Genomic DNA, 72089 nt, shown 5'->3' with positions numbered 1-72089 from the left:
TTTTCCTGCTTTCTCCTCTAAGGTTTTGATGGTTTCCTGTCTCACATTTAGGTCCTTTATCCATTTTGAGTTTATTTTTGTGAATGGTGTGAGAAAGTGGTCTAGTTTCAACCTTCTGCATGTTGCTGTCCAGTTCTCCCAGCACCATTTGTTAAAGAGGCTGTCTTTTTTCCATTGGATGTTCTTTCCTGCTTTGTCAAAGATGAGTTGGCCATACGTTTGTGGGTCTAGTTCTGGGGTTTCTATTCTATTCCATTGGTCTATGTGTCTGTTTTGGTGCCAATACCATGCTGTCTTGATGATGACAGCTTTGTAGTAGAGGCTAAAGTCTGGGATTGTGATGCCTCCTGCTTTGGTCTTCTTCTTCAAGATTCCTTTGGCTATTCGGGGCCTTTTGTGGTTCCATATGAATTTTAGGATTGCTTGTTCTAGTTTCGAGAAGAATGCTGGTGCAATTTTGATTGGGATTGCATTGAATGTGTAGATAGCTTTGGGTAGTATTGACATTTTGACAATATTTATTTTTCCAATCCATGAGCAGGGAATGTCTTTCCATTTCTTTAAATCTTCTTCAATTTCCTTCAGAAGCTTTCTATAGTTTTCAGCATACAGATCCTTTACATCTTTGGTTAGATTTATTCCTAGGTATTTTATGCTTCTTGGTGCAATTGTGAATGGGATCAGTTTCTTTATTTGTCTTTCTGTTGCTTCATTGTTAGTGTATAAGAATGCAACTGATTTCTGTACATTGATTTTGTAGCCTGCAACTTTGCTGAATTCCTGTATCAGTTCTAGCAGACTTTTGGTGGAGTCTATCGGATTTTCCATGTATAATATCATGTCATCTGCAAAAAGCGAAAGCTTGACTTCATCTTTGCCAATTTTGATGCCTTTGATTTCCTTTTGTTGTCTGATTGCTGATGCTAGAACTTCCAGCACTATGTTAAACAGCAGCGGTGAGAGTGGGCATCCTTGTCGTGTTCCTGATCTCAGGGAAAAAGCTTTCAGTTTTTCCCCGTTGAGGATGATGCTAGCTGTGGGCTTTTCATAAATGGCTTTTATGATCTTTAAGTATGTTCCTTCTATCCCGACTTTCTCAAGGGTTTTTATTAAGAAAGGGTGCTGGATTTTGTCGAAGGCCTTTTCTGCATCGATTGACAGGATCATATGGTTCTTCTCTCTTTTTTTGTTAATGTGATGTATCACGTTGATTGATTTGCGAATGTTGAACCATCCCTGCATCCCAGGAATGAATCCCACTTGATCATGGTGAATAATTCTTTTTATATGCCGTTGAATTCGATTTGCTAGTATCTTATTGAGAATTTTTGCATCCATATTCATCAGGGATATTGGCCTGTAGTTCTCTTTTTTTACTGGGTGTCTGTCTGGTTTAGGAATCAAAGTAATACTGGCTTCATAGAATGAGTCTGGAAGTTTTCCTTCCCTTTCTATTTCTTGGAATAGCTTGAGAAGGATAGGTATTATCTCTGCTTTAAACGTCTGGTAGAACTCCCCTGGGAAGCCATCTGGTCCTGGACTCTTATTTGTTGGGAGATTTTTGATAACCGATTCAATTTCTTCGCTGGTTATGGGTCTGTTCAAGCTTTCTATTTCCTCCTGATTGAGTTTTGGAAGCGTGTGGGTGTTCAGGAATTCGTCCATTTCTTCCAGGTTGTCCAATTTGTTGGCATATAAGTTTTCATAGTATTCCCTGATAATTGTTTGTATCTCTGAGGGATTGGTTGTAATAGTTCCATTTTCATTCATGATTTTATCTATTTGGGTCATCTCCCTTTTCTTTTTGAGAAGCCTCGCTAGAGGTTTGTCAATTTTGTTTATTTTTTCAAAAAACCAACTCTTGGTTTCGTTGATCTGCTCTACAGTTTTTTTAGATTCTATATTGTTTATTTCTGCTCTGATCTTTATTATTTCTCTTCTTCTGCTGGGTTTAGGCTGCCTTTGCTGTTCTGCTTCTAGTTCCTTTAGGTGTGCTGTTAGATTTTGTATTTGGGATTTTTCTTGTTTCTTGAGATAGGCCTGGATTGCAATGTATTTTCCTCTCAGGACTGCCTTTGCTGCGTCCCAAAGCGTTTGGATTGTTGTATTTTCATTTTCGTTTGTTTCCATATATTTTTTAATTTCTTCTCTGATTGCCTGGTTGACCCACTCATTCGTTAGTAGGGTGTTCTTTAACCTCCATGCTTTTGGAGGTTTTCCAGACTTTTTCCTGTGGTTGATTTCAAGCTTCATGGCATTGTGGTCTGAAAGTAAGCATGGTATAATTTCAATTCTTGTAAACTTATGAAGGGCTGTTTTGTGACCCAGTATATGATCTATCTTGGAGAATGTTCCATGTGCACTCGAGAAGAAAGTATATTCTGTTGCTTTGGGATGCAGAGTTCTAAATATATCTGTCAAGTCCATCTCATCCAATGTCTCATTCAGGGCCCTTGTTTCTTTATTGACCGTGTGTCTAGTTGATCTATCCATTTCTGTAAGTGGTGTATTAAAGTCCCCTGCAATTACCACATTCTTATCAATAAGGTTGCTTATGTTTATGAGTAATTGTTTTATATATTTGGGGGCTCCGGTATTCGGTGCATAGACATTGATAATTGTTAGCTCTTCCTGATGGATAGACCCTGTAACTATTATATAATGTCCTTCTTCATCTCTTGTTACAGCCTTTAATTTAAAGTCTAGTTTGTCTGATATAAGTATGGCTACTCCAGCTTTCTTTTGGCTTCCAGTCGCATGATAAATAGTTCTCCATCCCCTCACTCTCAATCTAAAGGTGTCCTCAGGTCTAAAATGAGTCTCTTGTAGACAGCAAATAGATGGGTCTTGTTTTTTTATCCATTCTGATACCCTATGTCTTTTGGTTGGCGCATTTAATCCATTTACATTCAGTGTTATTATAGAAAGATACGGGTTTAGAGTCATTGTGATGTCTGTATGTTTTATGCTTATAGTGATGTCTCTGGGACTTTGTCTCACAGGGTCCCCCTTAGGATCTCTTGTAGGGCTGGTTTAGTGGTGACAAATTCCTTCAGTTTTTGTTTGTTTGGGAAGACCTTTATCTCTCCTTCTATTCTAAATGACAGACTTGCTGGATAAAGGATTCTTGGCTGCATATTTTTTCTGTCTAGCACCCTGAAAATCTCTTGCCAATTCTTTCTGGCCTGCCAAGTTTCAAAAGAGAGATCAGTCACGAGTCTTATAGGTCTCCCTTTATATGTGAGGGCACGTTTACCCCTTGCTGCTTTCAGAATTTTCTCTTTATCCTTGTATTTTGCCAGTTTCACTATGATATGTCGTGCAGAAGATCGATTCAAGTTACGTCTGAAGGGAGTTCTCTGTGCCTCTTGGATTTCAATGCCTTTTTCCTTCCCCAGTTCAGGGAAGTTCTCAGCTATGATTTCTTCAAGTACCCCTTCAGCACCTTTCCCTCTCTCTTCCTCCTCTGGGATACCAATTATGCGTATATTATTTCTTTTTAGTGTATCACTTAATTCTCTAATTTTCCCCTCATACTCCTGGATTTTTTTATCTCTCTTTTTCTCAGCTTCCTCTTTTTCCATAACTTTATCTTCTAGTTCACCTATTCTCTCCTCTGCCTCTTCAAGCCGAGCTGTGGTGGTTTCCATTTTGTTATGCATTTCGTTTAAAGCGTTTTTCAGCTCCTCGTGACTGTTCCTTAGTCCCTTGATCTCTGTAGCAAGAGATTCTCTGCTGTCCTGTATACTGTTTTCAAGCCCAGCGATTAATTTTATGACTATTATTCTAAATTCACTTTCTGTTATATTATTTAAATCCTTTTTGATCAGCTCATTAGCTGTTGTTATTTCCTGGAGATTCTTCTGAGGGGAGTTCTTCCGCTTGGTCATTTTGGATAGTCCCTGGCGTGGTGAGGACCTGCAGGGCACTTCCCCTGTGCTGTGGTGTATACCTGGAATTGGTGGGCGGGGCCGCAGTCAGACCTGATGTCTGCCCCCAGCCCACCGCTGGGGCCACAGTCAGACTGGTGTGTGCCTTCTCTTCCCCTCTCCTAGGGGCGGGATTCACTGTGGGGTGGTGTGGCTCGTCTGGGCTACTTGCACCCTGCCAGGCTTGTGATGCTGGGGATCTGGCGTATTAGCTGGGGTGGGTAGGCAAGGTGCTCGGGGGCAGGAGGGGCAGGCTTAGATCGCTTCTCCTTAGGTGATCCACTTCAGGAGGGGCCCTGTGGCAGCGGGAGGGAGTCAGATCCGCTGCCGGAGGTTTGGCTCCGCAGAAGCGCAGAGTTGGGTGTTTGCGCGGAGCGAGCAAGTTCCCTGGCAGGAACCAGTTCCCTTTGGGATTTCGGCTGGGGGATGGGCGGGGGAAATGGCGCTGGCGAGCGCCTTTGTTCCCCACCAAACTGAGCTCTGTTGTCAGGGGGCTCAGCAGCTCTCCCTCCCTTTGTCCTCCAGCCTTCCCGCTTTCCGAGCAGAGCTGTTAATTTCTGACCTCCCAGACGCTAAGTCGCGCTTGCTGTCGGAACACAGTCCGCCCGGCCCCTCCGCTTTTGCAAGCCCGACTCGGGGGCTCTGCTTGGCCGGCGAGCCGCCCCTCCGCCCCGGCTCCCTCCCGCCAGTCCGTGGAGCGCGCACCGCCTCGCCGCCCTTCCTACCCTCTTCCGTGGGCCTCTCGTCTGCGTTTGGCTCCGGCGACTCTGTTCTGCTAATCCTCTGGCGGTTTTCTGGGTTATTTAGGCAGGTGTAGATGGAATCTAAGTGATCAGCAGGACGTGCGGTGAGCCCAGCGTCCTCCTAAGCCGCCATCTTGCCGCAACCCCCATAGTTCTCTTTATGTACATGAAAGAATTTTATTTAACAAGAACATTTTCTTTAATTAAATGTGACTGCAATGGAAATGTCAGAAACTGATAGTCTAAGGCATAATACCGCTTTCAATTCATGATAGACACATCCAGCAAAAAATTATTATTTGGGAAGTATTCTAAAATGTTCCTTAAATATTAGAAAAGTATTTTTATATAATATAATATAATATAATATAATATAATATAATATAATTATTTTTCTTTTTAGACAGCATAGGATTTCTTTATGTTCTAAACCAAGAATACCAACCTCTTTATAGCCAAAATTTCTCAACTTAGTGCTTTTTAATTGGACATACAGTAGTTGGTTGGATACGTGGCAATGGAATATGTCTAGAACACTCTTCCTCTGATATTAGCATGGCTGATCCCCTCACCCATTTTAAATTTGATGCAATTGTCAATAAGACTGCCTTGACCATTCTTCAAAATTGCAATTCACCATACACATGAACATATTCCTGGTCCCTCTTATTCTTCTCTGCTTTTTCTCTTTTTTCATTACCTAGCAATTTATAGTGCTCTATGTATTTTACTTGTTCATTAGAGTTTATTGTGTTTATTTAGGGTTTATTGCCTTCCCTTCCTACAATGAAGTGCCATGACTACAAAAAGTCTTATTTCGTTCACAGATATACCTTCAGGCACCTATAATACTGCCTGGAACAGAATACTCAATAAATATTGAATTATTAAAGAAATACTAACTTCTCAACACCCATCAACAGATTATGTTTTATAAATACGTATATATTCAAATTACTTGGAAGATTATCATAAAGCCTGATATAAATCTGTCAAATAAACATTTGTTAAATGAAACACAGGATGCCAGGTAGTGAGCCACAAATCAACAATAGGCCACAAAATAAATTGAAATAGGGAAGTTTATTACTCACCAGTCTTACAGGAAGCACATGTACACTCTCAGGGGCCACACAGCGAGAATAAGGCAGAATGCAGAGAGAGAAAGGCAGGACCTGGGGCTTCTATTAGTCTATGAGCAGAAAGCCTTGGAGTGGTGTTGGTAAGCCCCATGGAGATCTTATCTTAGGGGCACTAAGACATACAGATTCGAGGAGGCAAGGGCAAGGGAAACTGTTGAACACAAGGGCTGTTAGAAAATCAAACCAGGAACTCATATATGCCTGTGAACTCATATATGCCTTACCTTTGAGAGAGAGAGAATGAGTGGGAAGGGCAGAGAGAGAAAGAGAATCCCAAGCAGGCTCCATGCTGCTGGTGCAGAGTGTGATGCTGGGCTCAACCTCATGAACTGTGAGATCATGACCTGCGTTGAAATCAAGAGTCCGAACCTTAATAGACTAAGACACCCAGGCACCCCTGTTTTTCTTTTTAATGATTATTTCTAAGACTCCTTGGAAAAATTGCTCATTCTATGTTTGGCAAGGAAAATGTACAAGATGAGCTTAGGATATCTTTTACCAGAAAGGAAAGAATCAATAAAATACAAATTGGCTTATATCTAAATGATAAACAATTCAATTTTCTGGGTCTCTCATGATTCTGGGATGGAATAATTTGAGGATTCAACAAGAATACTGAATTTGACTTCCAGTTTGGTCTCTGACACACAAAGAACTTGGAAGTCATCACTTCCATTCTTACAACAAGAAAAAATTGTACAAAGTGAAAATCAATGACTTTCTTGGAACTATCAGAGAACTGAGGTTTCAGAGCAAGCTTCAACCCTGAAATCTATAGAAACAGATTAATCCAGACAGTCACAGCCAAGTTCTTCTTACCTATACAAAAGCCTCAGGAGTGTGAACTGGTAGGAAGACTTAAATGGTAGTTTTGACAAATTGCTGGAAACTGAGTGTGGACTAGTATGAGCATGAGAAGTTCTTGCATGCCACAGTCTTAGGAAGGACATTAAATGGACATGACCTTTGGGAGATCCCCCGGGTTCTTAGGGTGAAGACCTAAGTAAAGTCCCTTCTTGGTTCTGGATGGAGAGGGGAAGAGTAAACATTATGAAATATGCCCCAAGCCTTCTCCATAATAAAGACCTACTTTCTATGGGAAAAAACTTTCCCAGAACTTCATCCCACCTGGGAAGGGCATTCCTCCCACTTCACTCCCTTCTAGCCTTCCTGTCTATGTAAACAGGAAAAAAAAAACAATAAACAGGGGTCAAGTATCCAAGAAAATTGATTGGGAATAAGAGTGAGCTAAGGAAGAGAAGAAAGGAACAGAAGGGAAAACAAGAAGGAAACAAGGGAAAACAGAAGGAAAAATAAGCTACCGGAGAAACACTTATAAAGATCACAGCACAAAGACACGTGTTCAGGGAAAGACATGTGTCTAAATAAGATTACAGAATTCTTCCTCTTCCTATCATCCTACCAGCACACAAACAGCACTCCGGTGAAATAGTAGTGGATTACATCTGGAAGAGCTGAGCAACACAAACTCCCTCTCAGGAGGAATAAATAGGGAAGTTCAAGGTTATGAGGAACTGCATATACTATGATACTAGAGGAAATTGAAACCTCGGATACCTTAGCCACGGAAAATATTAAACATAACCCAGTTCCTAACCAGGTTAACATTAATCCTCACACTAAAGACCTATCAGTTCCTATCACCTGATACAACATGTCCAGCTTTCAACAAAAATTATAAGGCACAATAAAGGGCAAATAAATATACAATATGAATAGACAAAGTAAGCATCAGAACCAACATGCCACAGATGTTGGAATTATCAGACAGGGAATTTAATATAACTATGATGCACACGTTATGGATTAATGGTAAAAATAGACAACATGCAAGAATACACAAGTAATCTAAACATAGAGACAATAAATCTAAAAATGAATCATAAGGAAATACTATAAATTAAAATTCTTTGAGATCCTGGGTGCTCAGATGGTTAAGCATCTGACTCCTGATTTCAGCTCAGGTCATGATCTCACAGGTCATGAGTTCAAGCCCTGCTTTGGGCTCTCTGGTGACAGTGTAGAGCCTGCTTGGGATTCTCTCTCTCTCCTTCTCTCTCTGCCCCTACCCTGCTCATGCTCTCTCAAAATAAATAAACTTATTATTTTTTTAATTCTTGAAACAAAAATTAAGAATTTTTTTTAATTTTTTAAATATTTATTTCTGAAAGAGAGACAGATAGAGCACGAGCAGGAGAGGGGAAGAGAGAGAAGGAGACACAGAATCAGAAGCAGACTCTAGGCTCCAAGCTGTTAGCACAGAGTCCAAAGTGGGGCTCCAACCCATGAACCATGAGATCATTACCTGAGCTGAAGTTGGACACTTAACTGACTGAGCCACTCAGTGCCCCAAGAATGCTTTTGATAGGCTCATCAGTACCCTGGACATGGCCAAGGAAAAATTTAGTGAGCTTGAAGATATGTCACTAGAAACCCCCCAAACAGAGATGCAAAAAAAAAAAAAAAAAAAAGGAGGAAAATTCATTAAAAAAACTGCAGATCATCCAAGAATTATGGGGAATTTTATAAGGTAACAAATACTCATAATTGGAATCTCAGAGGAGGATAAAGAAAAGAATATTAAAATACATTTCAAGTGTTAACAGTCAAGAACTTTCCAAAAATTAATGACATACACCAAATCCCAGATCCAGGAAGTCAGAAAACAGCAAGCAGAAGAAGTATTAACAAAACTACACCTAAGTATATCATATTTAGTCTGCAAACAAAAAGAGAAAATTATCTGAAAAATTATCTGCAAAAGTGAAGGAGAAATAAAGGGTTTTTTTCAGGCAAAAACTAAAGAATTCATTGCCAGCAGAACTGCCCTGCAGAAAATGTTGAAATAGTACTGAATCTTTTTAATGAAATGCATCAAACATATTATTCATGAATTCAAAATACTACTTTCCCCTAAATACACATAAATACACAACAGGTGGGTCTCCAATGAAAGTTACCAGAACATGAACTCATTATTTTGAAAACTCAATAATAAAGTGAACAAATCAATCATTTATACTTTTTTCTGTGCAAATTGTATTTAAAGATAAAGAAAACAGTTGTGTAAAAATTCTCTTTTGAAAAAGCATTCTAGGGGCGCCTGGGTGGCGCAGTCGGTTAAGCGTCCGATTTCAGCCAGGTCACGATCTCGCGGTCCAGGAGTTCGAGCCCCGCGTCAGGCTCTGGGCTGATGGCTCAGAGCCTGGAGTCTGTTTCCGATTCTGTGTCTCCCTCTCTCTCTGCCCCTCCCCCGTTCATGCCGTGTCTCTCTCTGTCCCAAAAATAAATAAACGTTGAAAAAAAAAATAAAAAAAAAAAAAAAAGAAAAAGCATTCTACCTAATAAATACAAAAAGTATGATAGAATTATAAAATTACCATCTTATACCACCTAATGAAATAATAGAGCTCGACAATGGTCTACTACAAACACTGAATAAAATTTGATGAGAAATTTTATGGAAGAAGGATCACACTGGTATTATCTCAACCCACTAATCAGCAGAAGCATCACTAAACGTGAGACAGCCACAGATCGTGTGGCTTCTGATTTGATGTTCTATGAAACATTCTTGACCTCCTCACAAAATGAATCTAAATCGAATTAAACTTCCAGATCTAACTACCAGTATGCAGAATATGTGGGTGATAGTAGGGTAAGATAAATGACATCGTTGGAAGCAACAATCCAAATTTAGGACAAGATATAAGGACCAACAACTTGATTTCTCCAATGAATCAGTGACATAAAAAAAAAAAATTAAAAAGCTCAAAATATCTGGACTTCATTTGGATACTGAAATTAGCAAATGAACTCTAATAACAGGTCATCATTGAGATAATTAGGCTCATATAAGTGAGGATGGTTATTTAAGAATTTTAAAGATTAGTTTTAACTTTGAATAATAATGAAATGTCTGTGTGTGCATGCGTGTGTGTGTGTGTGTGTGTGTGTGTGAGTGTGTGTGTGTGTGTGTGTTTTAAAGCTCTTAGTTAGATTCACATGCTGATGACCTTACAGGAGAAATGACATGATATGTGTGATTTTTTTGTAAAATACTTGAGCTTGGGGCACCTGGGTGGCTCAGTCAGTTAAGTGTCCAACTTCAGCTCAGGTTGAGATTTCCTGGTTCATGAGTTCAAGCCCCACATCAGGCTCTGCCCTGGTAGTACAAAGCCTGCCTGGGATTCTCTCTCTCTCCTTCCCCTGCCCCTCCCCCACTCCCTCACATATTCTCTCTCTCTTTCTCTCTTAAAATAAATAATAAAATAAAAAGAATACTTGAGGTTAAGAAAATAAAAAACTGGGAGGAGTGGTCAATGAAACATGACTATCAAAATGCTGATAATAGTTGAAGCTGGAAGATGGGTATATAGAAAGATTTAACTTACTTCTCTATTAATAGATACATTGAAAATTTTCCAAAATAAAATTTTTTAAAAGATTCTTCTCAGTAGAATAAACTATAGGTAAGAGCTTACAGGTATCTAACTAACATATGTGGGCAAAAGGCTCTTTTATAGCACTGAAAAGACTTACAACAAAGTGAGCAGATTCCACACTTCTATAATCCAATAAAAGGAAATCAAACTTACTTTATAGCAGCATTATCAACAAAATTCAAATTACAGAAAGAGCCCAAATTTCCATGTTCTGATAAATGGATAAAGAAAATGTGGTGTGTGTACATATACACACACACACACACACACACACACACAATGAAATATTATTCAGCCATCAAAAAGAATGGAATCTTGCCATTTACAACAACATAGATGGAGCTATAATGTATTATGCCAAGTGAAATAAGTCAGAGAAACATAAAACAATTTTTTTCATTTGAGTATGGTTGCCACACAATGTTACATTAGTTTCAGGTGTGCAACATAGTGATTCAACGTCTCTATAGGTTATGCTATGCTCACAAGTGTAACTACCATCTGTCACCACACAACATTATCACAATATCATTGACTATATTCTTCATGCTGTGCCTTTTATCTCCATGATTTATTCATTCCATAACTGGAGGCCTTTATCTCCCACACTCCTTCACCCATTTTGTGCAGCCCCCAACTCCCTTCCCTTTGGCAACCATCAGTTTGTTCTCTGTATTTAGAGTAAAAATACTTATGAAAAGGGGTCTGAACAGCCAAAACTTCTCACCCATCAAGACGGTTTTGTTCAAAATTATATGTGAAACCAAAAGAAAAATTATTCACACTCCATTAGTGCCTTTCTTGAAGAAAAAATCTAACTTAATGAGAAATTACTAACTGAAGGATAGGAAACCTCCGACCTTCACTCAAAGTGTTAAGGACTACCTAGAGAATAACTGAGGACAAATATCTTAGGGGCCTCTAACACCAAAGGAAAGGCAAGAGAAGGTCTGTAACAGTTGATTCAGAGGTAACTAGAATCATAAACTGTAAAAGAAATTTATTTTTTATTTAAAATTGTATTAAGATAACATTTTACTTTCTATAATATTTGTCATGAGAAACTCATTTTAGTGAATCAGAGTAAAAATTTTTTTTTGAAAGCCACTATGGAAAGTGAAGAATCCCAAGACACATCCAGTTACTGGGATTCCAGTCCATCCAAAGTGCTCCGAGAATGCAGCTGGAAATTCCTGTGATGATTTCTAGAGCGTGTGAAGAAGGTATAATCCAGAGGAAAGAGAAATGAGGAAAGTTTTGTAACTCCTCCTCTAAAACAAGTCCTAGAACTGCATAATGTTCAAGGTCAGGTGAAAGTGAAAGAAATTGCCTTTTTATGTGAATAAGGCAGAGACTTCAATACATTTAAAATCTAAGATTATAAGGTAAAGGGCTAGATGTAGTTGTAGACATAGATATATAGATAGATCAATAGATTGATAGATATAGCTAATTCCTTGGGCAAAAGAAAAAAATTGTTTTCTAAAATAAATAACATAATTACTGAATAATTTAATATCTTAATTGCTTTTTCCTATGATGTTGATTGTTAGGTGAAACAGGGTCCAATACAGACATTCCTTTTAGATTATTGTGAAAAGTCTCAACATGTTTATTTGTTTAAGAGTGGGTGGAATAATCAATCTATTTCTCAGTGCCTACTTGTGTAGCTTAAAATCCTCATTCGGCAAAAGTATAAACAACTGTTCCAATAAAATTTAAGTAACATTTTAATTGGGCCCATAAAGGAGAGGCAAAAAAATAGAAAGGAATTATTAATATTTCCTGTGGTGTATCTCATACGTTCACCCTGGCCCTCCCTTATTATGAGCAGATAATCATAAAGTTTTCATCTTGATGAAATCTTCTTATAATTCTTAGGGTCAGGAGGAAAATGGAATCACAGAACAGAAAATTTCATCTCCAGGATGAGAAACAGAACAGAAAGATTTTTTTTCTTATGCCCATAATACTTTTATTCCAGGCTATAAACATTAGATGTTATTTATTTAATAATTCATATTTTGCTTCATTCCACAAACCATTTGAGACTATGCATTAGATAGCTCCTCTTTGAAAAACTGCCACGAAAAAAATAAAAACTCCATTTTGAAAAGCAAAGAACTAAAACACAGATGGAACTTTCACAAGGTCAAAAACAAAATCAGAGATGAGTGAAGTAATAGAGATTTTCAGTATGTTTGTTCCTTGTTTCTAATTCTGAATTTTTCATTGGAATGGCCAAAAGTGATTCATTGTTTCTTTCATCCTCTTTGAAAATATTTTGTGAGCTAGAATTTGAGCCCTAAGTGATTTCTTATAAAGATTCAGTGTTTCATATTTTGAAGTGCCTGAAGCAATTAAATATATATTAATTAAATAAGTTATAAATCATGTTCTTCAAATCTCATTTTTTAGATTGAAAAAACTGAATGATAGTTTGAAGATCTTATTAATTGAAAACTAAATTTCCAGCTGAAAATAAAAGGATAATTTACAGTATAAGTACTCAAAAAGTACTTTAAACACTGTATTTTTCTAATATAGATAAGTATATATACAAATGTGCTTTCATTTATTCCCCCTTAATTTATTCTTTTTTTTAAATTTTCTTCTATCAGACATGTATCTTAGTCAACATATATTTTAAATGTATTGAACAGTATTGGACAGAAATACGCAGTAACAAAACAAAACAAACAAACAAACAAAAAACAGCAGTATAGGCAAACTCAACACAGTCAGATTCAAATCATCTCCTGACTAGAGTCCCTTTTGCTGTCCCCACCAGCCACACAAATCCCAATTCCTTGTTACCAAGCCCCTCAAATTCTCACAGGGCAGCCAGACCTTCAGTTCATGTCTCCTGCTCTCCTTTTCATTTTCCTCATTTTTAGCTTGTTTCTCCCTTGTTTCTTAGTAGCTCAGCACCCCATTTTGAATGGTTTCGTTACATTTTAACCAACACTTCATGTTTGTTACACCTTATATACCATGTTAATGAACTTTATAATTTGAAGTATGTATTTCTTGTTTCCCAGGCGAACACTATTTATGTAGCCCCTTAATGATACCCTCTGAAGAAAAGTTTAGATGTAATTCTTCCTCACATGAATGTCATAACTACTCCATCAGTCTATAGACCACAGATCTGTAGTTTGGATATGATAGCCTATACAGGTATCTATTTGCAAATTTGAAGGCTGACCCAAAAGGTGGGTTCATTTTAAATAATCATCTGAAGGAGCGCCTGGGTGGCGCAGTCGGTTAAGCGTCCAACTTCAGCCAGGTCACGATCTCGTGGTCTGTGAGTTCGAGCCCCGCGTCGGGCTCTGGGCTGATGGCTCAGAGCCTGGAGCCTGTTTCCGATTCTGTGTCTCCCTCTCTCTCTGCCCCTCCCCCGTTCATGCTCTGTCTCTCTCTGTCCCAAAAATAAATAAACGTTGAAAAAAAAATTTTTTTTTAAATAAATAAATAAATAAATAAATAAATAAATAAATAAATAAATAATCATCTGAAGAAGTTGCCTTTCAGGCTGGAAAATTAGATAGGGGGGACAAGCTGTAGGTAACTGTTGAAAGGTTGGGCATTTTCTACAGATTGGTCTCTCTTTTCTATCCTTTCCTAGTATATAGCTGGGATGGTGTTCCTCTCTGCTACTGGTTAAAGATGACAGTGGATAAGAGCAGAAAGGTAAGAGACACGGAAATCACCTGACGCTTTGTTGGCGTTCCATGGGGAAAATATGAAGCCAGTTAGTCTGAGAGTGAAAATCTCTTTTTTGTAAATTAATTGCTTATGTTTCTAATTATCTCAGTATTTAATGTCTTCATATTATCCTGTGATATTTAGTTAAAGTTGTTTAGAAGTGCCAGCCTCTTTTGCTTTCCTGAAAGAAAGAAAGAAAGAAAGAAAGAAAGAAAGAAAGATCATGCTTTTTAAAGTAAAACAATTCTAGAAAACTCCAAAAACAGGCTGATGCCCCCTGGTCAGCTATCTGGACCTATCCAGCATCCCTGCAAGTAGTTGCCTATGAGACTCTAGATTTCACATCACAAAAGGAAGCGGCATCTTCTTACATCTCCCTATAACATTTCCCATAATTTGTCTGGAGTTTTTCCTCATTTCTTAAGGGTTTCACCCCCTGCCCCCTTAATCATCCACTTTACTGGAAAGAATTTGGGAATGTGGTTTAAACACAATTACTTTATTTTTTAACAATAGAACTTCAAAATTTCTCTGTATTCCCCAGATCATTTCCCTTTGCCCCAGACATTGAGGCAGAGTTTTCCACTCCTACTTCTTCCAGCTCTCTTCTGCCACAACTGCTGTATTCGTGATGTCATGCTGCTATCAAGGTTTAAATCGACAGTTCCTATCTCATTGCAATAGGCATTCTACTCATGCAGGTCCTGAGCAATGTGTAGGTTAGGAGGCAAGGCCTCATCCTCTTTAGCCCATTGGTAATTATAAGGTTCTACTTCTCATAGACTAGGTATGAGAAAGCTACATGTGATAGTCACATGAGATTAAATAGGCACAAAGGGGGCTCCCATCACATGTCACTAGAACTTGGAAATAAGCTAAAATTATTAAATTGGTAGCAGCTAGCATGTAACACATGGGAACCACTGTCTACAAATACCATTTTTAAAACAACAACAGCAACAACAACAAAAACAAAAACGAAACAAACAAAAACAGAATGTCTCTAAGACCCAATACAGGAAGACAGGATCTGGAAATCTAGTCAAGACTTTCTGACTCCTAGTCAAACTCTAACATGTCCTGTATCCAAGAAATAAATTATTAGGATTAAAAGGATGGTCTGTCCAAAGTCCAAAGAAAAGAAGCCATAAAAAGATGATTGTCAGTGTGTTTCCAATCTGCTCACATGAAAGGTACTCTCCTAACCATCTTCATGTGGTTAGTAAGAATGCCCCAGGTGGAGCTGGATGTGTCATCAACCTCCAATCTTCTCCCGTGCTCTAGTCCAGGCTCACTTACCCATTTCCGGAGTATAACCCAATTTCTGGTGTAGACTTTCCAATAGGTGGATCTGGATTATACCCTGAAAAGCTAGTGTAAGTACTAGCATTTCTTGTCAGCTAGTTATCATGAGATATGGGGGTTACACCTCTGTATCTTGTGAGTTTTGTTTTAATGAGTCATCTATGGTTTCTGACTCACTCTGAGTATAAGTGACTCTAGACCTCCATGCCACAAGTTGAGGCATGGTAACTGCCAGGGCATAGCTACATAAAAATGCCTGCCTGGGAGGCTCACCATCTCCATCTCTGGTATCTTATTTCGCTTTGACCTTCACAGTCAAACTCATAGTCACATTTATATACACGAATATTCATATTGCAACAATGATTCTTCATAGTTAAGTATTGAGAATATAATAAGTGACATAAATTACTACCTACTACGAAAAAAAGGTCACAATTATAACTTGAAGAATTGAATATATAACAGAAGTAGGAGGGAGAGGCAGAGAAGGAAATCTTCAATGGAATGACATTTCTGAGGAAATAAGTGGAGGCATAACCCGAACATGTGTCAACAATTTCAAATATTAAAAATATATATATAAGAAGTCAAATGTATTAGTGCTACTTGACAATTCTATGCCGAAATGAGGTTTCTTGCTACATGGAAATATTATCACTTCTATTATGCGCACTCCTTCATAGAGCTCAGAGATGTGATTCAAAGGATAGGCAGTATTCATCAGCAATGTTTTGACAGTAGGAGATAACAGATATTAGGTGAATATTTCCCTGAAATGAAATATAAGAATGTGTCTAGACATTATTTTCCCAGAGTAGCTCCTAATTTCATGTGCAATCAAGTTGCCCTTGGCAACTCAGGGGAAGTTAGCTTATCTCCCTGAGTTCAGCATAAAGAATCTAGTCAAATCTTCCAGTGAAATGTGTATTGTCTTGCTGAAGAGCAGATATTCACATCCTGTTCTAATGCATCAGATCCAGTTGCCAAAGCTAATACACAATAGTGACAGAAAAGGTAGCTGAATAGTCTTTTTTAAGTTCTGAGTATTTGAAAGATGCGAATTATTATAAGACTAATTTTGCCTTTTGACATAACCATTTTACATTCCTTTCAAAGTAGGTGTGACAACGGATGGTGACAGGAGAGCGGGGCACCCCAGGAGTGGATGAGTATTATAATCAGCAAAGTGAATTTCATTCACAGTGATTTCACTGTCACTATGATTTTCCCTGCCTGTAAAGCTGAAGACTCCTGTTGCCAATGGTCCCACTAAGCTGTGAGGAAACCACTGTGCTCAGTATCCTCTTGTAAGAAGAAAATTTGTGTAACACAAAGCAAATGAAGAATTCCTAGAGAAAGGTAAATTGTAAACTATTGAAACTCAAAGATAATCAACATTAATGAGACATGACTTCATTACAAGGGATGTGGAAGAAATAAATGAGAAGCTTCATAAGGTCAACTGCAAAATAGCCAGAACATGAAGAAGAAGATAATGGTTTGGGAGAGTACATCTTATAATGCTTGGTCCTTATTATAATTATCTTCTAATACTATTTACATCCATTTAAACTCAGACAAAAATTTTCCATGAGATTTGAAACTGGAATCAGAAAGGTGAACTTTTACTCTCAAAAACACCTAGTTAAGGCCTTTAAGGTCTCTTTGAAATTCTGGGTTAATTTTAGCATCATCATTTGTAAATAAATGTTTGCTCTAAGAAGTATATATTTTTACATTTTATACAAATTTTCTGTAAATAAGGTATCCTTGAGTTCCAGTTGTATAAATGAATAAATTCTTCATCAAAGAGTGTTGTTTCAAAGTAAAAGTGTACATGGCACAAAAACAGACACATAGACCAATGGAATAGAATAGAAACCCGGGAACTATACCCACAAACGTATGGCCAACTCATCTTTGACAAAGCAGGAAAGAACATCCAATGGAAAAAAGACAGCCTCTTTAACAAATGGTGCTGGGAGAACTGGACAGCAGCATGCAGAAGGTTGAAACTAGACCACTTTCTCACACCATTCACAAAAATAAACTCAAAATGGATAAAGGACCTAAATGTGAGACAGGAAACCATCAAAACCTTAGAGGAGAAAGCAGGAAAAGACCTCTCTGACCTCAGCCGTAGCAATCTCTTACTCGACACATCCCCAAAGGCAAGGGAATTAAAAGCAAAAGTGAATTACTGGGACCTTATGAAGATAAAAACTTCTGCACAGCAAAGGAAACAACCAACAAAACTAAAAGGCAACCAACGGAATGGGAAAAGATATTTGCAAATGACATATCGGACAAAGGGCTAGTATCCAAAATCTATAAAGAGCTCACCAAACTCCACACCCGAAAAACAAATAACCCAGTGAAGAAATGGGCAGAAAACATGAATAGACACTTCTCTAAAGAAGACATCCGGATGGCCAACAGGCACATGAAAAGATGTTCAGCGTCGCTCCTTATCAGGGAAATACAAATCAAAACCACACTCAGGTATCACCTCACGCCAGTCAGAATGGCCAAAATGAACAAATCAGGAGACTATAGATGCTGGAGAGGATGTGGAGAAACGGGAACCCTCTTGCACTGTTGGTGGGAATGCAAATTGGTGCAGCCGCTCTGGAAAGCAGTGTGGAGGTTCCTCAGAAAATTAAAAATAGACCTACCCTATGACCCAGCAATAGCACTGCTAGGAATTTATCCAAGGGATACAGGAGTACTGATGCATAGGGCCACTTGTACCCCAATGTTCATAGCAGCACTCTCAACAATAGCCAAATTATGGAAAGAGCCTAAATGTCCATCAACTGATGAATGGATAAAGAAATTGTGGTTTATATACACAATGGAATATTACGTGGCAATGAGAAAAAATGAAATATGGCCTTTTGTAGCAACGTGGATGGAACTGGAGAGTGTGATGCTAAGTGAAATAAGCCATACAGAGAAAGACAGATACCATATGGTTTCACTCTTATGTGGATCCTGAGAAACTTAACAGGAACCCATGGGGGAGGGGAAGGAAAAAAAAAAAAAGAGGTTAGAATAGGAGAGAGCCAAAGCATAAGAAACTGTTAAAAACTGAGAACAAACTGAGGGTTGATGGGGGGTGGGAGGGAGGAGAGGGTGGGTGATGGGTATTGAGGAGTGCACCTTTTGGGATGAGCACTGGGTGTTGTATGGAAACCAATTTGTCAATAAATTTCATTAAAAAAAAAAAAAAAAACAAAGTAAGAGTGTACATCACAATCCCCTGAATAAACTTTCAAAACTACAGCTTTTGGGTCTCATCCCAGACTTACTGAATAACAATGACCTACAGCAAACAGCCCAGAATTTGTAGTTTTCAAATGTTCCCAAGGCGAATCTAGTGTAGTTAGCCCTAGTCTTCAGACTTGTGTTTAAGACCCAGTATTTAAGCCATACTACAAAGAAAGAAGAGAAACTATTATTTACTGAGCATTTACTACTATGCGTTAACTAGTTGCTTCCAAAGGTTATCATAATGAGTTTTCTTAATGTCAGGACACCCTAGTGAGTTCAATAGTGTCTCTTCAATATTCGTGTCTCCCCAGAAACTCACAATGTAACCATTTTTGGAGATAGAGTCTTTGCAGTTGTAATTAAATTAAGATGAGGTCATACTGAATTAGGGTGGCCATTAAATCTGATCACCGAATTTGTAGAAGAGGAGAAGACACGCAGAGGAACAGAGAACACCATGTGAAAATGGAAGCAGAGATTGGAGTGGTGCAGTTACCAGCCAAAGAATGCCAAGGATGGCCCCAACCCACCAGAAACTGGAAGAGGCAAAGGAGGATTTCTCCAGAGAGTCTTCAGAGGGATCATGGCCCTGCAAAGACTTTGACTGCAGACTTGCAGCCTCAAGAACAATGAGAGAATAAGTTTCTGTTGTTTTAAATCACTCGGTTTGTAATAATTTGTTCTAGTGGCCCTAGGAAACTAATACAGACACAGAAGCTCAAAGAGGTTCAGCAGTCCGTCTGTGTCATTCAGTTGGAAAAGAACCAAACAAAGTTCTAAATTCTAGCCTATTGAGTCCAGAACTCATGGACATCTGGGACAACACTGACAGATTTACATAGACCAAGACTATATAGCAACATGTGGTCAAAGGGAGATGCCAGATGTCTTACATTAGAATCACCTGTGGGTCTCAGGGTGTCTGGGTGGCTCAGTTGATTAAGCATCTGACTTCAGCTCAGGTCATGATTTCATGTCTTGTGGGTTCGAGCCCTGCATCAGGCTCTGTGCTGACAACTCAGAAACTAGAGCCTGCTTCACATTCTGTGCCTCTCTCTCTCTGCCCCTCCTCCACTCATGCTCTATCTCTCTCTCTCCCTCTCTCTCTCTCTCTCTCTCTCTCTCTCTTTCTCTCTCAAAAATAAATAAACATTTATTTTTTTTTAAATGAATCACCTGGTGGTGATTAAAAATGCATTTTTAAAATGCTCTTTCCTTGGGGCTCCTGGGTGTCTCAGTCGGTTAAGCGGCCGACTTCGGCTCAGGTCATGATCTCGCGGTCCGTGAGTTCGAGCCCCGCATCAAGTTCTGTGCTGACAGCTCGGAGCCTGGAGCCTGTTTCAGATTCTGTGTCTCCCTCTCTCTCTGACCCTCCCCTGTTCATGCTCTGTCTCTCTGTCTCAAAAATAAACGTTAAAAAAAATTTTTTAAATAAATAAAAAAATAAAATGCACTTTCCTTGACTCCATCTGGAATTCTTAAATTGAAAATCTTTGCACGTTGGATTTAAGAAACCACTTTTAATGAAGACTTCAGTAAATTGTTCATCTTAAAGTTTGATACTAGTGACCTAGAGAGTTAGGGATCTCTAACAAGACATCACTTTGCATTTTTACTCAAATACATTTTGAATGCATGAGACAAATAAAGAAAGTGACTATGATATCATTGTAGAAACTAACTTGATGAAGTCAGTATGTGCTTTGTTTTAAGCCTTTTTGTCCATGAAGCTAAGATTCTAAAGTGTTGTACATGGTTAACATTTATACCATTCTCCCTTATATGCAGCACTTTCATATTCTCTGTATCAGTTGAGTCTAACCAAAAACTTAAGTAATACTGAACAGGTATCACTATTATTCCTATTTTATAGGGGAGGTGGTAGAGATTAAAAACTAACAGAAGTTCACAAGTCACTCTCCTATGGTTCACAACTAGAACATGGTATTTTTTTCTGCCCTGACATTGCCAAAAAGTTAGTGGGGATTTATGATGAAAAAGAATATGGTTGGAAAAAATGCGACTTCTCTCTGCTTTCCATTAAAAGAATGGAATCAAGCAATAAAAGGATACATTATTTTTAAAAGCCATGGAAAGATCAATGTAAAATAGGTGTGAAAGAAGCCACAGAAAAGAACTCTATGTTGAAGAGAACCTTGGAGAGCCCTGGACAGCACATTAACTCAGCTAAGAGAAGTGAATATTGTTCATCAGTGTATAGTCCGGGTGACTCATCAGTTTCTAAACCTTCACATTATTTTTGGACCTTGATTATCTTGGAGATTCTAAGTATCTATTAACAACCTTACCTGGATTGTGAAGGATAATTGAACTAGAGAACACTTATTCCCCAACTAGATAATGGGGGGTAAAAGTGGCTTAAATGACTTATTTCATTATTTTTTTCTGAAGGACCTGCCTATATTTAAAATTTTTCTCTTACAAAAGTACCATTTCCATTTACTGACCTTGCAGATACAGTTTAAAATATTTCCAGTGTGGTCAAAACGCTTCTTTAGTGGTGTGTGTATATATATGTGCATGTGTTTGGTTTCCCCAATGCTTTCAGAAAGTGGAAACTAGAAGAAAACATTCAATGAAAAAAAAATGTTGCTAGAAAGCACCTTAACTAGAATGAATAATAGGAAAAGGAAGCAGGTGAGAAAGAAAAAAAAAGCATATGATGAAATGTCCTAAAGCATAAGTAGCTTGGCAAGGATCTGTTTTAATTTGAACTGAAAATATAATTAGGTTATTTATTCTTTATGATCCAATAACAGCACATTTTAAATCAAAGGCAAATTAGAGATGAGGAATGACAAATGTGAGATTTTGTTCATCATAAATTGAAAAATTGGAAACTTTGGTGATTACAAAATACTTAGGAATCGATACTGAAGGTAAGTTAAGTACAAAATTACAGATTACGGAACTCAATGTAACTTGTTAGTATATTTCATTCAAAATTAAGATGCTCAGTCACAAAGAACTTAATCATACATCAGGTTATCATATGTCAGATCTTATATCAGTTTCCATGGTTAATTCTTACCCTCATTGTACATAACCCTTAGCAGCATTTGGTTGGGTTGAGCATTCAGCTGGGTTTCTGGTATACCTTAGTCATACTGGCCACATCTTCCTTTATAGGCTCTATCTTCTTGTTCTCTTTTACTGGTTCTCCATCTTGAACAATTGTAATACCAAGTAGTACAGGCCTTGATCACATACACTTTTTGTCTTCTCTAGTTACACTCTCTCCCTGGGGAAACTCATATGTTTCCGCTATTTCCAATACCATTAATACCCTCATAGCCCTGAAATGGATGTCTCCAGACCAGATGTCTCCTCTGAGCTCTCTACTGGTATATCCAGCTGTCACTACAGCTACTACTGACATTACTGACAGCTATTACTGACTACTACTACAGCTACTACACAACATTGCTACTTGGCTTTATTCAAGATTAGTCTGTATTTTCCTCTCTGAATCCACTGCCAGAAGATTTCTCTGAGAAATGGTACCCCATTGTCTACAATTATGCAGAACAAAACCTGCAGCTTCCTCGAGTCTTCCCTTTCCATCTCATCTCTTACCTTGCCACATGTAAGTTTGGTCAGCTTTTCCTCCATATGTAACCCTAATCTCCTCACTGTTCCAATTCCTAAACCCCCAATCATCTTCTCCATCCTCCTGAGACACTAAATTAACTTGCAACTGGTCCAACACCCCTCATTAACTACCACTCACCACTTCCCAAACTACAACCTTCACATAGAAATCAGAGTGAACCAAATCACATTACACCTAAACTTCAAAAAAAAAAATTTGCTTTAAAACAATTATTTATTAGGTCTAAAAGTTATTAATAACTTAACTCTCTCTTCAGCATCATCTGCCTCTGCTCTACCATTGTTTATAGTCACTGAATTTGTATTTACAAGTTGTATTTCCTTAAACACTTCAAGATTATTTCTATTTCCTAGTGTTTATATTTGTGATTACATTTTCTTAAAACCTTTCCTTTCTGTAAACTCTAGAATTCTTCTCCCTTTTTATCATGTCCCAAGTCAAATATCACTTCCATAGAAAGACCAGATAAAGCAAGTCCTCTTCAATTACTCTCTTCCATAATAGACTATTTTATCATCTACCTAGTATTGATCAATACCTGATATTACCTAATTTTTTGCTCACTTGTTACCTTTTGTCTTCCTCTGCTAAATATGAGTTCTTTGAGAATAAGAGCCTTGCCTTCTTGTAGCTACTTTCCAGTATCTAGTGCAATGCTTGGCAATAACAGGTTCTCAATATCTGTTGATGGAATGATTCCAGAAAAGTGTTGCCATATTTCACAATGTGGAGCTAACACAGATACACAAACACAGGTACTGTGTTTTTATTGGCATTGCAGTAAGTGTGTAAATTTGTTTAGGGGGAAAAAATGACACTTTTAGCCTTTACTTCATTCTTCCTGTGCAGGAATCAGAATTGCTCTCATATTTATTCAAGTGTTTTTAGGTTTCTTTTCCATCTTTGTTGGGCTTCTGTGTGTGGAAGTCTGGCACATTCTATTGTCTAGTGACTTTACTGTTGTAAATGGAGATTGGTTTTTACTGCACTATTAATCTATCTATCTGGCTAATAGGAATATCATTGCTTCTCAAACAATCACATCAAACTCTATTATTTCTCATAAAAGAGAAGAAGAATAGAGCTTACCTTGTAAAGAGTATTGATTAGTTCTTTTGTTTTCATTTGTTTTGAGAATCAAATGAGATGATGTGGGTAAAGCTGTTTTATAAACTGTGAAGTGTTACACAAATGATAGTTTTCCATCTGTGAGCGGTGATATTTTTGCCTTTTCTTTTAATATTTTTTGACAGTATACATTTCCTATATTATGCTAATAATAGCACTAAAAAAGAAAAAAAAATCCTACTCGGGACCTATATTCAGTTAGGTCTCTGGAAATCTCTTCCCCTCTATCAGCACTTCTAAAATGGCAGCTCCTCTGTGAAGGCTTACCCAGCTGGGTTTACCTTTTTTTGGACATGTACATACGACACTTCACATTGTTTCTCGCACATTTAGAAGTATGTGGAGGTATGTGAGATATTATTTGTTTCTATGGCAACTTATGACTAGGTAGTCAAGACTTACACAGTACCCACTCGATGGGTGCACATGTCTGCACATTTTACATGACTTATATTAATTGCTTTAATATTCTCAAAACCCCATGAGGGAGATGTCCTCTATTTGCCATTTTCCAAATGAGGAGATTGAAGCAGAGTGAATGATAACTTGCTCAATGTCACACATCTAGTAAGTAGCAGAGACAAGATATGAGTTTTCTTTTTTACTTTCCACCTCCTTGATATAACTCAATAAAGTAATGAATTTCATAAAATGCAAATCCCAGGACACAAAACTAGAAGCCAGACTCTGCACTGTTAGCGCAGAGCCTGCTTGGGATTATTTCTCTCTCTCTCTCTCTCTCTCTCTCTCTCTCTCTCTCTCTCTCTCTCTCCCTCTCCCCCTCTTCCTCTCCCTCTCCCTCTCCCTCTCCCCTCTATCTGCTCCCCCCATTCATTCTCTCTCTCTCTCTCTCTCTCTCCCTCTCCCTCTCCCCTCTATCTGCTCCCCCCATTCATTCTCTCTCTCTCTCTCTCTCTCTCTCTCTCTCTCTCTCTGTCTCTATCAAAATAAATAAATGACCTTAAAAAAAACTGGAAGCCAGAATGGTGGCAGTGATGATTGCCCAACCTACACAAGTCATTTATTCATTAATTCTTTCAAGAAATATTAATGAACATATCAAGAACGCACCAAGTGTTAGGTATTAGGCTTCACACCCATGATTCAAAGATGAATTAGATAAGTCATCTACTTACTTCCTTTGGTTGGGAGAAAAAAGGATAAAGAGAGATGCTTGGGGTCAAGTAGAATAGGATCATATCTATAATGTGTACTTTTGCTACTTTTGAGGACTTTGTCTTAAAGAAAAATTGACACATTTTTACACAACAAATGGAGAACAACCACAATAATAAGAGAATTCAGAACCAACACATACCAAAAACAGTCAAAATAACAGGAATCAGTTAGCCAGGACAAGAGAAACAATTGAAGTATTCTCACATAGAAAGGGACCACAAATATCTGAATAGCTTTCAAAGACAGAACTAGTTCTATTGGGAGAAAGAGGCACAGAGTAAAAGATTTAGGCTCAGAACAAAGAGTAACTTTTTAATAGAGGTATTCTAAATGGAAATAAGCTACTTCATGCATAGTAAATCCTTGCCATTGAAGAGTTAAAACAAAGAACAGGAAATTTACTACTCAGAGAAGTTGCAGAAAGTCTTCATATATTAGATTAGAAAGCTGGACTCCACCAGATGAGTTGTTAGTCATATGAATCAGATTTAATTCAGATCTGAATCAGATTTGATTCTGAATCAAAATCTATTGTGCTCTAAGGAAGATGGAGAACAACAGGATGTGCTGTCAGAAACTGTAGGATCTGGGATTTACTGTTTCGTGGGTGCTGGCAGAAAAAAAAAAAATGAGACTCCTGGATCAGAGACAAAAGACTTTAATACTCATGGCAAAAGCAGTAGCCAGAGCTTCATGTTTGTTTGCATTAATCCCATATGTCCTCCAGATCCCATGGGGGGAATGCCAAGGAGCTGTGATGAATGCCTGCATTACAGAAGAGGAACACTGAGCTTCGGAGAATCATCACTTTTATAGTAAATGAAAGCAAGCCTCCTCTTTTCCAGAGGGAGATATGACCACACCCCTCAAGGTTGCTGCCTGCAAACACAGCCCTGAGAGATGGCCCAGGGAGTCAAGGCCTTACATTCTTGGAGTACCCAGAAAAAGATGTGCAGACACACTTGGGGTCCATGGTAAATTACGTCTCACAACATGGATTGCAGAGCCATTGAATGTCTGGATTGCTTGGGCATGCCAGAGTCTCTGATTACCAAAGAAAGCAGATAAGAAGGAGAAAGATGTGTCAGTGACATATGTCCTATTTAAGACAATCCTTGAATAGTGAGAGATAGATGAGATAAAAACAATTTGCTTCTAAACCTATTGAATCCAGATGGAAGTTACATATGTCATCAACCTTCTTGTTTGTATGCCAAAAGAACTAACCTATTTGGTAGAGGCTTATTTATAAGGTTTTTAATGGCGAGAAGCACCCATTTTTCAAGTACAGAATTGCCCAAATCAGCTTTTTCCTATGCAGGAATTTTCATTAGATTAAAAAAAAAAAAAAAAAAAAAAAACCCTCACCTACTCTTACTGCTTTCAGGAAGATAAAAATTTGTGTCCCAAACACACAAGTAGATAAATCAACAGTGCCACCTAGTGGAATCATTTATTTATATGCTATAAAAATTATATTTTCTACAACCCTATCCACTTTTTCCTTGTGTTTTTTGGCAAAGATGAGCTCTTTGAAAGCCTAGTTTAACCAACATATTTTAAATAATTACACTATCTGTTCTACCTTCTTAAAAATTTATTTTTATGCAGAAATCGTGTGGTATACAATGGAAACAGCTTCTAAGATCAATTTTAAGGGCTGCTGGTTATATAAGGATAAAATTAAGAAATGCACAACACTTCCTAGAAAGTTTTGTGAGGGAAGAAAAAGTTAGTATAATCTAGAATAAAAATTATTTAATTGTTAAAAATCTAGATCACTTTGAAAGTGACAAATCACAGTGTCACTGTAAGTTACTATAATTATGAGTCATAAATTTTCAAGGTCTTTCTGACTTTTAAAGTCATGTAGATTGTAGTATGCAAGCATAGAAGCTGGTCATAAGGAAACACATTGGAAAAATAACTATCTTACAAACTTTCACACGCAAAAAATTGCTCATAATTGCAGCATTTTACCACAAAAGGAAAAATATGTTATACTCCAGTCAATAGGCATCTTGTGCAAAATGACTGCAGAGATCACAAGAATAAAGACCAATTTTAGAGTTAGATTTTCCAGGAATTTCCAACACTTTGCCAGCATCTAGGTCAAATTTCTCAAGAGAATAGGAAGAGATAAACATAGAAGAATCAGAAAAATTAAAATAAATTTGACATTTTTTCCAATGATTCTGAAATCCCATGCTCTTTTCCTTCATGTGAGGTTGTATAACGTAGTGATTAATTTCAGGGACTTTGAATTCATATTTATAAGGTGGAAACATATGAAACCGTGTTTTTTTCCCATAAATTGAAAGAGGTCAAATATTGACACTCTCATATGGCTCAACCCCATCCATTAATATCCTAATTCCATGTGTACCTAAATGACTGTCATTGGACAAGTTGCTTCACTTCAATAAGCCTCAGTGTCCTCATCTTTTCAATGGTGATAACACATATCACAATGGATAGTTGGATAAATCAGTGGAGAAAAGTATCACATAGTGTTAGTAACTACCAACCCATAGTGATCATACCAAGAATGATTTCTGTAATTATAAGTGGTTTTACAAACTATAATTTTGGGCAATATGAAAGAGAAGAACTTACTAGTTAATTGTCAACTTTTAAAATACCTGACTGACAAATTAGAAAGCCACTTTCTCTGTTTGCCTCATTCTCATTTGCTTCTGTTTCTTAGAGTTTCTTCCCAGGTCTTCCTTATATACACATCTTTATCATTTAAATTCTGTTCTTTAAAAAAATATATATTTTTCCAGCTAATGAGATTAGACACAATCCAGTTCTTTCACAAGAGCCTCCAAAGGATATGCTGCCATTTTGTGGTTGCTTCTGGTGATCCAGACTTCTTTGACTTACACTTGGACAAGATTATTAAAACTCACTTCCCCTTCAACACTCCACACCATGATGTGCTTTTCCCCTATCCTAGCAGCTTACACTCCAGTGTGTGTCTGTGAGCCTCAGATAAAGTAACAGGAATGGAATTGCTACTGAGTCCTACTGGGCTTATACACCCGCCTCTGGTATAACATAGTTTCACAGGATCTCTCGAAAGACAATGGTACACTTTAGTGATTAAAGTGTGGTCACTAAAGCCAGACGGCCAAAGATAAAAACTAATCTTGGACAAGTCTTAGCTATGTGATCAAAGGCAAGTTGCTTAACACCTCTACTTTCCTTGTCTGTCAAATGGTAATAATGATAGTACTTGCTTAACAGGGTTGTGTTCAGAAATAAATGACATAATGCCTTTGCCTGGACCAGAGTGAGAGCTCAAGAAATGTTAGCTATTTTTTTTTAATGTTTATTTATATTTGAGAGACAGAGAGAGACAGAGCATGAGCTGGGGAGGGGCAGAGAGAGAAGGAGACACAGAATGTGAAGCAGATTCCAGGCTCTGAGCTGTCAGCACAGCACGGCTAGAACCCATGAACCATGGCATCATGACTTGAGCCGAAGTCGGACACTTAGCCAACTGAGCCACCCAGGTGCCAGAACATTAGCTATTATTAATTAAGGAGGGTTGCTCTGAGTCTCAGACATTGAGAAGTTCAGGGAGAAAGTAATTCTAAGCATTCTTTCATTCATTCTAAAAATAATGACTGAGCTCCACTAACCACCAGACTGGTGACAAGAAAAGGTAAAGGTTGATACAGTTTCTCTCTTCATGGAATTTGTAATTAGGTGACACCTTGCCAGCAGACCTGAAAACTAGGGCTATCTCTGGCCCTTGTTTGCGTCCCCACAAATAAATGGCCACCAGGAAAGGAGAGGGTATCTGTGTAGGGATGTCCCCACAAGCCTGGGGAGCATCTTCATAGTGAGATGTAGAGGTTCTCAGGAGGCATCCCAGGCCTATTCAGTGCCTGGACAAGGGAACTCTCCTCCCACACAGCCCCAGAAAGAGCGTTCACCATGTGCCAGCCTGCTTGCGTTCTAATTTCAATTTTCAAGAGTAATTCTGAAGGCTGGTACATTTGTAAGGAAATTAGAGTTCAGAAAGATTGAATGATGTGATGAAGATCACACAACCAGTATATTTCAAGGTTCAGATTTGGACTCAGATTTGCCTGGCTCCTAAGTACATGTGCCTGACTTTTTCTTCTTGAGCAGAGTTAGTGGGGACAGGGGATGCAGTTAGCTGGAGGTTAATCTTACCGATGCTGAAATCTTGTAATCACTGGAGTAGAAAGCAAAGATGGCCTTGTAGAAAAAGTGAAAAGAACAAAGGTAAACAGAAAAAAAGAAGTCTTTAGCACTGATAAAAACAAGAAGAGCCCCCAGGAAAACTCATGGGTCTGTGGGCAGCCCAAGTGGTCTGAGTGCAAAGAATTCACGTCAAGCTTGGTCTCCACTTCCCATGGTTTTGCATGTTTTTGAGCCTTCATGCCAGTTTTCCTTGCCTCCAATGTTCTTGACCTTCTCCTAAAGTGCAAGTGAATGAGGTATGAGCACGCTTTGCAAGAATGCTCAAAGGGCCAGCAGGCAGACCCTGCAGTCAGACATGCTAGCTTTGGATTTCAGTTCTGCCATGGAACATCCTCAGGAGGTAACTCAGCTTACTCATTTCTAAAAAGATGTGCTAATATTTACCTTCCCAAATCCTTGAGAAAATTAAGTGAGGTAGCACGTGTGAAACGCCTAGCCAAAGGGTGGATATGTAACAGATGTTCAATACATGTTAGTTCAGTGTATCTCAAACTGCAAGTTGTGAAATCAGTGTTATTGCTCACCATCAGGCCATTGGAATGGGATGGAATAAATCAGAGTGTATTGTACTTAACAAGGGTGAAATGTGTATGAAACGTCTTTGTGTTCTTGGATCACAATATAAAATGCATTTATTACCATGAGTCACAATTAAAATTTTTGAAAGCCCCTACATAGCTCCTTTCTCCTTAATGCATTTCCAACTAATATAACCCATATTAAGAGACTGACTAAGCCCAAATTCATTCTATTTGAGAACTTTACAGGATGGTTCTTATGTTTTCCATTATTATTTCATGTATAACTTCTGTTCCTTTCAAAGTATGTTGTAATTGCCTTTTACACAGCCATTATCTCCCACAAATACCATTACTTGTTTACATGCCTATCTTGGCTCTAACTTTTTAGGGACAAGGACAGTACTTCATGATTTCTTTTCTTTCTTCAAGGTTAGCAAGAGGCCAATGAATTTTTTGTGTGTTAATATGAAAAATATAAGTTGAGGGGCGGCTGGGTGGTTCAGTGGGTTAAGCGTCCAACTTCGGCTCAAGTCACGCTCCTACGGTTCATGAGCTCAAGCCCCACGTAGGGCTCTGTGCTGACAGCTCAGAGCCTGGATACTGCTTCAGATTCTGTGTCTCCCTCTCTCTCTCTGCCCCTCCCCTGATTGTGCTCTCTTTCTCTCTCTCTCAAAAACAAATAACATTAAAAAAAATTTTTAATAAAAATATAAGTCAAAGTCTATAATTTGCCTGAAGTGGTAGGGTTTAGATGATTTTAGTAGAACTTTATTTAAACTATCCTTCATATTTGAAAATTACAACAGTATTTAGCAAACATGGGAGGAAAAATAATGCACCTGAACTTAAGAATGGCTTCCAGACATGAATTTGTCATTTGTAACCTTTTAAAAGTAAGTTTATCTCTCGAGCCTGAGTTACTACCTCTTTAATGAGGTTGGAAATCTATAGGATTTCTTAAGTCTCTTTCAGGTTTAATGTTTTTGATTTTGTTGATAATACTATATGGCAGAAGAGAACATTAAATATGAATGATAGTAACTCCGGATTATATTACCTATTTGTTAATTCCCCCCAAATATGTTACAGTATAACATAAATTATAAATTTGTGAAGAAAAAACTAAAAGTATTTCAAACAATTCTGCTTTGATGAATCAGGAAGAAATTCTTAATTCCTGTTTTAATAAACTAGGAAACCAGAGAAGAGGAATGAATTCAGCTTGTTTTCTAGATTTCAGTTCCATTAAAGGCTTGAAGAAAATTATTTGTGTAATTATAAATCATTACTATTTTTATAGTAATGCACTGGAATCACTGTCCTTTATATATGTTAAGAAAAATTTTCCCAAGTAAATGGGAGACATATAAAGAGTTGTTCAGAAAATAAAATAATTCATAGATTTTTAATTTCACTTCACTTCACTTAGTGAAAACATCTTTTATCTTCAGTGCCCAGAAAATGGTAGTTGGATTCGGCAACCATGTAGTAAACACTTATTAACTGATAGACATTGGGCACTTTTTGTACATTTTTCTGTTTTATCCTCAAACAACTCCATGGGGGTATGAAAGACTGATTCCCATCATAAAGATGAGGAAATTGAGGATCATGTATAAATAACAAGAACCTGTATCTTCTACAGAATTAAAAATACTATGAACTATATGTGGAACAAAGAAAACACACCAATAATGAATAAATGTCAGACAAATGGAGTATAAGCTCCAAAATCAGAAATGGATTAGGGCCTAGGGTAAATCCTAAGATTACACATTTCTGTTGAAATTTCACAAATAGCTTAGTTCATTTTTTTTTGTTTTGTTTTAGACTTGTTTCTTTACACAGGTATCAGGTGTCCAGGGTACTAAGGAGGAAAGAGTTATCACATCTATGGTATAACCACAGAGGATTCTTAGTAAGGAGTTGACATATAAATGAAATATGAAACAACCAGGAATTATTAAAAAAACATCCCTGGGTTTCATATACCCTCTTTCTACGAGCAGCACTCAATTTCTTTTAGTATATTTGTTGAAATCCTTCTTCTTTCCAGATTTCTTAGATAAAACTACTTCCGGAATGAAAAGTGGTACTAGCAGTATTGGCCTCATGAGTGATCTGACAGACCAGGCGTGCACCCATGCTGTGTGTCCCCACGTCAAGATGTTCATGGGCTCATTGGTTTCCTGCTAAGACAAGCTAAGTCTAAATCACCACAGACTGGCTGTAGGCAGTACAGTCACTTGGAAAACAAACAGAGACGACTCATTTCATTCAAAAGTATCTCTGACACTGCCTTGACCATTTGAAATTATATAAGTGGAGAACATTATTGACCACAATATCAAGAAATTTTTTTTTAAAGAGTGAATTCTCATTTATTGCTTTGACCACCTCACTAAATAAAGAGTGGCTTCAGTTCATTGTCCTATCAATGGATTTTACATTTAACCTCCCAGTTTAGGATCTCTACAAACCATTACATTGCAAAACATCAATAGTATATTGATTTCAAATTGAGAGTCATATAAATTACTGGTCCTTACAACCAGATGAGGGTTGCAATTATTTCCATGCTATTTCACACTAAATGAGTGATTGACAACAAGAATCTATTAAGACGTAATAGTCTACAAAATTTCTTGCTCTAAATCACAAGGTTAAAAGAAAAATCTATTGCAGACTTAAAATCCTTTAAACTAAAGTATGAGTCTATTTATTATGATCAATGTGGTTATGGAATTATTTATGTCAGAGGGGAATATTTTGTCTTGATTTATAAATGTTTAGGGAAATGGAGATTATGTCATAAAATGGGAAGCATTTTGTATGCTTTTAAAAAACTGCCCAGACTTTTGAATATTTAGATGCTGGTTCTGACAAAACTACAGGTTTTCATTTACCAACATGAAAATAAGACTCATGGAAGGGAGGCAAAGGATCACAGACCAGGGACAAGGTGAGACGGTCTTTGAAATAGAGTGAAAAATAGAAGAAAAAGAAAGATATACTTCAATTGCATAAACTATCTCAGCCCAATTTCAAAGGTATACTATGTATCAGCCACTGTACCAGATAATAGAGATTAATAACAATGATAAGGCAAAACAAAATCTTGGATAGCAAAATTAAACAGCAATGTGAAGGGTCACTGCATCTTGGAGAGGAGACACAGCAAAAGAGGTGGCCAAATTTGTAATCAATTTCTAATATATAATTGCCTGGGTTGAATTGTGTCCCACTTCCTAGAGAGTATATATTCTAGTCCTAAACCCCAGTATCTCAGAATGTGACCTTGTATGGAAATAGGATCTTTGCACAGATGTAATTAGTTGAGTTAGGATGAGGTCAGAGTAGAGTAGGATGGATCATGGACATGAGTGAAGTCCTTATAGGAAGGCAAAATTTGGACCCCGACAGGCACAGAGTGGGACTGTCATGTGAAGATGAAGACATAGATAGGGATGATGCAGCAGAAGCCAAAGAAAGCCAAAGATTATCAGCAGACCACTGGGAGCTAGGCAAGAAGCACAAAACAGATTCTCATTCAGAGTCCTCAGAAGGAACCAATCCTGTGGACACCTGATCTTGGGCTTTTAGTCACCAGAACTATAAGATAATAGATTTCTGTTGTTGAAATCATGCTGTTTGTGGTACTTTGTTACAGCCACTCTAAGAAATGAATACAAAAGTAAGACATGCCAATTTTTCTTTTTTAGTATTAGATTTCTATTTGGGATGAAACTTTATGCCAGGCTGTCTTCGTTAATTTCAAGGAATTCATGAAAGAGGAAGGTAGAGAAAGTGTGGTGAGAATGGGCAGCAATACCACAAAATAGGAACAGAGAGTGAAGCTCTAATGTCAGTGATTCTGATTCAAAGTCACCCAGGCTCATTTATTAATCATTTACACTATTTTCACTTTCTTTTTTTTATGTGTCCTCCTTGCCCTTTTTGGCTGGGCCACATTTCTCATGTCAGTAGCACTTAAGACTTCCATTATTGGACCAATGTGCAGATGATAAAGCAAGTCCACACTATAATGTTTTTTTCCTGATTGAACAGCCCAACATGAAAAATATGGCTTCATAAGAAACCAAAATGAGCCTTTGACGCAATTTTTTGAAATAAGCCCAAGTTTTGTCACCATCACCACTGACTTGATGTGCGTAATTACCTCCCCCTAATGGCAGGAAAGTGCTCAGAACTGATATAAATATCATTTAATATTCTCAGGCAGTGAACCTTTTTAAATATATTAGCCTTGCAGAATATAATAGATGGAAAGGACAAAATCGCCTCACAATTGTAGGATTAAATAGAAAGTGTCTTTTTAGGACCAATTGCTCTACTTTTAATTTGTAGATTGCAATATTTGTCTTTTATATTTGTTATTATTTGTTATCATTATTATTATTAATCATTATTCTTATTGGTAGTGTATGCATATGGCAGAATTTGTGGCAAACTTACTGAATTGAAGAAATCAGGCAGCCCAGATGACGATCCTTCATTGGGAAAATCACTCCTCCAGTGTTACTCGATGATCAATTTCTCAACAAGAGAATCTGAGGAAAAGGACACGCACAATTGCTTTGACAAAGTTCTTCCCTGAAACATATTACATCAGAGCCTATGTTCCTGGCCAAACTTCCTTGGGTTATAGACGAGGAATTTTAGAAGAGACCTTTGGTGTTCTTAAATGCCTTCCTCTGGTTCACCCAGCTAGCAAAAAACAAGAACACCACTTTTCTTATTCCAAGTCTAATGCCTGATCATCAGAGCAGTGTATGCCATCAACAATGAGTAAACAGCCCTCCTATCCTGTTCCCTCTAAAGTCATCGGCATGAAATGTTGAAGGCATTAAAAGCAAGGGTGAGTGTAATAAGACTTTTTTCTGATGGTATCCTAAAAGGAGACACACCATTTCCCAAGTTCCAGCATTATACAAAATTTCGTCATGTGGGCCACAGATTCACTGTTATCCAAAATCACCTGAAACTTTACCTATAGCCTGTGCCCTGAAATCGATATGATGACCCTCATTTCAATAATAAATAATCCCACTGTCATAAATATCGTCAACTTTCTGTAGAGGTAGATTTCAAGTTAGCATAAGCTTCCATTTCCTGTAAAGTCATTTACATTTGTAAATACTCTTTCTATGTCTTAGTCTAATGCCTCTTTGACAGTAGGAGACTGAAGAAGATAACCATAGCAATAGCAATAGTAAAGTGCGATGCCTCAGCCCCAACAAGCTTGACAGTCTGTTAGTAATAAAAAAAAGAGCCTGTCCTTTAACTCTTTTGGTCTTGCGTGTGTCGAATAATACTAATTTCTGTCCAGTTTATTTTAAGCGCTTGAACCACAGAGAGGGTTTGTTGTTGTTCTCATGTCATTCACATTTAACTGCAACGTGTAACACAACTCAGCAGAAATGAGACATTACTCAGAGATTTCTGGTGACCCTATTTCGTATATTGTAAGCACTAGAGAATTCATCTCATTTCAGATATCTAATTTCAGCCCATTCTTTGTCTAGAGATTTGGGGGAGATAACATAAAAGATTGGCACACTGCAGAACTATTTACCACAAACTATAGATATCGAGCAGTATGCAGAACTCAAGGGAGATCAAGAATTATGGACTGACTTGTGATCTTTTCATCAAAGGAGTAACAAGGGGCAAGAGTAAGAGGCAATTCAAGTTTGATTGAATTAGTGTTCGAGTTAGGGCTAAAGAAAGAGCTGGTGTTAAGTGTCAGTGTTGAGTTGGACTCCTAGGTCAGATCCATCCTGCTCAGATGCCGGAGGTTGGGAAACACCACACCCAAGTCAGGAGCACCCAGCCTCTAGTCAAAACAGTGCAGGTTGAATCAAAATGCTATCCACGTTTCTCTGTTCACCATTCAGATTTTAAGCATCGGTGGATTTCTGCCCGACAAGCATGCCTGCTGCTAACTACTTGTCACTATGGGAAAAGTTTGCCTCACTGAGGGCTCTGTCTTGGACACCATGTGGACCTTTCCTTATGAGCTCTTTCCACTCTAACCATACTGGTCTGCCATCTTGATTTTAAGCCTTTTGGCATCATTTGATCACTGTTGTCTCACTGCTAGGAAAAAGGAAAATAAATGCACCTGGGGTGGAGAGGTACTTTGAATATTCTCTGCAGAGAAAGTGATTCACCAATCAGAATCCAAGCTGAAAATATCTTTTCCACTGAGAGTACTTCCTATGAGGCACCATTAAAAATCCAGTTCTAGCCATCTCACCTCTGTGTTTACTTTTTAAAATTCCACTGGGTTTGGGGGAGGGGGGGAATTTATTCATCACAATAGAAAACAATAAAAATAAAACCAAGTATTAGATAGTATTCCCACCAGATCTGTTATCTGGGGAAGGGCTCATCACTTTTGTTATTTTTCGGCCAGGAATGTATAACCTGAATCAAATCATGAGGAAACATCAGACGAACCCAAACGGATAGACATTCTCTAAAATAACTGGCCTGGATTCTTCAGAACTGCCGATGTCATGAAAGGCAAATAGAGACTCAGGAACTTTTCCAGATTGAAGGAGACTAAAGAGACATGACAGCTAAATACGTGATCCTAAACCCCTTCCTCGAATTAAAAACAAACAAACAAACAAAAAACAGTCCCATAAAAGACAGTACTGGGACAAAATCAGAATATGATTCATAGGACAAAGTATCAATGTTCAATGATTTGCACTGGTAACTGTACAGTGGTTACATAAGAGAATATCCTTGTTCCTAGGAAATTCACATTAAAATGTTAGAGACAAAGGGCCATGATTCTGCAAACTCTTCTCAATGTGTCTTCATTAAAGAGTTCCATTGTTTTGAAACTCTTGAATTCAGGATGATTTAATAAAAAATATAAGAATTAAGGCTTCTGTTTGGCACACATCTGAAATAGGTTGTTTAAAATAAAAAGTTAAATACAATTTTAAGTTTTCAGAAACATCACAAGAATACAGAAATCTACTGTATACCCTTTGCACAGATACATTAATTGTTAGCATTTGCTACATCTTTTGTCATCTTCTCTATCAATTGTGTGTGTGTGTATGTGTATAATGTATATGCATATATACCTACCTGGGAGAACAACTTTTTTAAAGACAATGATCAACTCCCTTCTTTTGGGCCTGTTGAAAACATTTAACAAAAACGTAAAATAGGGGCGCCTGGGTGGCGCAGTCGGTTAAGCGTCCGACTTCAGCCAGGTCACGATCTCGCGGTCCGTGAGTTCGAGCCCCGCGTCAGGCTCTGGGCTGATGGCTCAGAGCCTGGAGCCTGTTTCCGATTCTGTGTCTCCCTCTCTCTCTGCCCCTCCCCCGCTCATGCTCTGTCTCTCTCTGTCCCAAAAATAAATAAACGTTGAAAAAAAAAAATTTAAAAAAAAAACGTAAAATAGGGGCACCTGGGTGGCTCAGTTGGTTAAGCGTCTGACTCTTGGTTTCAGCTCAGTTCATGATCTCACAGTTCATGAGGTCAAGCCCCTCATAGGGCTTTACACTGACAGCACACAACCTGCTTGGGATTTTCCTTCCTCTCCCTCTCTTTCTCTCTCTCCTTCTCTTAAAACAAATAAACATTTTTAAAAAACATAAATCATAAATGGTGTTTTGCTCACTGAGAAAATGAAAGATACCAACAAATATCTATCTTTTTGCTGTATGACCTCATCAACATTAAAATTAAAAGACAAAACTGAGTGTACTGATAACTGCATTTGTGTGGTCAGTTAGACTTGCTTTACTAATGTATCACTGAACTTGTTAGGGAAAAAACAAAACCAAACAGAACCAGAGCTATAATGACAAAGCTGTTCACAACTCCTTCCAGATGGGTAAAATATTCACAGTTAGACAGGTGCCCCAGGTGCCCTTTCTTTGGGAAATAAAGAACAAAACTGATCAAAGGATTGTTCATACTCAGCAGTACCCAAATGTTCATGATCATGTCATTTCTAACTAAATCTTTTTTTTTTTTTTCTGTTTTTCATCTCCTGCTTTGAATCACTCCATTGGAACCCAGCTGAGCTCAGTCAGGCTTGCAAGGTTGAATGTGCCTGCCAGGCAAGCTTAACTATTTCTTACATGTCTTGGTGGATACCAAAAAGGTTACCGTATTAAAATTGTTGATGTATATGAATTAAGAGCATCCTTCCTCAGGTGTAAGCCAGCATGTGGTATTTCTGAAGATGACACAATCCAGCAATAATAATAAATACTGAAGCCGTCGTTCATCTAAGTTAGATTTCAAGCACATTGCCAGAATGAATTACTTAATGAATTTTACTGATGAGTACCTTAAACAACATTCAGCTTAAATAGCTATGTGTTTTCTAGTTAAGAAAACCATATAAAACAAAAAAAACCATGTTTTAGCTACTCAAATCCAAGATAAATTTTACTAATATTTAAAGCATACATCTCAACTGAAATAGGAATTAAATCAAATACTTCTCTGTGGCCACGCCTATGCTTGCTGAATGACAGTATCCTTACTCCTAAGGGTAACAATTATCTTGTTGGAGCACTGAAACATTTGGAGGAATAGATCATTTGTCTGGATTTTGCAAGGGGAAGATACTAAAACCAATAATTTTAAAAGATAAAAATCAGGAAATTTTAGAGAGTGATGTAAAATGTGTATAATTTTCAAAGCAATATAGAATCCATGATGATGATGGTGATCATGATGGTGGTGGTGGCAGCGATGATTGTAATGATGGCAGCTCTTTCACTATCGAGTTGGTTGGTCCCAAACAACAAAACCAATTCCAGCAAATTTCAGCAGAAGAACGAACTTCTAGAATAAGGCATAGCAACTCATAGAATTGAAGGAGGAGAGGAAATGGTGGTGAGCCCTAAACAGGAGAGAAATTAGAGAACCAGAACTCTGAATAGTAGAGACCAAATGTCTTTTCAGTATTCTTTTATCGGAACGACTGAAGGTTTACTAGGTGACTTCCAAGATCTTTTCCAACTTAAAATTCTGTGATTTCCTCTGGATGGTAAAATAATCTTCTGTCTCTAAAAATATTTTGTCCAGGAAATTATGTCCAAAGCCTCTTCAGAATGTAGCCTCTTCAGAAACAGTTATAGAGATTGATTTTTCTTATTTCAAAAGATATTAGCCTAGCATTCAAAAAATTTCTATTAACTTTCAAATCCCCAAAGAAATATAAAATTTATTCATTTAAACCCTAAAGTAGGGCATATTACTTTAGCATGTTGGTTTTTTTTTCCCCCCTCTAACTCCTTTGTCAATACTAATTTCCAACTGCACAATATCTGGGTATAAAGATTTGAGCTTGGATTATGTTTAAAACACATAATCATATGTCATCACAATAAATCTCTGATAAAATGTATATTTTCAAATTAAATTAGCTTTGCATATAGGCAGATAAGTTTTCAGATACAGTTTTAATTTGGATCTATCCTTCTTCTGAAAAAGCATTTATAATTCCACACTTCAGTAAAGTGTTATTCAGTACAAATTGTGCTAAAGATTGACAAAGAATATATATTTGAAAAATGTTTTGGAGGTATGCACTTCCAGTGAAAAAAAGCATCTTAACTTGTCTCTGGCAAAATACATGTAAGCATTTCATAATTATAAGCTCATTAGCTTATATTTACCAAAAGAGAAGCTCAACTATGTGTGCCTTACACCACACACACACACACACACACACACACACACACACACACACACACTCACACACAGTGATATATGGTTATATTTGCGTTTTCACTAAATATCAAATAGAAATAAAAATTAAATCATACCATACAGTTAATGAACACTGGCTCCAAAACCTCAAAGTTGCTAGAGAATTGGTAGATAGAAAACAAACAAGCTAATTGCCAAAAGAGAAGGCAATGTTGAACTTAATATTCTTATTTTAAAGGGAAAATGGAGGCAGATTGGTAGAAATGATAAAAGGACAAAAGAGTGTAAAATTCATTAGAAATTTTCTCAAAGGAGATTTCAAGATCTCTTTGAAAAAACAAACTTCTAACAGAGTATGGGAGATTTTCTTTATTTTTAGTTCAAAATCTGTTACGAAGAAAGAGTTCCAGGGAAAAGAAATATAAATGGCAGCACCAGACCTCCCAAACACTGCAGACTTCTAACACCTCCAGGGACTGCAGTTGTCTCCCCGCCTACAAATTTCAATCATCCCTGCAGCCCCAGTCTTCAACCATCTGAGGACAACCCATCAATATAACTGATAACACACCCAATCTGTGTACAGGAAGGAAAGTATTCAAAATACCATTTATCCCAGAAGACACACTGACATCCTGGAATTAAGAAATATGGTTTCTTCTCACATTCTATCCATTGTGAATAATTGTTGACTACTTTGGAGTTTAGTTTTTTGATTGCAGTTTGAGTGATGAATTAATAAACTATGGGAAGCCATGTAGATGTTGCACAGGTGAACAAAGCATGGCAATGTGTTACTCAAATCAAACCCTGTTCCTGTTGCTAAGCAGATCCTTTGATTCCTGTATGTTCTCTCTCAACAAATAATAGCACATACTATTATATGTATAATATAATTAATATAATATTAGAGTGCTAATACATCTATTAATTGAACTTAAATTAGTATGTTGATGCCTTATTCTGATATTATTTCATAGCTTTGAGAAACTGAAACTAAAACAGTCTATACAAAACTATTTTGGAAAGGAAGCAAAGCGATCTTCTGTCATTCTGTCTTAAAATACTTACTTCGCTATGGAAAACATTAATGGATGGGAAACATAAAATGTTATATTTATTTTGTGTTGTTGCTCATATAGATAATAAAATCATGCAGTGACCCCAGCATGGTGAGCCACATAGAGAAGAGGTTAAGAACATGGATTCTAGAGCTAACTAGATTTAAATGCTGGATTTAACTACAGTGGAATTATTTCTTTCTAAGTAATGTTAAGGAAGTTACTTACTTCAGATGTCTAATCTATAAAAATGGAATGGTAATGGTAGTGATATTGCTAGGATTACTGTAAAAATAAGTAAATCTATGCAATGCACTAAAAAACCCACAAAGCATGTCATAATGGCTGGATATATGTCTGCTTTTAAATTGCATATGCACTGACACAAGCATGCTCTTTCTCAAACCTACATACACATATATTACATAAAAATACTGTGGGAGTTATTTAGAAAGAGGGTTACTAGGAAGAGAGCATTGCTTCTGGAAGCAGAAGACAGGGATTCATTCACCAACATTCGCAGCAAATGTGCTGCCATTTACCTGTGTGTGTGTGTGTGTGTGTGTGTGTGTGTGTGTGTTTAATACTCTCTGCAACTAATTTCTTTATGTCCAGAAAGAAATTATTTATAAGCTTCATGGATTAAAAATAAATCTTTTTTATTTACTCTGGATCTGTATTGTACTCTTGACCAGAGCACTTTTTTTTAAGTGTGTCTGTGTCTATTTTAAATGCTATAGCAGTAACACAAAGCTTTAAGAATTTATTATTTAATGCAATTGTGAAAATTGTATTTACATTTTTTTACATTTATTTATTTTTGAGAGACAGAGTGAGACAGAGCATGAGCGGAGGAGGGGCAGAAAGAGAAGGAGACATAAAATCTGAACCAGGCTCCAGGCCCCAAGCAAGCATTCAGCACAGAGCCTGATGCAGGGTTCAAACCCATGAACTGCGAGATCATAAACTGAGACAAAGCTGGACGCTTAACCAACTGAGCCACCCAGACGCCCCGTGAAAATTTCATTTGAGAAGTCCATACAGGAAATAATGAGGGGAGAACATCGATATTTAGACATTTTAATCTATATATCAAACTGAAATTGGAGCTTGAATTCCCACAATAGATAAGGGATGCAGTCATTAGAAGTCTCTGTGTACTGAAATATATATCTAGAGAACATTCTGGAGGTCTTCCCTTTCACTTTAAAATGTAGATTAGAGATGCTTGTTTAATGGGAGGGGGAACCACCAGAGACTCCTGCTAAATGTAACTTAAATGTATTTCCCAATGTTCTTCCCATTTTCCTTGCTTCTCCTCCCATCTACAAGCATTTTCAAGTGTGTATTCACACACTCACACAAAGCCACTGGTGCTGTTCATATAACATTGCAAAAATATCAAATCTGTTGAACTTAAAGATACAGCTCAGGGGAATTTAGGTTTTCTTTAGGAAGACATGCAGTATTGAACCCAGAGAGTTACAATACCCCTGTATCGTACTCTCTGGGTATTCCCCCCAGGATGCTGGGGGAAGGGTATTCTCACTAGAATCCTATCTAACCTTTCTGTCTTAATTACTGGGGAGGTGGGGGACAGAGAAGATTATAGAATGTTCCCCCTTCTCCATAATTTACAGTCACAACAATACAGCTTTAGTATAATAACAGTGAAAGAACTATTTATAGCTGAAAGAACTACAAGGCACAGGATCTCTGTGATGAGTATTTAGAGAAGCTCAAAATCAAGAGAGTAGACACAAACAAGGCCACTAGAGAAATCTGAAACCTCTGGGACTTTCAGCCACAGCAAACATTAAACACAACTCAACTCTTAACCTTATTAACATAAAACCTCGGGGCGCCTGGGTGGCGCAGTCGGTTAAGCGTCCGACTTCAGCCAGGTCATGATCTCGCGGTCCGTGAGTTCGAGCCCCGCGTCGGGCTCTGGGCTGATGGCTCAGAGCCTGGAGCCTGTTTCCGATTCTGTGTCTCCCTCTCTCTCTGCCCCTCCCCCGTTCATGCTCTGTCTCTCTCTGTCCCAAAAATAAATAAACGTTGAAAAAAAAAAAAATTTAAAAAAAAAAAAAAAAAAAAAAAACATAAAACCTCAAGCTGAAGCCTGTTTATCCCAGTTCCTCTTACCCAATAACATGTCCTACTCTCAACAGAAAAGATACATATTTATATATTTAAAGATATATGTGAATGTATTTTACACCTATCTAAAGATATAGATTATCAATGGGTAGAGGATGGATGGATAGATAGAAGATAGATAGATAGATAGATAGATAGATAGATAGATAGATAGATATGGCAGTCTGAAAGGCAAGTTAAAACACAGTATGGACTAAGAAAGTATCAGGACCAGACTCAGATAGGACACACAAATTTTAGAATTATCAGACTGGGAATTTACTCTAAACATTATCTGGTAATGTTCCTTACCACCCCCACAAGGGTATGTGTTTACAACTGAAAACACTATACATATACACTGAATTGAACAATTAAGTAAATGGATGGTGGATGGTGGGATCCAAGTTGCTCAGCATTGAAGTAAAAGTTTACAGAAAAGCAAGGATAGACTAGAAAAATGGTAATGGTAATGGAATATAATTGGAAACATCAATGTGAATTCATGTTTAGTTTAAATATAGTCATAGTTGGTTATATATAGAAATACACATGGGGATATGTAACTCAGGCTAATATACATGCATATATTTCCTTTTTCAGTCCCCTGAAAGAAAACACACCCCCAGTAGCAATGAGTATACCTAGTGCGCAGAGCTTGGTTTGTTTTTTTATTTGTTTGTTTTTGGTTTTGTTTTTATTTTTCCCAATCTTGGTTGTATAAGCATTATCCAATAATGCTGCTCCTTGGAGAAATGACTGATTCCAAGACTGAGGCAGAAAGTGTACAAGATAAACCTAGCGTATCTATAGTACCAGAAAGAAGTAAAATAAATAAGGTAAATAAAAAGTAAATAAACAAAGACCACAATGCTGAGGGCATTTCAAAGGGACACAGGAGAAAATTGAAGGAGTTCCTAATATCCCAGAGTGTAATAATTTGAACACCAAAGTAAATAACATGGTGCTGAATGTTAAATTCTTTTTAAAGTTGATTTTTAGAGAGAGAGATTGACAGAGTGTGAGCAGGGGAGGGGCAGAGAGAGAGAAAAAGACACAGAATCTGAAGCAGGCTCCAGGCTCTGAGCTGTCAGCACAGAGCCCGACATGGGACTCGAACCCATGAACCATAATCATGACCTGAGCCGAAGTCAGACAACCAACTGAGCCACCCAGGCGTCCCAACATGGTGCTGAATTTTAACCTGAAGTTAAAGTAAATATACAAATATTCATACTGATTGGAATAAACGCTTGTATAAATAAACCGTGGAGAATTGACAGATATCCCATTCAAAATATTCCAAATAACTAATGTAGATGCTCCTTCTTCCAAAGACTATAGCATGAAAGGGAAGAACAAAAGAAGAGTAACTTTATAGTGGAGAAACCAGACAAAAATTATACCAATTCAAGTGAGCAAGGTTAACACCCACAGTGATAACTTATATTGGAAGTATGTCCTCTTGATGCAAAATGATAAGAAAGGCAATGTGCTTTGGTGGTATTTCTCCCCAAAACACATTGCCCCAATCTAACCATGAGAAAAACATCACACAAATACTACTTGCAATACATCCTACAAAGTACCTCACAAATAATCCTCAAGACCATCAAGTTCATTAAAAACAAGAGAAACTCTGGGGCGCCTGGGTGGCGCAGTCGGTTAAGCGTCCGACATCAGCCAGGTCATGATCTCGCGGTCCGTGAGTTTGAGCCCCGCGTCAGGCTCTGGGCTGATGGCTCGGAGCCTGGAGCCTGTTTCCGATTCTGTGTCTCCCTCTCTCTCTGCCCCTCCCCCGTTCTTGCTCTGCCTCTGTCTGTCCCAAAAATAAATTAAAAATGTTGAAAAAAAAATTAAAAAAAAAAAAAAAAACAAGAGAAACTCTCACAGCTAAGGGGAACCTAAGGAGGCATGACAATTAAGTGTAATGTGTCCTAGATGGAATCCTGGAACAGAAAACAAGCATTAGGTAAAAACCAAAGAAACTGAATAAAGTATGGATTTTAGTTAGTAATAATGTATCAATATTGGTTCATTAATTGTAACAAACCTACAATGCTAACGTAAGATATAAATAATAGGGGAAATCAGACGTGGGATATAGGGGAGCACTATTCTCTCTTTGCAATAATTCTGTAAATGTAAAACTGTTCTAAAATAAGAAGTTAATTTTTAAATGATATATAGACATATATGCCCATATGTGTATATATATGTATGTATGCATGCATATGAAGATCCCATGTATCTTTCCAACCTCATGTCAGGCCAATTTGTCTAGGTGCAAGCCATATTTCAAAAACACCAAACTTCTAACAGTTTTTCCAATACCACATGTTTCCTTTACCTCTGTGCTATCTCTGCTAAACCTTTCCTCCCACATTCTTCCCTTATGACTAGTTCATACTTATCTTTGGAAATATTACACATTTCCAAGAAATCTGCTCTACATCTAAATTAAGAGCACCTCCTTATATCCTCACAGCACCCTACACTTCTCTTGTCAAATAATTAATTTAACATTTACATCCCCAGTAAAATGGGCTCCAGATAAGGGGAAAAAAACAAAACAAAACAAGACAGATGGAACCTACAACTTTTTGCTAGAAACACACTTCCATCTCACCAAGCATATCTCCTTGCCACCATTTAATTTTTGCAGTTAGGATAAACTAGAAAGTAAATGTACATGCACACACTTTTCCACCTTGTTTATTGTTTAACCATCAGTCCAAGGGTCCACATACTCAAAATTCCCATAAATTCAAGAAAATCTTGAAGTAATTCCTTAGTATCCTATATCCTTGAATAAAGCTATTGAAAGTGTCATTCATTTTTATAGCCCTATAATTAAAACTAAGGTCTGACACATAATATACTATCAAGAGATACTTAGTGAACTGACCCGAACTGAACTGTCTAGCAATTTTTCTCTGGAAAAAGCATACTTAAGATTGGAGGTTCTCTTTTTTCCAAAGGGAAATGAATGAATCCATTTGGAGACTAAAAGAGTCAAATTAATTCAAAATAGCAGCAACAAATGCCCCCGACAATCTGACTTTATTATTAAAAAGACTTACCGTCTACAACTAAGTGTTCTTACTATTGCTTTTTAATAGCCAAGTGTTACTATTTGAAAACTAAAAATGAAAGAAAATTTCAACATGGAATACCTTTGAGGTAACTCAGAAATAATTCTAATATTTTCCTCCCTTTCAAAATCTAAACATTTCTAAAGCAAAAATTATAATCATGTATGAAAATAATATAAATGCCAATATCTAAGACATTGAGTCTATTTTGACTACGGAAATGTAAGAATATTATGTATCTTTTTAAATTATTGTTTTACCATTGGATCCAAATATTGTAGAATGTCCTAATCTATTCATCTTTAACACACTTTTTTTCGTTGGTGTTTCCAGAGAATAAAAACAAGTACCCTGTTTTAACAAGCTAAATAAAAGTTTAAGACCCTACTAACTTCAGGCTTATGTAATGTTAATGCATTTTTATTTTATTTTCCAATATATTTTGGATTAAATATTAATTTTGAGGAAAAGTTACCAATGTAACATAAAATATAGCTTTTTTAAAAATAAAAGCATCAACAATGACTAAAGAAAGCTGGATATTGTGCCAAAAAAGAGATTTTAATAACAGTGTCATGGTCACAGAAGCCTACTGTTTAAAAATTAATTTTTAATTTGAGAACATTACTGGCAGCACCAAGAGTGAACAAAACATATTCTCTCATTACCAGAGCCACTCCTTGGAGCAGAAATGCCAGATGCTCTAAGGTAAGGACAAAGAATACTTTGAACCCTAGAAGAAATATGACAAATAACTGGAAGTATGCACAATTGTTTCCAACCAGCATTTTCCTAAGCAAAAATGTTCATGAAAATAAAAATGAACTGAATATTTACTTATCCTATAAATAAGCATGATATATTTTGAGGTCTTTTTTAAGTAAATTTGAGTAAATTTTTTCTGGGGGAGAAGAAATAAATGATTTTTCTTTATGTTAACAAAGGGACCTTAGAATAATTGTCTCAAACCATTGATGCCTTCATTTGACATTAAGCACATGACATGAACCCAGGATCAGGCTAGGTGATGCATACAAAGAATAGCCATTGGCCTCCAAGGACCCTCACTTTGATAGGGGACATTAACAAGAGGACAATTAGAACTCAGTCATACTGACAAAGCAACGTGGAGCCAGTTCAGATGATCCTCAACAGAGGTAGCGATTTACTGTAAAGCTTTGACTAATGGTGTATATGTAGGATATAAAGCATTTAGTATTCCCACCAAATATATGAAGTGGTGCCTAAAAGGATCTGAGATACACTTTCCTAAGGAAAAATTATAAAAGACTAAAATTTAGTGGTTGCCTGGCTAGCTCATTCATCTGGATTATCTTCATCTTTGTTTCTCTTCAAACTTGGCTATTTTACTGCTCTATACAGACACATGTTAATTTATAATAAACTGATATTGATATAAATAATTCTCATCCATATATATGCAAGTTATATCTGGTAGAATGCAATTGATGATGGCTCTATAGGTATTCAAAGGTTTGCCAGTTTGTAACTATTTGTAAATTTCTTATAGTATTTCTTATCTGACTATAAATGTAGGAATCTGAATTCTTTTGAACCACTGATTTCCTCATTTATCAATGAGTCAGATAAATTCTTTGACATGTGTACATTTTATATCAATAGGAGTTGTGCTTTTTCTAATTTTTTAAATTTTTTTAACGTTTATTTATTTTTGAGAGAGACAGAATGTAAGCAGGGGAGGGGCAGAGAGAGAGGGAGACACAGAATCCGAAGCAGGATCCAGGCTCTGAGCTGTCAGCACAGAGCCTGATGCAGGGCCTGAACCCACAAACGGCTCATGACCTGAGCAGAAGTGAGACGCCCAACTGGCCGAGCCACCCAGGTGCCCCCCAGCTGTGCTTTTTTAAAATTATCCTTTAATAAGTGAATAAGGAAACTTTAAATCAGGTAGAGTGTTTCTGTCTACTGGTGTTACTTATATTTCAAGAGAGTGATTCAGAACAAACGCAAGCTTCAGATGCTGATATGGATGGTTCTCTTCAGCATTTCCTCCTTCAGAAACCAAGAATAATGAGCTGAAGCCATAGATTCCAAGGAGAAGAATGCCCCAGCAAGAAGAAAAATGTAAAAAAACCATCACATGGTAAATATTTAGAAAGATGGTCCATGATTTCTAGAAACATTTATTCTGACCAAAGTGATCAAGAAGTGTATACACTCTAAAGGATGGGATGCGTCCTTTTATAACCACTCTACAATACTGTGCCACGTGTTTATAATTCATGGAGCCATTTAAGGTATCTCCATTTGTTTTCAGAGCAATAACACTTTCTCAAGTAAATTAAAAGTCTGGCTGTTTAAATTAGATCGCTCTATCTTAAAAATACAAGCAATTCTAAAATGGAAGGAAATTCAGGCTTTACATATTTCTTCGTTAAATGAAATGCACTAATTTACCAGCTTGTTCTGCAATATGGTTCAAAATAGTTATAGATATGTGAAGATATAGATAGGGATAGATGTAACAGGAACTTAAAATGGAAGTTCCAGATTACACAATGACCAGCAAATTCCAAAGTGGTCTAGAAGTAACAAAGAACATGGCCACGAAAGGATTAGAGGTCTCATGCTGCATCAAGAATTTAACAGTCAGATCAAAAGGCAAAAGAAAGCAATGTTGGGGAAGATTCTGTGGAGATAACTTTGTTGGGAGGTATATGCCCCAAGGAGCATGTGCCCTATTTCCTAACAGTTGTGCCACCTCCCAACACCAAGAAAAGGGAGAGAGAGAGAGAGAAGCCATAGAGATGTGACTCAGGGGCTTAATATGCGTTCCCTTTGGAAAATATACGGACTTGTGTCTGCCACCCAACTGGAAGATTATAAGGAAGATAAGAGATTACTGGCTACTCTGATGGCTAAGCAGAATAGAGCTTTCAAAATCTGTGACTATTCACACTTCTAAAATTTCTCCTAAAGTTTTGTGGAAAAAAGGATGTCATCCCCCTTCAGGAGGAGGGACGTGAATCCACATGAACTCATTGTGGGTCCTGCCCAGAAGGGTCATCTGAAAGGCACCACAAGTTTCATAATAAAGAGGCCAAAATCTAGGCATTTTCAAACAATGATAGAGGTGATCATGAAAAACTTGTAAAAATAACCTGAGTTTATGGGATTACGATATTTTAGGTAGATCACTCAAAACCTAGGCAACTTTATAACTTTATTATTTTTTTAAAAAACCTAAAAATACACACACACACACACACACACACACACACACACACACACACCAGATTCCAAAAGAGTAGATTTTCTAACATGCCAAAAGAAGTTTTAAATCTGAATAAATAGAAACTATAATAAGTGAAGGATTTTTGTCTTAAAAATAAATACAGCTCAATGGAAGGTCATGTAAGAATGGTTGAGCCAACTAAGTTATACAGCAAAGGACAAAATGAACACAGAATAGAGATAATAATGCAATAAGCACCTTGAAGGCAGAGCATATGGACAAGCTGGACCAAGAGGGAGAATGTGAGATGAGGGGCATCATGTCCAGGACTGCATATTTATGTAGCTTGCTGGATTAAATTTATTAGTATATTTTACATTCAACTGCAGATACTGTATATTAACATACCAGAAAACAAAGTCACAAAGATCCCCTGAAACTTCTGCATTACAATGATAACATTCTGCTATTTATCAATCATGTATTACCCAATATAAGTTACAGAAACAGAAACACTCTTTTTAGCAGAACAGACCGTATCAGCAGATAACTAGGGACTGTGGAAGGAATAAGAAACCAGTGGTGACAGAATTTTGGCATTGCCAATGCAACTACAGAGCAGAAATGTTCAGCAGTGGTGGTGCTATTGGCGGTATTGGCGAGGGTCCAAAAAACCCACAACAGCTCACAAGAGAGTATTTAAATTCCCAGGCCCAGAGAACTTACCATCAGCTCAGTAAGGAGCAGTGACATGAGAACTCTCTTGATCCCTTTTATTCCTTCTTCCTACTCCTACCTTATCCTGGAGGAGGGGGCAAGTGCTGTTCAGAATGCTTAGTTTGAAAGATGGGAGTGGGAAGAAGAGTTAAATATCAAGGTGGAGAAAAAGAAAAGAAGCCATTCATGTGTCCTTCGTTGACTTTGATGCTTCCTTGTCCATACCAAGCAAGCATGACAGGGAATGATGTTTTGACCATTACATAGGTCTGGACATTTTAATTACTGACTGGATGGCTTTGTATGATGGCCAAATAAGCATAACTCTCATGGGGCTGCCCAATCCAGGGAAAATGGAAGGTTTATTGCTTCAAATTAATTTAAAAAGATAACAGAGGACAAAAATTGAGATGCTTTATGTTGCAGTCAACAGGCCCTGACATATATATGTAAAGATTATTTATTGATGTCCAACTCTCAAGTTTTGTGTGCCATGTTTTGATAACATAGTCTAAAAAAGGGAGATCCTTCATTTCTTAAATTTATCTTTTAGGAAACTACCCTATATTATCCTATCTCCTCCTTCAGATATATGAGCAAAAACTAATTTACAAAATGATTATATTGTTTATTGCAAATAGAAAAAAAGTTAAATTCCATATAATATATATCTAAATGCATTAGTGAAAACACCATCTTTTGTAAGACATGAAAACTGAACTCAAGAAAGGCAGTAACAGAGGATTACATGAACTTGCATAAGTTGGGAGTTCAAACCCATACTGGCTTTAGGCATTTACTGAAACAGAAAATCAGAGGTTATACTTAAAAATCTTCCTGACTTTGGGGCACCTGGGTGGCTCAGCCAGTTAAGCATCCAACTTCGTCTAGGGTCATGATCTCACGGTTTGTGGGTTCAAGCCCTGTGTCAGGCTCTGTGCTGACTGCTCAGAGCCTGAAGCCTGCTTCAGATTCTGTGTCTCCCTCTCTCTCTGCCCCTCCCCGCTCGTGTTCTGTCTCTATCTCTCAAAAGTAAAAATAAATAAATAAAATAAAAAACAAATATGTTCCTAACTTTATACTGTCTCTCAGCTCTGCTGTTTCCTGTGTGGACTTTATTCTCTGACAATGGTGGTATTAGCAAATTGGCCTATATCAATCTTATGGCACTAATTCCAATGAAATTATTGTAGCTTTCTTTCAGTGTATCCACCAAAAGCCTAGAGAAATATTCATCCCAGTTGTCTTGGTTCATTTTCTTTTCCCTACACTACTGTGGCCAGAAATGTAGTGTTCTGATTGGCCATGGTTTGGTCATACGCTCAGACTTATCGTATGAACTACTTGGAATGGACTCCTCATAAGAAAGTCTATATTAGCAAAAGGAGGGAAAAGGAAGTTAAAAGATGCCGACAGACAAAAATTCTAGCCATCCCAATGCACTACAATGGCTATTAAAATAAGGTTTTCAAAGATGTCTGAGATTGGGAAATTGAGATATGTTTAAATGAATAAATAAGATACTGTACCAAACATATCTACATATACCATATTTATTTGTACTGATTAAAAAATAAATGAATATTATATATATACACGGTTGTATAGAGTATGATCTTGACTTTATAAAGAACTGTAGAAGCATACCATAAAGATGAAATTCTCCAAAATATTAGTTGTATCTCATGATAAAATTATGAATAATTTATTTTTTTCCTTTGCTCCCTTTTTTCTCCATATTTAAAATAATGAACGTACAACAAAAAGAAGTTCTTAAAATAAGTAAAACAAAGCAATAAATAAATCAGTGAAAATAATTTCCTATGTCATGATGGTTGCTATCTCAGCAAAAATGGAGTCTGTTCCAGAGAAATCTAACAATAGGCAAGGTTTGTTTATCAGGGTGCCAGAATGCTTACAGTAATAACTGCTCTCCCTCCCTGCACTTTCATTATTCTGCCTCCCTGTCTCATAAATTCATAGGAAGTTAGAGCTGAAAAGGGCCTTGGAGGGGATTTAGTTCCAGAACTTTATTTTATAAATGAGGAAGGTCTAGCCCAGAGAAATGCAGGGACTTGTCATCAGTCAACAGGCACTGAGTGGCAGAGCAAGTACTGGGACCCAACTCTGTCTACTCTGAACCATGTAACCCATTCAGCAAGTCTTTTGCTTTTTCATTATTTGGAAATACATTAATTGAGTGTTAATGTTTACAAGAAACTGCTAATGTCTGTGGAATATATAAGGGCAAATGTCTTATGCAGAAACATTGATGAATAGGTTCACAAAGAAATATAATATCATGTAAAAAAATGCTAAGGGTCACAAAGGAAGATTCTCTGAGAAGAGAAAAAACTCAAAGAAGGAGAAAGGCACAGAGAAATAGACCTGTTGGAAAACCGTTTGTGATACTATAAAAACTGAAAATATGGTGGACTCCATAAAGTACACCTCTGAATATAAAAGTACAGACTATATTTCTCTAAACATGCAGTATACAGTATGATCCTTAATATGTATATAACATATATGTTGTAAAAATATATAATATGTCTATGTGTATGAAAATATAAATATATATTATCTCCTTCTAAGGTGAACCTCAAGTAGGAATCCAAGAATCAATCTCCCAGTCAAGGTTTCTAGGACACCAACTACTTGACCATGTGGGAGGCTACGTCCTCTTTTGTAATTAGAAGACGCTTTTTAAGCCACTCAACTCCATCTCCAAAGAAATTAAACTAAGAGGGCTGAAATACCACAAAGATGAATGTGGTGGATCCATTACAAACCCCAACTATGTCATATCAGTGTCTATATTGTGAAACCTGAAAATAAGATTTTGGTAACAAGAATATATATTAGAGCTACAAAAAGCTGTATATACAAGTAATAAGAAACATTCTTCCAAAATATACATATAAACCAAAACACAAAAATACTCGTGTAGCTGCAAATTAATCCTGAGTTGCAGTAAACAGTTACATAATTTTACTTCATGTGATGAGAAATTCCTCAGAAAATGTCATTTCATAAAAAATATCTCACAATTTCATTAACATAAGAATGGTTGTTGAATAAACAATGAAGAAATATTTCTCATAATGCTTAGATACTTAGATGCAAGAGTCCAGACTGAAGAGCAGGGTTCTTGGTTCCTAAAATTTTGTGATGGGTTACATTTTAATTCTTAAATCGACCGATTTTAAATCTAGGAATACATTAACTTCTTCATAGCCTCTGTGTTTAAATAATATTTATAATACTTAAGTAGCTACTATTTTCAACAATAATTATTCACTTAGTATTGTACCCACCCTAATTTTAAAGCATTTATTTCTAGGAATAGATATTCCTTATTTTAAGAGTGCTGTCACACTCTTTCTCTTAACTTCAACCCTACAATCTTTATGCTTATTTGGTTTATATTCAAATTTGACTCTCTGGCATTTACAAAAACATCTCTCCTGCTGGATCCAAAAATGTAATATTTTCAATGTGCAGTGTTTGTCTACCATCCACTAGTTGATCATTTTGTGCTTATATGATTTTCTTGTAGCTAATGATGCCTTCCCTTTCTCCTTACTTTAGCAAAATAAAAGAAAAACCATATCAGGCACATCATTCAATGAAACCACTGTGTACAGCAGCCCTTTTTGTAAACTGAATCAATGATGATTAATAGCTGTCTAACTCTTTCCTTGGTTGTACAATTAATTGTCAGATTTTAACAATCAAAATCTCGATGTTTCAAATTTAAAAAAAATAAGTTCTTTGGGGCCATTAAAAACCTGAAGCAAATAAGAGAGGAGCAGAAAGACTAAGAGCGGAGGGAGAAGCAAATGAGGGAAGAATGAGAAACAGGAGGAAAAGAAGGGGAAGAGAACTGGTACTTCTAGAACTAAAAAGTCTTTAGAAAGTAAAGACCGAGGGAATTGTTTGTAATAACTCGTGTCCCATTGTGCCTTGGGGGAAACCAAGCTGACAAAACTTAGTTGTTCACAGTTTGCCAGACATTTGGCCTCATTCCTACATGTAAGTGACTTTTATTATAAATGTTATAATCACATGCACTGAATACTAGCTGCATCATTTCAGCAAAAGAGTATCCCTAAGTATCAATACTCAAGACTCCCAAGCGAGATCTTTAGCAAGTATTCTAATAGGAAACCAATTATGTTTGGTCATGATGAGGGGAAGACCCTTCCTAAAACCAAAAAAAAACGAATTGGTAACACTGATCACTAATATCTGTGATTTTAAGCAAGTTTCTTAATCTCTTGGTGCCTCAGTATCTATAAAATGACAATATTTAGTAGTATCTACCTGATAGGCTTGTAAAACTTAAATGGCCTAGGTTTCGCATAATATTAAATGCTTGTGAATAAATGCTAGCTATTATTACCTAATATTGCATACAGTCTTTTGTATGGCTTACTTTAAAACTTTGAGGAAGATGTCTTAGTTCAGGTTCCCCTAGAAGCAAGCCCCAAAACTAGAATTATAGTGCAAGGAGTCTATTTGGAAAGTAATTCCAAGAAGCACAGTTAGGCTGTGAAGAATTGAGACAGGAAAGGAATGAAGTCAAATGGAGTCTGTTAATGAGGTTTGCGAATATGGACACCTGGAAGTCAACCAAACCAGGGATCCCTAAGTGACACTAGATTTCTTCAGAGCTGTCCCACCTGTTGGGGTATTTTTCCAGCAACTCCCATCTGCCATTGCTCTAGAAGATCTTAAGCCGCTAGTACTCTAGGGTTGCTTTGCACGGGGCCATGCCTGTGGCAGGGGAAAGCCCTGAGACAGAGAGCTTCAGGAATTTGCAACAGAAGACAAAGGTGTGCTCAGGATGGATAAGAACCAAGAGAATGCAGACAGATGGCTCAAGAGGTTGATTACACATATGCAACTTGTTCAGAATCCTTCAGTAAGTGTTCTTCCCAAAAATATTTAGTAAGCAGACACTTCTTAAATCCTTCAACAAACAGGAATTAAAAGATGAATCTAGTATGGCTTTTCCATTCACTTAGTTAACAGACTACCTAAAGAGGTACAAGGGGGAAAATGTTGCTTTAACTCTCAGAATTCTCTTTTCTCCTTCCTCTCCACAATTCCCATTCTCCAAATGTCAGCAACAAAAAATAAAAATTAGCCTTACTCTTAAAGAATAGAGTGATGTGTTAGTCCTTCTTCCCAGAGAAGCTGAAAACCCTTCCCAGAAAACCCTCTAGTTTCCTTTGAGGGTAGCAGTGTAGCCTAGTGACAGGTATTGCACTTATATAAGACCCAATTTTATTTATTCACAAAATGGAGATAAGAATATTTAACTTAAAATGTGTCTGTGAAGGAGGAACCAAGATGGCAGAACAGCATGGAAGTTTTTTTTTGTGTGTCTTGCATCCATGAAATACAGCAGACCAACACTAAACCACCCTGAACACCTAGAAAACTGATCTGAGGATTAACACAACAATTTGCACAACCTGATTCAGTAGGTACGTGCTGCGGGGAGGTGAACTGGGGGACAGAAAAGCCACGGAGGGCAGGGAGCAGGTTTTGCGTGTAGACAGGGGATGGTGATGGGGGGGGGGGGTGGGGGCGGGGGGAGGGTGGGGAGAATACAGGAAAAGCACCCCCCCAAAAGCAGCTGAAGAGAAAGTGGAAAAGGGGAAACAGCCTCAGTGACTGAACAAAAGAGGAGAACTAAGAGAGAAGGTTAAGATTCCATTAAGACTCTATAAATGGGGGGAACACAAAGTCTGAAAATCCGCAGCTCAATACCTGGCAGTGCTCTGGTAGGAAGGGCGAATCCCCAGGAGCAGAGAGAAGTCCGGAGGTCTAGTGCCGGTTCCCCTGCTGGGAGGACACCTGGTAGAGGCTCTGTGGGTCCCCCAAACACAAAGGCCTCAGTGGACCTGGGAGAACAACCACATTCACTGGTGCTGGAACAAGGTTGCTGGGGGTGAAGCCTGGTGCTAGATGCATGTTGTGATTTGCCATAATCCCTAAAATGCTGCTGCTGCACAATCGCTTGAACTTCTGGGGGTAGGTCTGGCACCCAGCCTCAGTCTCTGGGTGTCAGAAGCATCATGGTCCCATGAACATTCCTGGATGTGGCAGGTGCCTGACCAGTGCTCAGTGAGACCATCCCGCAGAGGGGCAGAATGGGTCAAAGCTACATTCCTCAGAAATAAGGGGTCAGGAAAAAACAGCCGATTCTAAAATAAAACTCAGCAGGGAGATTCTGCCAGGGGCTTGGTTACAGACAGGCTAAAAGCAAGGAGTGGATGGAAGCCGAAGACAAAGGACTAGTGCGCGGTTGCTGATCAAAAAAAAAGGACTTCTGATACGAGACACTGGGTAGCTGGGTGACACCATTTTCACTGCTCCCGCGCATGCACATACACACCAACAAGCGCCACTACGATCCTCCCCAGTAAGCTAAGTAGCGTCATCTAGTGGAGAATGGAGCCGTTACACCAGGCTCCACCCAACTAGGCCAACCTCACTCTTCAGGAACACAAGTCTCCCTACCTTCTTAGTTTATGGGCTATAAAGTGCTTCATAGTTTGACTTCTAAGGGAAAACGAATTAATTTCAGTCTGTTCACCTGTCCTTCTATTCACTATTCTATCTTTTTTTTTCTTTTTTCTTTTTTATTTCTTCCTTTTGTCTCTTTTTTCTTTCTTTTCTTTTTCTTGAATATAGAAAGAGAAAAAATTCATTTTTATTTTCAATTTTTATTTAAAATATTTTTCTTTAATTTTTTTCTATTATATTCTTTAATTTTGTGTAAATTTTTTCAAATTCTATTTTACTTCCATCATTCCATTTCGGTCTACTTCAGTGTATTGACTTCTTCAAATTTTTCAAATGATTTCCTTTTCTTTTTCTCTTTCCCCTTTTTTCTCTAATCTATGAAGCCCCTTTCAACACCCAGAACAAAACACACCTAGGATCTAGCATCATTTATTCGATTGTGTGTGTGTGTGTGTGTGTGTGTGTGTGTTTAATTTTTTATTTTTAATATTTTTTTAATTTTAATTTTTTTGATTTTAATTTTTTGCCTCACTAATTCCTTTTCTCCCTTCAAAATGACAAAATGAAGGAATTCACCACAAAAGAAAGAGCAGAAAGAAACAATAGCCAGGGACTTAACCAAAACTGATACAAGCAAGATGTCTGGACCAGAATTTAAAATCACATTAATAAGAATACTAGCTGGAGTCGAAAATAGATTAGAATCCATTTCTGCAGAGATAAAATAAGTAAAATCTAGTCAGGATGAAATAAAAAATGTGATAAATGAGCTGCAATCTCGAATGGAAGCCACGGAGGCAACAATGGATGAGGCAGAAAAGAGAATTAGCAATAGAGAAGACAAACTTATGGAGAATGATGAAGCAGAAGAAAAAGAGGGATATGAAGGCAAAAGAGCACGATTTAAGAATTAGAGAAAACAGTAACTCATTAAAAAGGAACATCAGAATCATAAGGGTCCCAAAAGAGGAAGAGAGAGAAATAGCCATAGAAGGGTTATGTGAACAAATCATAGCAGAAGACTTTCATAACCTGGGGAAAGACACAGACATCAAAATCCAGGAAGCACACAGGACTCCCATTAGATGCAACAAAAACCGACCATCACCAAGGCATATCATAGCCAAATTCACAAAATACTCAGGCAAGGAGAGAATCATGAAAGCAGCAAGTGAAAAAAAAGTCCTTAACCTACAAAGGAAGATAGATCAGGTTTGCAGCAGACCTATCCACAGAAATTTGGCAGGCATAAAGGAGTGGCAGGATATATTCAATGTGCTGAATCAGAAAAAATATGCAGCCAAGAATTCTTTAACCGACAAGGCTGTCATTCAAAATAGAAGGAGAGATAAAATGTTTCCCAAACAACAACAACAAAAAATTTAAAGCAGTTTGTAACCACTAAACCATCACTGTAAGAAATTTTAAGGGGGACTTTCTCATGGGGGAAAAGATGAAAGAAAAAAAACCCAAATAAATAAAGACCAAAACACACACACACACACACACACACACACACAAAGAGTAGAAAGGACCAGAGGACACCACCAGAAACTCCAACTCTACAAGCATCATAATGGCAATAAATTCATATATTTCAGTACTCACTTTAAACATCAATGGACTCAATGCTCCAATCAAAAGACAAAGGGTAACAGAATGGATAAGAAAACAAGATCCATCTATATGCTGTTTACAAGAGACCCACTTTAGGCCTAAAGACACCTTTATTTTTAAAATTTTTTTTTCAACGTTTATTTATTTTTGGGACAGAGAGAGACAGAGCATGAACGGGGGTGGGGCAGAGAGAGAGGGAGACACAGAATCGGAAACAGGCTCCAGGCTCTGAGCCATCAGCCCAGAGCCTGACGTGGGGCTCGAACTCACGGACCGCGAGATTGTGACCTGGCTGAAGTCGGACGCTTAACCGACTGCTCCACCCAGGCGCCCCAAAAGACACCTTTAGATTGAAAGGGGATGGAGAACAATGTATCATGCTAATGGTCAACAAAAGAAAGCCAGAGTAGCCATACTTATATCAGACAATTTAGACTTTAAAATAAAGACTGTAGAAAGAGATGAATGGGGCACCTAAGTGGCTCATTCAGTGGAGTGTCTGACTTCGGCTAAGGTCATGATCTCATGGCTTGTGAGTTCAAGCCCCACGTTGGGCTCTGTGCTGATAGCTCAGAGCCTGGAGCCTGTTTCAGATTCTGTGTCTCCCTCTCTCTGCACCTCCCCTGTTCACACTCTGTCTCTGTCTCTCTCAAAAATAAACATTAAAAAAAATTAAAAAATAAAAATAAAGAGATGAAGAAGGGCATTATATCTTAATTAAGGGGTCTATCCACCAAGAAGACCTAACAATTGTAAATATGATGCGCCAAATGTGAGAGCACCAAAATATATATATCAGTTAATGACAAACATAAAGATATTCATTGATAATAATACCATAATAGTAGGGGCCTTCAACACCTCACTCACAGCAATGGACAGATCATCTAATCAAAAAATCAACAAGAAAACAATGGCTTTGAATGACACACTGGACCAGATGGAATTAACAGATATATTCAGACATTTCATCTTAAAGCAGTGCAATATACATTCTTCTCCACATGTACACATGTAACATTCTCCAGAATAGACCACATGCTGGGACACAAATCAGCCCTCAACAAGTACAAAAGGATCGAGATCATACCATGCATATTTTCAGACCACAATGCCATGAAACTCAAAATCAACCACAAGAAAAATTTTGTAAAGGTAACAAATACTTGGAGACTAAAGAACATCCTCCTAAAGACTGAATGGGCTAACCAAGAAGTTAAAGAGGAAATTTAAAAATTCATGGAAGCCAATGAAAATGATAACACCACAACCCAAAACCTCTGGGACACAGCAAAGGCGGTCATAAGAGGAAAGTATATAGCAATCCAGCCCTTCCTAAAGAAGGAAGAAAGATCTCAGATGCACAACCTAACCTTATGCCTTAAGGAGCTGGAAAAAGAACAGCAAATAAAACCTAAAACCAGCAGAAGACGGGAAATAATAAAGATTAGAGCAGAAATTAATGCTATCAAAAAAAAAAAAACCAAACCAAAACAAAACAAAACATGGAACAGATCAATGAAACCAGATGCTCGTTCTTTGAAAGAATTAACAAAATTGATAAACCCCTAGCCAGTTTGATCGAAAATAAAAAGGAAAGGACCCAAATAAATAAAATCAATAATGAAAGAGGAGACATCACAACCAACACAGCAGAAATAAAAACAATAGTAAGAGAATATTATGAGCAATTATACTCCAATAAAATGGGCAATCTGGAAGAATGGACAAATTCCTAGAAACATATACACTACCAAAACTGAAACAGGAATAAATAGAAAATTAAACAGACCAATATAATGGAAGGAGAACTTCCAAACTCGTTCTATGAAGACAGCATTACCTTGATTCCAAAACCAGACAGACCCCACTAAATAGGAGAACTACAGACCAATTTACCTGACGAACATGGATGCAAAAATCCTCAACAAGATATTACCCAACTGGATCCAACAATATATTTAAAAAATTATTCACAACAACCAAGTGTGATTTATACCTGTGATTTAGGGCTGGTTCAATATCTCCAAAACAATCAATGTGATTCATCATATCAATAAAAGAAAGGACAAGAACCATATGATCCTCTCAATAGATGCAGAGAAAGCATTTGACAAAATACAACATCCTTTCTTGATAAAAACCCTCAAGAAAGTAGGGATATAAGGATCATACATCAAGATCATAAAAGCCATATACGAAAGCCCCAACGTTAATATCATCCTCACTGGGGAAAAACTGAGAGCTTTACCTCTGAGGTCAGGAAGAAGACAGGGACATCCATTCTTGCCACTGTTATTTAACATAGTATTGGAAGTCTCAGCCTCTGTAATCAGACAACACAAGGAAATAAAAGGCATCCAGATCGGCCAGGAGGAGGTCAAACTTCCACTCGTCACAGATGACATGATACTCTATATGGAGAACCCAAAAGATTCCACCAAATAACTGCTATAACTGATTCGTGAATTCAGCAAATTTGCAGAATATAAAATCAACACACAGAAATCGGTTGCATTCTTATACACCAACAATGAAGCAACAGAAAAAGAAATCAAGCAATCTATCCCATTTACAGTTGCACAAAAAAAAACCATAAAATACCTGGGAATAAATCTAACCAAAGAGATGAAAACTATAGAAAGCTTATGACAAAAGTTGAAGAAGACACACATAAAAAAAACGGAAAAAGATTCCATGCACCTGGATAAGAAGAACAAATATTGTTAAAATGTCAATACTACCCAAAGCAATGTATATATTCAATGCAATCCCTATCAAAATAACACCAGCATTCTTCACAGAGCTATAACAAATAATCCTAAAATTTGTATGGAACCAGGAAAAAACCCAAATAGCCAAAGCAACATTGAAAAAGAAAACCAAAGCAGGAGGCATCACAATCCCAACTTCAAGCTTTACTACAAAGCTGTAATCATCAAGACAGTATGGTCCTGGCACAAAAACAGACACTCAGATCAATGGAACAGAATAGAGAACCCAGAAATGGACCCACAAACATATGGCCAGCTAATCTTTGACAAAGCAGGAAAGAATATCCAGTGGAATAAGGAGAGTCTCTTCAGCAAGTGGTGCTGGGAAAACTGGACAGCGACATGCAGAAGAATGAACCTGAACCACTTTCTTACACCATACACAAAAATAAACTCAAAATGGATGAAAGACATAAATGTAAGACAGGAAGCCATCAAAATCCTCAAGGAGAAAGCAGGTAAAAACCTCTTTGATCTTGCCCACAGAAACTTACTCAACACATCTCTGGAGCCAAGGGACACAAAACCAAAAATGAACTATTGGGACCTCATCAAAATAAAAAGCTTCTGTACAGTGAAGGAAACAATCAGCTAAACTAAAAAGAAACCAACAGAATGGGAGAAGATATTTGCAAATGACATATCAGATAAAAGGTTAGTATCCAAAATCTATAAAGAAATTATCAAACTCAACACCCAAAAAACAAATAATCCATGAAGAAATGGGCCAAAGACATGAACAGACACTTCTCCAAAGAAGACATCCAGATGGCCAACCGACACATGAAAAAATGCCCAACATCACTCATCATCAGGGAAATACAAATATGAGATACCACCTTATACCTGTCAGAATGGCTAACATTAACAACTCAGGCAACAACAGATGTGGGCAAGGATGAAGAGAAAGGATCTCTTTTGCATTTTTGGTGGCAATGCAAGCTAGTGCAGCCAGTCTGGAAAACAGTATGGAGGTTCCTCAAAAACTTAAAAATAGAACTAACCTATGACCCAGCAATTGCACTACTAGGTATTTATCCAAGGGATACAGGTATGCTGTTTCGAAGGGACACATGCACCCCCATGTTTATAGCAGCACTATCAATGATAGCCAAAGTATGGAAGAGCCCAAGTGTCCATCGATGGATGAATGGATCAAGAAGATGTGGTATATAAATACAATTGAGTATTACTCTGCAATCAAAAAGAATGAAACCATGCCATTTGCAACTACGTGGATGGAACTGGAGGGTATTATGCTAAGTGAAATTAGAGAAAGACACATATCATATGACTTCACTCATATGAGGAATTTAAGATACAAAACAGATGAACATAAGTGAAGGGAAGCAAAAATAATATAAAAACAGGGAGGGGGACAAAACATAAGAGATTCTTAAATATTGAAAACAAACAGAGGGTTACTGGAGGGGTTGTGTGAGGGGGGATGGGCTAAATGGGTAAGGGGCATTAGGGAATCTACTCCTGAAATCATTGTTGCACTATATGCTAATCTGGATGTAAATTTTAAAAAATGAAATTAATTTTAAAAATGTGTCTGTGAAGATTAATTATGTCTGTAATGTGCTTGACACTATATGCAGCATAGAATAAGGGTTCAACAAGTGTCAATTTCTTAGCAAGTCAATTGCAAAATCCCCACACTCCATTGCCATGAAATATTAGGAGTTATAAGGGGATAAGCAACAGTTTCTGGAGCCACCTACCTCATTTTCTAGAGTAAAGGAGAGATTGCTGACTGAAGAGACAGACCTTGTGTCTGTCTATCTTCTCTACTCTTCTGGTTATACCACTTATTTTAAGAGCTTCAACTTCTTTTTTTTTTTTTTTAATATATGAAATTTATTGTCAAATTGGTTTCCATACAACACCCAGTGCTAAGAGCTTCAACTTCTGATACTCACTTATCTCATTTGTAAAACCAAGAGAGCAATAGGTGCTTAACCAATCCCGGAGGAAAATGTGAAACTAGCTTAAGATAGAAATCAATGTTGGACACCTGGGTGGCTCAGTCAGTTAAGCATCCAACTTCAGCCTGACTTTGACTCAAGTCATGATCTCATGGTTCATAAATTCAAGCCTGGCATCAGGCAATCTGCTGCCAGCACAGAGCCCGCTTCGGATCCTCTGCTCCCATCTCTCTCTGCCCCTCTCCACCCCCTCAAAAATAAATAAACATTTAAAAAATAAACAAATAAATGAGAACCATTTGAAATGGCATAGTCTATGTCCATAGGAAGATGGGGAATGCTGTTATTAGATGATTTACAGGGGGAAAAAAAGTCTTCTTGTAGATGTCATATTTCAGTGGAAACAAATCTAGACAAAAGCAATGTAATTTTACCAATATCTTGTGAGTGTCATCAGACCAAGGGTCTGATCTAGATAAGCCATTAAATGTATCAATGAGTTCATACCAGTATGAAGACATATATAATTTCAGTCTTTGCTGAGTTTATCCAGTTTTCTTACCTTAGAAGTGACTTTAGATTTAGAACTGAATTATCAAATAATTTGATGGAGTGGAAGAAACTTTTTAGGGTTTGAACATGTGAAATCTGTTCTCTGAAGGCCATCACCTAGTGCTCACAATAATATGGCCCTTTGTGTTTGAGCCTTAATGACAGTAAACACCCCAGCATGTAGCTCCCAGTTGCTGTCACTTTCCATTTCTTTCTTGTCATTTCATTAAGATTAGAGCAGTTACTCCAGCAGAAGGACAGTCAAGAGGTCATATTTGTTGACCATTATGGAGAACAGTAAGCCTCTTTGTACTGGGAAACTCATGCTTCCCACTTATGTCTTCTTACAACTCTCCTCAGCTCAACATATCCTACCAAAATTAACTATTATTGACAGTTGCTCAGTATCATTGGTCTGGAGGTTAGCAAGTGGTTGACTGTGTACATACAAGTGATGCTACTCAACTACAGTTTCCTGCAAGACAGTGTAATATAAAGAAGAAAATCTGTACTAGAGGCCAGGAAGGTTCTAAACTTGCTCATCTGCTATTAACTTGTCAGTTTTGTACCTGTTCAATAGCAATACAAATACCTGCACTGACTACCTTACTGTGAAGTCAACAGAACCAAAGAGCTCTATCGCCCAAGGAGACACCATTTCTTCTTTTTTATTCATTTTTTGTTACGCCTCACATTTGACTTGATATACACAGTCAGCCCCTCATAAGCATATGTTGACAATGCTTTTAATACTGCACCACAATATACAAAGATAAGACATGACCTAATCACCTGCATCTGATCCTTTAACTGCCTTCTCCATTTTCTCTTTCTTTACCCTTTTCTATTCTCACTTATCCCCTAAATTCATCCCATTGCTATTTCATGAAAAGATGTCAGTTAAGCTGCTTAAAAATTACCTGAGAACTTTCAAAAAGTACAAATTACAATGAAATATCCACCTGTTGGGGGATGAATAAACAAATCTCCAGTATATGGAGATGCCAATACCTATCCAATGCCTGGCCCCCTGGTAGATGAGGGGAGCTTATATAGTAATGAAAAGGTAAGTTGCTCTCCTGAAGCTTCAACTCTGCACTAAAACAGATATTTTTAATGAGCTATAATTGACATATATTAGTTTCAGGTATACAACATAATGGTTTGATATTTGTCTATATTGCTAAAGGATCACAGAGAGTCTAACACCCAACACCACATAAGAGTAGTTTTTTTCTTGTGATGACAATGTTTAAGATCTACTCTCTTATCAACTCTCAAATACATGATACACAATATATGATAATTTTTTTTTTAAATTGAGAGCATGAGTGAAGGAGAGGGACAGAGAGAGAGAGAGAGAGAGAGAGAGAGAGAGAGAATCCCAAGCAGGCTCCTCTCTCAGAGTGGAGTCTGATATGGGGCTCAATCCCATAACCCTGATCTCATGACCTGAGCCAAAATCAAGAGTTGGATGCTTAATGGAATGAGCCACCCAGGCGCCCCTACAATACACTATTATTAAATATAGTCACTATGTTGTACACTACATTCCCAGGACTTATTTTAAAACTGTAATTTTGTGCCTTTTGACCTTCTTCACTGGTTTTGCCCACCATCCTCCAGCTCCTACTTCTGGTAACTACCAGTGAGTTCCTTTTTTTTTCCCTTAGATTCCACATATAAATAAGATTGTATGGTATTCATCTTTCTCTGATTTATTTCACTTGGCATAATGCCCTTGAAGTCCTTCCATGTTGTTATAAGTGGCAAAATTTCATTATTTTTTATGGCTGTATAATATCCCATTGTATATATCTCTTCTTTATCTGTTCATCAATTGCTGGACACTTAGGTTGTTTCTATATCTTAGCTATTGTAAGTAATACTACAATGACTACAGGAGTGAAGATATCTTTCAAATTAGTGCTTTAATTTTCTTTTGATAAATCCCCAGAAGTGGAATTGCTGTATCATATGGTAGCTCTATTTTTAATTTTTTGAGGAACCTCCATACTATTCTCCACAGTGGCTGTGCCAGTTTACATTCCAACAACATATGAAGGTTCCTTTTTCCCCACATCCTCACCAATACTTATAAAGCAGACGTTTTAACTCAATAATTAAATTTGAAAACATCAGTTTAATTGCTAGAAAAAGAAAGCATGAATTATTACATGGGAGTAAATAATTAAGGAATAAGTCAATTCTATTTCACTTTGTTCAAGTTTCTGCTCAATTGTCACTTCAGAGGTTTGTACTTACCAGTTCCCAGTCCTCATTTTTTTTCACTGGGCTTCATTACACTTCTTGCTCATTACTTATAGAAAATATCCTTGTTTCCTTCCAATACAATTATCTCTTTTATATACACTAATCTCAGTTTTTGTTTGGGGAACCGAATGCTCCCTAAGTAAACAAGGAAGATAAACTTTGCAAATGCGTATAAATATTGTATTTGATTCAAATAATAACCCTCGTTTCTATATAGCATGTATTTCTTTAGTTACCATCTGAATTTATTCTTATTTTAAAATGAGATTGTGGAATGCCATTTCAAGCTTGAACAATTCGCGTGAAAACAATCCAAAATGGCATTCCAGCACATTTCTCCACGAAAATACAATTGTTCAGCAGATTGTGATTTCTGAAGCTCTTTCACATGCTCTAGAGCAAAATGGAAAATTGCACCATATTGTAGAAAATAGAAGTATCTTTCTCATGTATCGAGCTCAAGGGTATAAACACAGTCACAACTCATACATTTTCCAATTAATGCCTCTAGTGCTCACCTGGCCAATCAGAAGTCTTAAATTTTCAGCTGTATTATAAAGCTCCAAATTTCATGTACTACTTTGACTCTTTGAGTCTCACTGGACCCCAAAGACCTAATTATGAGTTTTCCTGCTCTGGCCAGATATGTTGCCCCACGACTGGGAAAGGCCAGTTCCTTTATGAGATGGCTCAGCTGTAACCCTACCTGGTTCTCAACCCAGCAGGTTTTGCTTTCCTATCAGTACAAGAAATAGCTCACACAAGGTAATCGTATGCTCCAGCACAGACCAGGGGGAACCTCATCCTCCTGTTACTACAAAGTCTCCCTCCCACAACTGTTTTTGGTTTGTTGTTTTTCCCAGTGTAACTGCTACACAACCCTGCATAGGGTACTGTATCCTCCTCCCCTTTGGCTGAGAGTGTATGTGACTTATAAACTGTCCGGTCACCTCTCCTGTGCCAGGCATTGTTTGTTCAACCATCTTATGCTTTTCAGGGTGTGAGATCCTTCTTTCATCAAGATCAGAACACCTGCTGAGATCTCCCCCTGAAAAAATAAACAGAAGCCTCAGGGCCTGCGTCCAAAAGTGGAAGAGAGAACGCTTAAATCTGAGGCGGTCGCTACTGCCCTTGCTTCTCCCTGCCGCACACTCACACAGCTTCTGAGGAACCAGGGCAGAATGACTGCTTGGTATCTCGAGTGATGCCTTTCTTCTCCACCTCCCTGCCAGTACTGCAGTGGTCCCCACATTGAGAAGCAAAACCCCAGCTTAGGGTTCCTCACATTTACTTTCTCATCTGTTGTCTCCCAGGGTGTTTCAAAGTTGGCTACCTCTTAAAGGCATCTTTAGCTTCAGCAAGAGCCTATGCCCCAAACAGTTATCTTACACAAGATCTTATTTCTTCTCAGAGTCTAGTCTTCCCAGTTCCTCAGGGTCACTCGACTTCAAGCCCTTATGCCTCTCCCTACTTGAGGCCATAATTTTCACTTATCCCACTCTCATGAACTCTCTAAATTGGACTCTTGAACTATGGAAGCTGAAATATTGGTCCCTTCTTCCCAAAATGCCCGAAGTCCCTTATACAAGTTTATTACCTCTTTACCTAACAGCTAACTCTTTATCTCAATCAAGCATCTTTTTCTAAACCAATCCATTTTTTAAATTTTTAAACATTTATTCATTTTTAATATATATAGAGAGAGAGAGACAGAGTAGGGGCAGGGGTGGGGCAATGAGAGAAGGAGACACAGGATCTGAAATGGGCTCCAGGCCCTGAGCTATCAGCACAGAGCCCAACGTGGGGCTTGAACTCACAGACCATGAGATCATTACCTGAGCCCAGGTCAGACACTCAACTGACTGAGCTACCCGGGTGCCCCCAAATCATTCCATTTTTAAACAAGCTGTAGCTCATAGAGGGCCCAGTTGTCTTACATTTGCATGGCTAAAAGTGTGAAACTATCTCCCTTTTACCAAGAGTATCTGGAAGTTCATTCACTGAACTAAACAACAGAAACATAAATCTATCTTGTTACACACAGATAAAAGGAGGGAGTATTGCTCGGTGATAAAGACATCAGTTTCTAGATCAGCCCTGTCCAAAAGAAATACAATGCAAGCCACAGAGGTCATTTTAAACTTTTAAATTAAAGTAGCCCCATTTTACAAAAGAAAAAGGAAGTAGTATAATTAATAGTAATAATGTATTTTATTTAATCCAATTTACACAATACAGGGCAGTTCTAATATATAACCAATATATAAGTATTTTTTTTATATTAAGTCTTCAAAACTGAGTGTTTATTTTACACTTTTATAGCTCATAGCTCATTGTAGTTTGGGCTTGCTCCATTTCAAGTACTCAGTAGGTACATGGGGCTACTGTACGTCATACTACACAGTGCAGTTCTATAGAGAAAATGCCAAATTCTCATCCCAGTTTCATCACTGATGGGGAGTGTAACTGTGACCAAGTTGCCAGACATCTCTGCTATTAGTTTCCTTACATGCAAAATAATCTCCAATGGAGTTGAGTGTGTTAGTATTTAAGAAGAGAACAGTGCCAGGAATATTAAAGCAGTAGTAATTAGTGAATGCTATTAACTAGTAAGTGCAAAACCAAGGCCAGAACATCAGTATCTTTTTGTCTTCCTAATCCAGTTGTCTTTCCTTAGCGGGTGCCTGCCCAAACTACTTGAGTTGCAGTTAACATTGGAAAAGTTGTAGACCATGGGGCCAGTTTCCTTTAGATGGATTTAACTTTTCCAGCTAATCAGATTTTAATTAAACAGCTGACTAGGTCACTTGGGCTTGTTTCTTTCTAGTTCCTCATTACCTCTTTGACTTCCAGGTAATGCTTCTCTTATCTAACATCTTTTGTTTTCCTCTTCACTTGTTCTCTATCACTTAAATGTGTGACCTTGGTCAAACTACTCGATCTCACTGAAACTCAATTCCCTCATCTGTAAAGGGGGGATTAGAAAATATTCCTCCTGGGGTTTCTATGATATTCAGTGATACAAAACAGTGAAGTGTCAATAAAGTCCTTAGTGTAGGGAATTTAAAGTTAATATACATCTCCTTCAACAAAGGAGGAAAGAATATCCAAAGGTAAAAAAGACAGCCTCTTCAACAAATGGTGTTGGGAAAACTGGACAGCAACATGTGGAAGAATGAAATTGAACCAATTTCTTATACCATATACAAAAATAAATTCAAAATGGATGAAAGAGATAAATATGAGACAGGAAACCATCAAAAGGAGAACATAAAGGAGAACACAGGCAGCAACCTTTGACCTCAGCTGCAGCATCTTATTACTAGACACATTGCTTGAGGCAGGGGAAACAAAAGCAAACATGAAATATTGGGACTTCAGCAAGACAAAAAGCTTCTGCACAGGAAAGGAAACAATCAACACAATTAAAAGGCAGCCTTTTATTTAATTTAATGGAAGCCTTTAATTTAATGGAAGAAGATATTTGCAAATGACATATGAGATGAGGGTTAATATCCAAAATCTATAAAGAACTTATCAAACTCAACACCCAAAGAACAAATAATCCAGTAAAGAAATGGGCAGAAGGCATGAATAGACAATTTTCCAAAGAAGATATCCAGATGGCTAACAGACATATGAAAAGATACTCAATATCACTGATCATTAGGGAAATACAAATCAAAACCACAATGAAATACCACTTCCCACCCAGCAGAATGACTAAATTAACAACACAGCAAACAACTGGTATTGGTGAGGATGTAGAGAAAGGAGAAACCTTTTAAACTGTTGGTGGGAATGCAAACTGATGCAGCCACTCTGGAAAACAGTATGAGGTTCCTCAAAAATTTATAAATAGAACTACTCTACAATCCAGCAATTACACTACTAGGTATTTACCCAAAGGATATAAAAATACAGATTCAAAGGAGTACATGCACCCCAATATTTATAGCAGCATTATCAACAATAGCCAAACTATGGAAAGAGTCCAAGTGTCCATCAACTGATGAATGGATAAAGAAGAGGTAGTATGTGTATATATATATACAAAGAAATATTACTCAGTCATCAAAAAGAATATCTTGCAATTTGCAGTACATGGATAGAGCTAAAGTGTATTAATCTAAGTGAAATAAGTCAGAGAAAGACAAATACCATATGATTTCACTCATATGTGGAATTTAAGAAACCAAACATGAACATATGGGAAAGGGGGAAAAAAGAGAGAGGCAAACAAACCATAAGACATCCTTAACTATAGAGAACAAACTGAGAATTGATAGAGGGAGTTGGGTATGGAATGAGTTAAATAGGTGATAAGTATTAAGGATGGCACTTGTGATGAGCACTGGGTATTATACGTGAGTGATAAATCACTAAATTCTACTCCTGAAAACAATATTGTACTCTATGTTAACTAACTATAATTTAAATAAAAATTTGAATGAATGAATGAATGAATGAATGAATGAATAAATAAATAAATAAATAAATAAATAAATAAATTTACATCTAAATAGCCACAGGTGGCTAGTACTTACCATATTGGATAGCACTGCTCTAGAAACTATGATGGGAAGCAAAAGCTTTCCTTTAATGAAAAATATTTGGGAGAGTCTTAAATAAAGGCAGTATTTTTTAAGGATAAAACAAAGAAAGTAAAAATACATCTCTGACCCCAGCAGTATAGTCTTTCTCTTTCCTTCAAGACTCTTATTATATGTTTGTAATAAATGCTAAATAGATATAAGGATAATAGGAACAATTTCAAGTGAAGTTGCTTTTTACTATATTCTGTGATTTTATTGTGTTTGTTTACATATATAAATGTAGACACACAAACATATATGCTGCGATACATATATATGCATGCAGAGACAGACATGCATGAACACTCACAACTGAGTAGTTTGCTGAGGCACCTTTTATTTGAGACAAAAAGGGACTATACGGATTATCAAATCAAGACCTCTCCCTTATTTGGCAGATGAGTTAAGAGAATCTAAGAAGGTTGGTAATTTCCAAGGTCACATGGCTATTACGGATATGATTAAAAGCAGAAAATCATCTTATGATAGTCCATTTTTCATGCTATTCACCACCTGTTACATGGCCTCAGGGAAGAGAACTGTGAGATTCTTTCTCTTGGTTTTGTACCAGTTATATGAGATTAATTAGGGAGTTAGCTCTTATAAACATTTATTTTGGAATTTTTTAAATATCTGATGTTATCATAGACTGAATAAGAAAGAAGTATAAAAGAGAACAAATATGAAAAGCTAAAAGTGTTCCAGCTTAAGAAGTTCATTTGATATGTACTAAGAATGCCTTTGAAAAAAATCTTAATTACAGATATTTATATTTTCAATATCTGAGAATGTCAATAAAACAATTAAATACATGGTAGTTGTTATTGTTTACAGTATACTATAAAGGACCAACCGCTAACATTTCCTTATATATCAATGAATATTTTATATATTTCAGCAGAAACGATGAACAATTTAGGGGATATTATGAGAAATTAGAGTATAAACTGCAACTTTGAAGAAATAGAAATTTCCTCTTTTTTTAATTTTATTTTTTTATTTTTTAACGTTTACATCCAAACTAGTTGGCATACAGTGAAACAATGATTTCAGGAGTAGATTCCTTAATCCCCCTTACACATTTAGCCCATCCCCCCTCCCACAACCCCTCCAGCAACCCTCAGTCTGTTATCAGGGAAATACAAATCAAAACCACTATGAGATACCACCTTATACCTGTCAGAATGGCTAACATGAACAACTCAGGCAACAACAGATATTGGCGAGGATGCGGAGAAAGAGGATCTCTTTTGCATTTTTGGTGGCAATGCAAGCTGGTGCAGCCACTCTGGAAAACAGTATAGAGCTTCCTCAAAAAACTAAAAATAGAACTACCCCACGACCCAGCAACTGCACTATTAGGCATTTATTCATGGGATACAGGTGTGCTGTTTCGAAGGGACACATGCACCCCCATGTTTATAGCAGCACTACTAGCGATAGCCAAAGTATGGAAAGAGTCCAAATGTCCATCGATGGATGAATGGATCAAGAAGATGTGGTATATATATGCAATGGAGTATTACTTGGCAATCAAAAAAATGAAATCTTGCCACTTGCAACTACGTGGATGGAACTGGAGGGTATTATGCTATGCAAAATTAGTCAGAGAAAGACAAAAATCATATGACCTAACTCATATGAGGACTTTAAGAGACAAAACAGATGAACATAAGGGAAGGGAAACAAAACTAATATAAAAACACGGAGAGGGACAAAACAGAAGAGAAATTTCCTCTTTTTAAGCCAATATTTTAAACCACTAGATTCCTAGTCTATATATAATAATGTCCTCCCTTGAAATTTCTGCACAGGTTTTGTAAGCACAGAAAGCAATGCATTAAAAGAATTTGGCATAAAATAACTATGTTGTTTCTAAGACATAAAAAATGTATTATTACATAGGATAATTCTATAATAATAGCTATGCATTATGATTGCTTATGTAATTTTGTTATCCTAATTCTATTTATGATGACATGAAGTTTTTCTTCAAACCTTCTGCTTCAGAATTTTAATTAAAATGGGAATGTTTGGGGGCGCCTGGGTGGCGCAGTCGGTTAAGCGTCCGACTTCAGCCAGGTCACGATCTCGCGGTCCGGGAGTTCGAGCCCCGCGTCAGGCTCTGGGCTGATGGCTCAGAGCCTGGAGCCTGTTTCCGATTCTGTGTTTCCCTCTCTCTCTGCCCCTCCCCCGTTCATGCTCTGTCTCTCTCTGTCCCAAAAATAAATAAACGTTGAGAAAAAAAAAAATTTAAAAAAAAAATGGGAATGTTTGCCCTTAATTACAACAAAGTAATATTGCAGAAGACCTACAATTTAACTGAATATTAACAAATTAGAAAGAAATATGTATATGTCACAAGCCATTTACAATAATGTAAAAAAAAATTAAGTCTATTAAAGTTTTTTTTTAATTTTTTTAATTTTTTTAATTCTTTTTTTTAAATTTTTTTAATGTTTATTTTTTGAGAGAGATAAAGAGACAGAGTGTGAGTGAGGGAGCGGCAGAGAGAGAGGGAGACACAGAATCCAAAGCAGGCTCCAGGCTCTAAGCTGTCAGCACAGAGCCTGATGTGGGGCTCAAA

The sequence above is a fragment of the Prionailurus viverrinus genome, chromosome B1 (assembly GCF_022837055.1).
Source record: "Prionailurus viverrinus isolate Anna chromosome B1, UM_Priviv_1.0, whole genome shotgun sequence".
Classification (NCBI taxonomy): Eukaryota; Metazoa; Chordata; class Mammalia; order Carnivora; family Felidae; genus Prionailurus; species Prionailurus viverrinus.
Note: the sequence above shows the minus strand (reverse complement) of the source record.